The sequence below is a fragment of the Saccostrea cucullata genome, unplaced genomic scaffold (genome assembly GCF_032062105.1).
Source record: "Saccostrea cucullata isolate Sc308-1 unplaced genomic scaffold, CSIRO_AGI_Scuc_v1 ctg1416, whole genome shotgun sequence".
Lineage (NCBI taxonomy): Eukaryota > Metazoa > Mollusca > Bivalvia > Ostreida > Ostreidae > Saccostrea > Saccostrea cuccullata.
Genome location: NW_026939902.1, coordinates 1 through 72089, shown reverse-complemented (window position 1 = coordinate 72089; position 72089 = coordinate 1). Strand labels below are relative to the sequence as shown.

Sequence of the window (72089 nt, the reverse complement as noted above, 5' to 3'; positions counted from 1 at the left end):
AAACTATTGTAGATACATTATCAACGGATATAGCTTTTATAGAAAAATGGTGTTCTCAAAATGAAATGGTTCTAAATGCTACAAAAACTAAATGCATGTTAGTTGGTACGCATCAAAAGAGATCAAATTTTTCTGAGCATGAAATTAATCTGTTTGTATCTAACAGAAAACTTGATTTTGTATCAAATGAAAAAAATCTTGGAGTTTATTTAGATAATTCTTTACAATACAATGTACACATTGACCATGTTTGTAAAACACTGTCACGTAAAATTTCTGCCCTCCGTAGAATTAAAAAGTTTCTTCCTATTCAAACACGCAAGCTGTTTTACAATGCATATATCATGCCTTCAATTGATTATTGTTTAACTGTTTGGGGTAATACATCTCACTCAAATCTTGACAGAGTATATAAGCTTCAAAAACGAGCTGCAAGATGTATTTTAGATGCTCCTCCTGATGCGCCCTCACAACCTGTCTTTGAGAAACTAGACTGGCTCACAGTGTATGGGCAACTTATTGTAAATAAATATGTTTTGTTATATAAATCATTGTTTAACTCTCACCCTACTTATCTAAATAGTATGTTTGACTTCCAGTGTAATAACCAATACAATCTTCGATCTGAATCTAATTTAGACCTCTGTGTACCATCTCATAAATGTAAACTCTTTGAGAACTCCTTTCAATACTCTGGTGCTATCTTATGGAATAATTTACCTGTACATATAAGAATGTCTCAAACACTCAATGCTTTCAAGCATCAAGTCAAAAAATTTGTAAAACAATGTAGAAATAGCTTATGATTATTTATTGATTTTGTATATTTATATATATATATATATATATGTATGTATGTTGATATTTTGTCTATAGAAGGCCCCGGGGAAGAATAGTGCGTGCACTAATCGGGTTACCTTCTTTAAATAAAGAATTATTATTATTATTATTATTATTATTATTATTATTATATGCTGTGGGTTCATAATTACATGCTGTGGGTGTATTATTATTATAAATTCTGTCGATTTATTAGAAACTAGCTATTCGAATCAGGACTTCTCGTTTTTGTAGTTTACTTGCTCAAAATGGCGGCAACTGCAACAGGCCTAATCGTAATAGGAACAAGTTTATCTTTTTTAAAAAAGCTAGCGCCGTTGCAATTTTAGATACAGCAGGCATGTAGCCTCGTTTTTGAAAGTGGGGGGCCAACCAGAGAAAAATATTTTTTACTTACCTGAAAAAGTTGACAAGCAAAAAAAAAAAAGAAAACGAAAAAGAAATAGCCCAAACTCGAAAATCCTATTTCGTGTGTGTGTAGTGTGTGTGTGTATGGGGGGGGGGGAGGTAGCTAACTTTTTTTGAAAGCTTCCTTTCCCTTCCATTTTTTCCAAAAAATACTACATACCCTTGATATCATTTTACTATGGTTAGAAGTGGGGGGCCAACCAACCTTTCAATAGACATTTTCAATAGTAAAGGTAATGTTGGAAAAAACAGAAAGGAAGATCCGTTGGCAACTAATTTATTTTGCTGAAGTCTTCGATGTTTCATGAGTATGAAATCTGATGGTTAGAGTTATAATCTTTTTTGAAGTGTATTTTATAGATTTAAAATTATATTAGTGTGGAAGTGCATTGTATCAATCGCATATTAATGTATGTCTTGCCAATTCAATAAACTTTGATAAGAAAAAAAGAGATTTTTTATGAGATTGACGGCATTAACCAGGAAGGTGGTAGCTAGATGTCTAGAATCTTTGCACTATATGACCTAAGTTTTTTTGCGTAGTTTACATTAAAGTGTAAGTTACACTGCAAATAAACTTCAGAATCAAACAGAAAAGACCCGTGTTACTTAATGACACTGTTCTGCCACAGGATTGGAATAAAAACGCCCAGCAGTTTTCATACTTTATTAAACTTGTAGCATGATGATATGATGTACGTACGGTAACAACTGAAATAACAAAACAATATTTTACTTATAATTAGAAAATTTAGAATTCACTCTCATACATATCTTACACACTATGCCAAAATTCCTAGTCAAATTTTCCGAAAAATGATAGAAAATAATTTGATACACATACAAACAAACTTTACAAATAAGAAAAAACACAAGATGAAACACACCCTTTAAGCTTGGTTTAATGGTGGGTTATAGGTCCTTAATGGTGGTTTAATGGTTGTCTTTAAGACACCATTAAGCACCTTTAAGTTACATTTACACCACCATTAAGTTACCATTAAGCCATCTCAAAGTTCTTAAGGGGGATGTACGGCCACCTTTAGTGCAGTGAGAACAAAATGTAAACATTTCTTCAAATGGCTAAAATACATTATATTTTGATCAAATTTTAACTCCTTATGATAAAGATACAATAAATATGCATTACTGAACGCATGTTGTGTATATATAATCTATATTTTTGCAGAAAAATGCTTTTGATATGCTCCTTAGAACTGCGCAGCTACAGAATTCAGCAGTGCCTGAAAAAATCCAAAAAAATATGCAAATTGTGCAGTAATGTTCTCTCTACAACCATTTGTTGAGAAAATGTCTAAATTTTGTACTTTTAAATGATAATTTCAAGTTCAAAACATGGTACCATTGTCTTCAAAAAGAGTGCAAAGAACCATGAAAGTAGTTCATGGATAGCAGCACGTGGTCTATTTTTAGCACAGAATTTTGTTTTCCAGACCTCTTCTTAATATGGAGGGACATAACAATCTTTAAATGTAGAAGAGAATTACAGTTGCAAAATATTTCAAATAAAATGAACACTTTTAAAAGAGGAAAGGTGTTATAGTGTGGCTTGGAGTAATTCATTTAGTATTATTATCGAACAGTTGTAATGTAGTATACGTATTGATATAAAAAATCTTAAACTCTCTGATTCTTGGTAAGGAAAAATGAGCACCATCAAAGTTAAAGAGTAAGAGTTTGTAAGTTTGTCATAGATAAATTATATTATCTATCAAAATTTTAATTATCACCAATAAAACACAAAGACATAAGACACATATAATCCATATGAATGACCTTGTTTTAATACCTACTAGTACCAGGGGTGATCAAAAAGTTTGAACTATCTCTATATCTACTAATCCACAATTCAGATTAGAAACATAGCCAAACACAAGTTCTATAAATAGCATATGCTGAAGTTTTGCTCCTTGTTTGTGATGTCACAATCTGAAAATGACGTCATGCAGGTACTTGTGTCCAAAATTCTATTTGCCCATATTGTCAAAATTAAAATTTTACAAAGTAAAGAAAAAAATCAACATAATTAAATATTTTATACCATCTTTAAAATGACGTTTGGTGGTCCTCCCAACTCAGGGAAAAATTATTGGGTCCGTATTTATAGGTGAGAAAGAAATTCCTTAAAATTTAAACACAATTGTTGACGGAAGAAAAAGAAAAAATATTGTGTAATGGGATGTAAAAAAAAAATTAGTCGGGCCATTTCCAGGCAGTAGATCGGGAGAGAGGGCAACCAAATATTTTTTATAACAAGTGGACTTATTATAGGCTAGTACATATTCCATCACGTACTTAGTAATGCAAATTCTTATAATCTTTTGCACTATTTTGAAAAACAAACATAGGATTTTCGGGGGGGGGGGGCTCTCACTTTTTATGCGATGAGAGACATAGCATATGCAATGGACCTTTCTTTGCAAACATTGTACTCGCTTCTAAATTTCAAAGAAACAATTCAATATATTTTATCAAGCTTCGTATGTTCAATGAGCGAGAGCTTACAACGTTGTCAACAAAATGAGACATGATGCGTTTTTATGTCCAAACATTACTCCATACAATGTGTTGGTCAATGCAAACAATCTAGCTATTTATGTGAGGTGCCTGAAGGAAATCCTATAACTGCCTATTTTTTCTATCTAACTTCTAAACAAAATATACATTATGTACCAATTTTCGAATGTAGGACATGTAATTACAATTTGTTTTTCATGCACCGCATATTGTTTAACATTTTCAAATTAATTGCTAAGCATCCTCCTTGCAGTGCCCCATTTGAAAATAAGTTCTATCGCCACAGAAAAAAGACCAGCCGTAAACACATATGTTTAGGACATTTTTATCTTTTTTTCTTGAGTTTTAAAGAAACCAACAAATTATCAAGACTTGTTCCATGAAAAATTTAATATAATCATGGTAATAAACGGATCTATCCTCAGCAGATATATGCACATGCCAACCACGTGCTCAGTGGAATAATTTTAACGAGGAAACTCGAACTGTAAACAGATCAGTTTTTCCCGATTTGCTGGAGTGGGGTTAAAATCGCGTTTTTTCATTTATCAGATGATGCGATGCAACAAATAAAAGTAGTAAGTAATAAAACCTAATGATTATTACTTAGTAATTTCTTGTCTTGATGTTATTATGGTTGCATTTATTCTAAAATCAATGTTAATCGAATTCTGTGTGACAGAGGAATGGCGGACGAAATAAACACATTGCCCCAGGAAGGCACCCATATGAAAATCAAATTTTCAAGAATTATGGATAATGACAAGAAAAAAGCGAAACAAATGGTTGTAGCCATATTATCAATGAATCAAACTAACACCATTTTCAATGCATTTATCATCTCGTAAATGCTGTACCTGCGCAGTTCTAACATGATTAATTTCCTCCTAATTAAAACAAAATAAACTTAATTGTTGACTAATTTTGGTCTCTAACAGAAGGTATTTAGTGCATTAGCAGTTTGAGTAACTTTGGGCTAGTTTAGTAGAGAATTAAGCGCATTCTTGGTATTTCTTATTTTACACCAGACTAGATCCAATATGGCTTGTACATCCCCCTTAATGGGTGTCTAAATGTAGCTTAATGGTAGCTTAATTGTGGCTTACAGGTCCTTAAGGTAGGATTCTTCTCATATTTCTAATATTTAAAAATTAATGAAATTTTCACAGAATCAAGAAGACAATATCAGTAAGTGATAGTATCAGTGAAATTAAATTTGACCGTTTTATATTAGAAGCAAGGTCAGGTCAAGGTCGTTATCTTTCACCTTGACATTAAGAATAAAAAATAACTGTTGCCAATCATGTGATACCTACTTCTATTTCAAAAGTTTAATGATTGTTCTTTTTGCATAAAAACATATTACTATATCGGGTCTATAGCATGATATTACCAAATCTACATAAATAATTTAACTTAACTGGATATTGGCTAATCCGAATTTTCTCTGTTTTTCTTAAATTTTTAGGATATATTAGTTATTTTCATATGCTTCCTATATTTAACTTTTTCTTATTTTCACATATAATAAAGTAGTCTCATAAATATACAAAATGATACAAAAACAAAATGTTTTGATCGTTTACTAAGAGAGAAAAAATACTTTTTATGGATTTTTGTCTCAAATCTGCACTTTGATAGGAAGCGTTTAAAAGCTAATAAAGTTCTAGTTTATTTGAAAAATCATATCTATTTGATATATTTTGAAAGTTTAGTCCCTCATTATTAATCTAACTTATATTTGAAAATTTCTCCAAGTCTCCGATTGTGTAAAATTTATAACTAAATTTATTGTTCTATTATAATTTTGAGAGGCAGAAAAGAAGATATTTTCATACGCCACCATTCCGCCAAAAATATAGTCCCTGCTAGTTTTCAAACGCAGTATACCATTACTATTTAAAGTTGTACAAATGTGATGAGGAAAGAAAAATATGGTCTTTTATATTCCTTACACCTCAATATGTAAAACATATAAGCAAATATGCTTTGAATGTTTCATCTAGTCAGAAACCAGAGAAGAATCCTACCTTAATGGTAACTTTTAGACCACCATTAAGTCACCATTAAGCTACCATTAAGCTAGACGTACAAGTGCTTAATGTCCAAACTCCATTAAGGTACCATTAAGCTACCATTAAGCCACCATTACGCAGTCGAGATTACTGTTTTTATGGGTGAAAAATTATTATTATAGTGATTTGTCATCACAAATTATAAATATCGAGTTCAAACATATCTTGATTTGGTAAAAACAGGGAAAAGAACGAAATTCAAAATTTAAAAAAAAAATACGCCGCACATCGGGCGCGAACTCATGATCCTTCGAGTAGATGGCAATCACCTAAACCAGTCGGCTATTACCGCTCTTGCATTTTAGACGAAAATATTAAACATTTATTTTGCACAAAGTTTGTTTTGGATTTGTAAAAGTATTTATTTTGTTGAACGTCTCCAAAGTCTTGAATTGATTTATTAATCAAACTATAAACATTTTTATTTATGTTTTTTTTAAAAGGCTTATATCACATTAAAATATTTCTAAACCGTTGATTTCGGCTTTTAAATTGTAATGAATTCTTCGCTCTGTTATTCGAAGATTTATACGTGTAAGCATTAAATCATGATTGAAATTAAATTAATTATAGATAAAACACAAAAAATCTATCATCGGGAAAGACAAATGAAATTTTTTTTAATAATAAAATATTCTGCGGATATTAATGGTTTTTGTGTCTAAGATTTAGTCCTAGTGACAATCCTCGTTTACGAGTTACCTGGTTATGTTTACAAAAACTTTTTTTCGAATATCATATTCAGTTAAAATTCTTTTTGTATCTTAATGGGTATCAAAATAATTGTCATTTTACAATGAATCACAATTTTTAATTTGTTATATGCTTGCATTAAATTTAAATTTTGTAAAAATAATTGATCATCAAAATCTGTTAGTGTACGTTGTGTATGTATAGTTTCTTGTTAGTTGACCGGGGACGGTGGACACCTAATTAAAGCTGACATGAACTCTTAAAAAGCCATCATTTTTCATCTTTGTACGACTTACTACATTCCTGTAAGCCTTTGTCCGCCATATTTATTCGATTCCGCCATATTTAATTGAAAATTTTTGGTCACCTGTACCTGCTATATATAGCCTTGTACGATTGCTTCACTTGAGTGATTTTCTAGCCTGACTGTCGACATGTACACATCTCCGATAACAAAGTTTTTAGAAGTCCAAAAACTGACCAAATACATGTTTGAAAAGTAAAAATTCAACAAAAAATAGAACTATACCGAGAATTAAATTATTTTTGAATGCATTTGCTGCAATATAGAAAATAAACTAACACGGAATACATACATGTACATCAAACACCCATGCAGGCCGAGAAAACGCGTCAAACGCAGTGATAAAAACATTTACCTGACAACTATTATCGTTACAGGGATGTGCACATGTCGAAAGAATTATCCTATTTTACTTTTATTGAAAAATGCATCTCAGAAGTCATGTAATCCATTGCTAACTCAACAGTAAAAGATGCTTGGACACACGTGGCCCATGCCGATCATTTTATTTGGTCAGGGAAAATATCAAAGGTTGAAAGCTCAGTGGGGTTGAATGAAAAAAAAAATGCAAGTAATTTTTTCAAAAATAAACATTACTCTTGTCTGTACATGTTGTAAATAAAATTTACGATTAAGTACATGGTTTAACTTCATCAAATTCATTTTTAAAAAGCAGACATTATCACGAATCATTCACCTTTTGAAGATATTTTCCCGTGATATGAGGGCGGGGGGGGGGGGGGGGGTAATAAAACATGCATAACACTCTCATAAAAATAATGTAAGAAAAACGTCTGAAACAGATTGGATTTCTTTATGATCAATTATTATCAAATAAATACTATGTATTGGCTTTATTAGACCTAATATAATTTGATTTAAAGTTATTTATAATTTTATGCACTATGAAAGAAAAAGTGAGCACGTTCACATACCCCACGCCAAAAGTCGAAGTAGTGCTGAAGTTACCAGAAAAAAATAAATGAATCGTAATTTCCTTGTAATATGCACATCTATACACATTGTGTCCTAAATATCTGCAAAGCTTGACGAAATTGTGTGCAGCGGTTTAAGAGGAGTTGCGCTGACAAACTGCTCACCTGTATATTCAAGATATGGCCAAAATCTTAATGTAAAAGTGCGGAAATTCCCGAAAAATAAAGAATTCGGAATTTCCTGGTGATGTGCAAATCTACACACACATTGTCTCCTATAAATATCTGCAAAGTTCGACAAAACTCTGTACAGTGGTTTATGAGAAGTTGCGCTGACTCCCCCCCCCCAAAAAAAAAGACTGACTGACGGGTCAAAAACATTATACCTCACGCTGGGGTAAAATAAACGAGTTTGATTCTTTGGTACAATGATAATGAAAATAGAATTTAATGTGAATTAAATTTCTAGACATAAATAAGTAATGATTATTAGAAAAAGCATATAGGAAGAGAGAGTAAACTCCTCGTGAGAATTCCACATTCTACCTAAAAAATCTCTTGTCTGTTGTCCAAGTTCGACACATACGTTTGAGAGGGTATTCGAGAAAGTTCCCAATGTTCCCATTCCTGTGATTTATATTTCACGTTTATTATATTCCCCGCCTGAAAAGTGGGAGGTAATCGTTATGTCCGTTCGTCTGTCTGTTACGCTTTGGGGTACCCATCTCTTATCCGCAAATCCTCTTACACCACTTAGAGAAATTTAATGAAACTTTCAAAGAATCTTAAGTTTATTACAGATTACCATTATGCACCTCCTATTTTACTTTTTGATCTGACACGTATGGGTTTAGCGAAATATGGACTTTGTCATTATAACCATATGGGAGGCAGGGGGTATCATTTAGTGAGTTCATTGCTCATAATACATGTACGTCTAGTTTCTCTTTCAAGTTGGGCGTTTGGGTTAATTTCCTGTCCAAAGTAAAATTATTATTCAATTTATGAAGTTTCGACATCCCGCCTGAAAAAAATCCTTGATCTGTCCTAAGGCATAATAAATAGTACAGCACAAAGTGCGTAGGATCTTATACCTATCATTGCCCCAACGGGTGGTTACAGAGAGAGAGAGAGAGAGAGAGAGAGAGAGAGAGAGAGAGAGAGAGAGAGAGAGAGAGAGAGAGAGTTCAATATACAAAAGAATAAATAATAATTATCCGTATTCAACCAGTGTCAAGTATCCCTACCCTAGCTTTTAAAATTATCTCCCAAATTCACCTACAGAAATTATTTATATATATAAAAAAAATACCTAGACTATCAGGCAGGGATACTGAAATCTCGAAATACTTCCTGTAACAACATAATTTGTAAAACAGTTACATTCCTCAAAAAGCACATACTTTGTGGTCGGAGTGACACATTTTAAAAAAAATCTCATAACTGAATTCGGCAGAAATGTCTGTCTTCCAAGAATATTTAAATAACGGTCATGTCAAGTATTTTTGTATGCCCCCCCCCTCCAAAAAATCAAATGCCTAAATGTCAATCTGAACAGGGGATGGCCATCCTCCGTGTGTGTATGTGTTAAAGAATGTATAGATGTACACATAAAAATTTGTATTCTGGTTAATTGCTTTTAAGATTTGAAGTAAATTATAGCCGTATATCAAATTACTTTGTTTAGATTTGAGATTAGTACTAAAATAATCAGTTATAATTGACAAATGAATTTTGCGACGCAAACCAACTGCAGACTATATACATGACTTTGTCTAGAATGTATATTAGAACTACATGTAGATAAACAATTCACAATTATAGCTTATGAACATCAGTTATAATATCCCCCCTTTCAGCCGCGCAAATACCAAAAAACTTCTCTTTCCACCTTTGATATTTTCCCTGACCAAAATCAGATCAGCACGGACTAAGTGTATCGTCGTGCTAGTGTGTACGGAGTAATGGCAACGTGTTTACTATTGAGCTTTTATGGAGTTTATTTCTTTTTTGTGATGCATATTTCAATAAATGGAATTCAGGGTGTATTTCACTTGACTTGTGCACATCTTCGAACCGATGCAGTAACCTTATTACCGGGTATGGGTACGTTTACAGCGTTCGAGGCGTTTTCTCGATATGCATCAATTGCATAGGACCTGCGAATCACAGACGTTGGTTGTTTTGTTCCATTCAAATGATAAAATTTCAAAATGTGTTTGCAAATTTTACTGCTTTTCATTTCAAGTTTATTCTGCATAAATTGGCGCACTGTAAAAATACGTACTCATGCATCTAAATTTCTCTTCCAAACTTGCATTTTTTTCTTTTGATTCAAATCAATATTCATTCAAAAATATGATTATTATGTTGTTTATTTTGTTTTTGAAATGTCTTGATCACCTCATGTGTTCTCATATGCTTTACCATCGGAGATGTGCACAAGTCGATACCCAATCCAAAAAATCATTCAAGTGTAACGAGCGCATTGGGTATACATCGTTACAATGAGACAAGGTATCTGAAAGAAATATGGCGGAATACAGCTATAGTTGGTATGAAACAAGTCGTGCATAGAGGAAAATGTTGCGTATTTAAGAATTCATGTCAGCTTTAAGGGGGCTCTCTACAACGTCACAACATGGCGTACTTCCGTAAAAACGCCATTTTGATCCGAAATGATCAGATTCAAATTCACTTAACACCGATAAATCACTGAGTATAACACAACATGCGATATTGTGGATGGAATGTACATTATATTACATCAATTAATATGTAGTGTATTGCCCAATACGTATCCTTTCTTTAAAAATGAATTGTTTGTCAATTTATTCAATTTCTATTTATTTAATAATACATTTACAAACTTATTAGAATAAGATTTTTAGGTGAGAAAAAAAAAAGATATAAAACATGGCTTGTCCATATGCTAATTCATCATTACGAGTCAAAACGCCATACACTCAGAAATTTGTTTCTTCAATAAGCATATATGCTTTCCAGCAAAATATATCCCCCCCCCCAAATGCAAATTTGATCGGATAAGACATATGTATTATCTTCCTATCGACTAGAGATACTCTGTTCACGATTTGTATACACCCGAATGAATGGTTATACCCAGTGAAATTTCGCATGACCCAAACGTTTGATCAACATTGATTGTCAGCTGTTTACAAGTATGGGAAACGTGCAGGTATTAGACGAAGTGTGCATTTGGTTATAGGAATTTCTTTTACCGCTTTTGACCGTTTACCATCTTAACTTGTTTTGTTATATATAGCACTGGATAACACTTGCACGTTGGATAAAAACGGTAAGTAAATCTACCTTTCTCAATACCATGAATTCACTAAATACATGTCTTTGTCATTGACTGGAAACGCGATGATTTTCGCTTAAACTAATTGAAAAACAATACATGTACAATACGAACTTCTTTCAATGTCCTTGCGTGACATTTGTTTAATACTTGTGCAAGTAGAGTTTATTTGAATTTATATATATATATATATATATATATATATATATATATATATATATATATATATATATATATATATATATATATATTTAAAAACAGTACCAAGATATTTGAGTCCACTCTTAAAGCGGATCTCTCACACCTGAATTTTTGTGATGTTTATAAATTTTTGACTGTTTTTCAATTTTTTTCAATTTCTTTTTTTCATTGTTTTTACCCTTTAATATTATATATCTTTTCAGATATTGAAGAGGATCCAACCAGCTATTCTCAAGAAAATGCTGTTTTAGTTTTTCTTTTGTCTATTTTTGTAAATTTAAATAAAAATTATGTTGATTTTATTTTTAACTTTGTTGGTTATTATTTCAATATTTTATAACACTAAACTCTGAAGAGAAATTTAAAGCAATGGTCATTTTAAAAAAATGATAGGAGGGATTTTAACAAAATAAATGAAATATTTCAAATATTTCTAAAAAATAAACTGAAATACTTTGGAACCTTATTTTATCGGATATGGGGCCTATTATTAGAAACAAATGCATGCAACAAAAATCAGTTATACTTTACAGGTGTAGAGATCCTCCTTAAGGTCTATTGTTTAACCAGTCGGCACTGTACACTGTTAATCTTACCCCGTTTCCCAATGTGTATAAATCTGGTCGGATGTCATGTTTAATCTGATCGGCTGTTCTTCTGAAAATCGATTTTGAAATAACAATGATTGAAGACCGACTAGATTTTGACAGATAACTACCGCTGCATTATATAAGAAAAAATAACGAATTAATTCAAATTATTCATGATGTAAAAGTCAAACTTTGGAAACTATACAATTTTTTATACCTGTGTCCCCGACCCCCCCCCCCCCCCCCAAATGCAAATTTTTTCCAAAAAAAAATGAGAACATGACTTTTTATTCCTGGGAATTATGTAGCGGAATATGTTGTTTTTAACACACGAAATAAAAATATCATCTCTTTTTTTTAATTAAAAGTAATATATATTTTGTGTTTATGGATAAAGATAATTTTAAGAACAAATTGATTTTCGATAGTGAGAAATTAAGATATTTCACAGGGGGTTGGCCCCGGCGTGTAATAATATAATTATTTATTTTTTAAAACAAAAATCATATACACAAATAATAAAAACGTATGTAATAATTATTTATTTTTAAAAAAATCACATGCGGTAATAAGATAAAACTTCTTCTTTTATTGATACTGTAAATGATTTTAAAACAAAATATTAGAAACCTGGAGCAAGCCCCTATTAGCTAACTTTATTCTCAGTGCCCGAGATTTTGCATGTTGACAGAAATGTTATATAAAAATGACGATCGAGACAAAATTATAAATCACAAAAAATAGATTTTGCGTAAATGACATTGAAATAACCTAAAAAGTTAGATCAAAGATTCGATATAAAATGCCTAAAACGTAAAAGTTTAATGAGGTTTGACCATTTTTGACCATGAAGTTTGGACATTAAGCACCTTAAGTTGCAGCTTAATGGTGGCTTAATGGTGGCTTAATGAAGTTGACTTCTTTAGGCACCATTAAGTTACCATTAAGCTATCATTAAGCGATTGCTTAAAGGTGGTATTTCGTCTTGTGAAACACATACATGTACATCGTTGCGCCTTTGCACCATGGAACCAGTGAACGTCCCAGACGCTGTTGGGGGTAAATGTTGATGGACTGCGACCAAGTCGCACGAGAAAAAATGTCTACCTCAGACTGCTTAACAAAAACCGGAAGAGAATGGCGCAGCATAAATGAAGAACCGAAAACGGTACTGAAAAATCCGGTGGCGTCACACTACCCGCCTGACGTTTCATAACGTCACACTTATGATGGTGTAAACAGGTGTACAATCTCGGTAATAGGTCTCACACAAGTAATACAGGTTTCGTTTCTAATAGTGCGTAGTTCCACTTTCCGAACATGTCCATCCTTACTCGAGAAAGTTCGTTGAACGACTGCCATGGGCCATTCGTATCTTACAGTATCTGAATCCTTTAAGAGCACTACATCACAAACTTTGATGTTCCCCTTAGCACAAGTCCACTTTCGCCTGCTTTGAAGACTGTAAAGGTATTCTTGCTGCCATCTTTTCCAAAACTGGTTTGCTAAAACTTGAGTGTGTTTCCATGATGATTTGTACATGTCCTTCACATCAATTGCTTGAAACGGTCTATAATCGACGTCAGTCTTTTGTGTCAGCAATACTGAAGGGGAAAGAACTGATGGTTGCGTTTTATCCACAGACACGTTAGCTAATGGCCGACTGTTGATGATGGCACAAACCTCGTACATAAAGGTATTCAAAACATCATGTGTAAGCGGTTTCTTTGACTCCATGATGATTGCATCTAAAATTCTGCGAGCTGTTCCAATGATCCTTTCCAATAGGATGCATATGGTGGATTAAATATCCAAGTAGATCCACTTTCCACCATAAACTTCTTCACTGTTTGAGACTCTATGTTGATAGCTTTAATGTTAAGTGCATCTGTACTCCCCACAAAATTAGTCCCTCTGTCAGAATGAAACTCGGTGACCTTGCCACGTATTGCTATAAAACGTCTTAGGGAATTGAAGGCACTGGATGACATCTCGTCCACCAGTTCAATATGCACTGCTCTGCTTGTCAAACATGTAAGATTCCCAATCTTTTAGCATTAGCAACTTCTCCTCTTGTATTCCTAGCTGTTACCTCCCAGGGTCCAAAAGTGTCGACTCCCACATAAGTGAATGGTGGTGATTGCTTGCATGGAAAATCAGGTAAGTTCCCTATTTTTTGTGTTTCCACTTTGCGTCGTAACTTTCTACAAATTACACAGGAGTATAATAATGATGATACAAGTCTCTTGGCACCCATGACCCAATAACCTGCAGATCGCACAGCACCGTCTGCAATGTGACGTCCTTGATGTTTAGATTTCTGATGATAGTGTTCTAAGTAATCGTGCCACATGCGACTTCTTTGGAACAATAATTGGTCCCTTAGCTCCGGCTAATACGTCTCCAGTGAGAATCCTGCCTCCTACTCGAAGCAAACCTTCACTGTCCAGATATGGGTTAGACTTTGTAGCAGACTACCTTTAGTGACTGGTTTATGCTCTTTAAGTCTCTCTATGTCCTGTCCATAAGCTTCAAACTGTGCACTTTTGATAACAATCTTTTCCATACTTTGGTAAAGCTTTGTTTGACTGAGCTCTTGAAGCTTGAGTTTCTGGCGAATAGCGCTACGCATGAATGATAGTCCTCGAATTAAAGAGTTCCAGGTTGAAAATCTTGTGAACATGTTTGTGTTCAAACCATGATGTATATTTGTTTTTACAACAGTGACAGTCTTTTTGATTTCACAGTCATTATCTGGGTCCAATAATGGGTATTTTGAAGAATCTTGTTGGTTATGATCCAAAATAGTCTTTGGCCCTGTTAACCATGAAGATGTTGCAAGTTCATTTGCAGGAATAGAACGTGTTCCTACATCAGCTGGATTCTGGTCTGATGCCACAAAGGTCCACTGTTCTGTCTTTGAATTGGTAAGTATCCGTTGGACTCGATTTGACACATATGTATGAAATCTCCTGGTCTTGTTGTATAGGTAGCCTAAAACGACACGACTGTCAGTGTAGAATCTCATGTCGTGAATCTGAGAATCAAGCTGGTTTTCAACAAAAGAAGCTATCTCAGTAGCAAAGAGAGCGGCGCAAAGTTCCAATCTTGGGACTGTATGTCCATGATGAGGGGCCAGCTTAGATTTTCCAGTTACGAATCCTAGGTAAGTTGTTCCCTTGTTTATAACCTTGATATATGTGACAGCAGATATAGCCTTTACTGACGCATCTGCAAAAGTGTGGAGCTCATTCCTTTCAGCACTCTTTAAAGATACCGGTACATTTTGTCTAGCTATCTTCACATTGCAAAGGTGATGAAGAGAGCTTCACCATGACCGCCAGCGCAGGAGTATGTCCTTAGGAAGAGGATCATCCCATCCAATTTGAAGTTGCGTAATGTCCCGAAAAATAAATTTTCCGGCCAAGATGACGGGTGAAAAGGTAGATACGTCTAGTGATAAATTCCAGCTTAGACCCAAACTTCTCTGTGTAGGCGTTTTATGTAGATCTAAATGCACATCACTAACATCTTTTGCTCTGTCCTCTGGTGGTAAAGAATCCATGACAATTTGGCTATTGGAAGCAAATTTGTGAAATCTAATTTTCTCTCTATCTCTTAGAATCTGCTGTGTCCGTAACAGAATTTCTAAAGCTTCATTGTCTGTGTCATAAGATGACAGTCCGTCGTCGACATAAAAGTTTCTTGTAACATAATATTTCACATCAATATCACAAGGTTCCTCTACGCATCTGTGAAGACAGTATGTGGCGACAGCGGGTGATGGTGAATTCCTGAATAGATGTACACACATTCTGTAGTCTTGAAGAAACTTAGTAGGATCATTGTCTTTAAACCAAATGAAACGAACGAAATTTCTGTGTTCTTTATCAATGTGAAACATATGAAACATCTGTTCTATATCTCCTGTGATGGCTACACGTTCCTTGCGAAAACGTAAAAGGACACCTAGTAGATTGTTAGTAAGATCCGGTCCTTGTAGCAAGGTAGAGTTCAATGAATATCCTTGATAAATAGCTGAAGAGTCAAAAACCATTCGGATCTTGTTAGGCTTTTTGGAATGGAATACTGTAAAGATGGGAAGATATCAACATTCCTCTCCCTCCTGAACCTCTGAAGCTTCCTCTGCGAATCCATGATTAAACACATTTTCCATAAACTTTATTGCCAAGTTCATTTTCACAGGATCACGTTTAAAAGATGTCAGCAATGAATATGTCCTTTTCAACGCTTGCTCTTTGTTGTTAGGTAGTCTATCTCTGTTTGACTTGAATGGTAAAGGAGCTGACCAATGTCCGGTCTTGTCTTTATGGCACTTTTTCTCCATAATTTCTAAGAATTCTCTGTCCTCGATTGACATTTCCGGAATATTATCATCTTTGGTGCGTTCAAAAATCTGGGAAAGCTGAATTCCCTTCTCATTTGAAAAATGATTGTCTATATCATCTTGATACGTTGAGATTCTTAGATTTCATGAACATGGGGTAAAGTGAGTTCCTCGTCCAGACGGTAAAATCTGAGTCTTGTTCACAACCACATGTTGAGGTCTGTGTACTTTGCTTAAGCAACATTCCCCTATAATGGCCCAGCCTAAAGGAAGTCGCTGTGCAAAAGGTAGATTTGGATTACCAATCCTTTGCTCCAGCACATGATGAGCATTAGGAACATCACGTCCAATAAGAAGCACTTCCGCTTCATCGTCTATTAGTGGGATCTCATACTCCAAGTCTGATAAATGTTTGTATGGTTTCACTACAGCTGGGGTTGGGATCTCCTCGTATGAAATTGGGATTTCATCACATTCAATAATTGATGGTACGTATATTTGTTCACCACTCTGTATTGCAGATACTACATAATCAAAGGCCTGTCTCCCTGAGACCATGGCTGAACCACTGCATGATGACAATATATATGAAATGTCTTGTCCCTGGATTCCAAAGTTGTCAAAAAATGATGCCTTTGCAAGTGTTCTGCTGCTTTGATCGTCAAGAATCACATATGCTCTTTTCTTTAGATCTTCTCGACCAACTGGAAAAATGTTCACTAAGATAATCTTTGCACAAGATTTGCCACTGAATACAGGTGAACAGACTTGAGTACAGTTTGTTGTAAAAGATGATGGTGTACTGTTCTCCCCGCCATACGAATTCTCCTTATCCTCCCCGCCCTGGGTACTGTTAACATGTAAGGCACTACAATGTTTGTCACTTTGACACACATCACACTTAAGCTTCACGTTACAGTCTCGTGCTAAGTGTTCCTTGGAATCACAACATCTGAAACAAATTCCATTTTCCTTGAGAAGCTTTTTCCTTGAACCAATAGGAAGGGTACGAAACTTACGACAGTCTTTGATATTATGATTTGATTCAACTCTGTGTTCTAAAAGACATGGTTTTCTTTGCCTGTTGACTTGCTAAGCCTAACATCAGTTTTTTTTTAACGAATCGGTCCAGTGGTTTGGAGTTTTATGTCTCTCTTTGTTGATTCACTGAACTGAAATCCAGGATCATTTCTCACACGACATAAGTTTTGAACAAATTTCACAAAGAATGTAAATGGTGGGTATGGAACACTATAACGCTCCCTGTACTCTGAAGCCTTGGATATCCATTTCTCTCTCCACTGATAAGGAAGTTTGCTTACTATTGGTGCAATTCCAAGAGAGGTGTCATAGTAGGATAATGCTGCTGAATATTTAGGGTTCTTTTTCACACCATCAACTTGCGTCAGGAGATCAGAGAGTTTGTAAAGTTCTTTTGGATCTTTTGTTGAAAGTTGCGGAAAAGCAGCTACCTTCGATTTCAATGAATCATCAATGAGTTCGATAGCCCCATACCTTTCATTTAATCTTGACCATATTTGATGTAGTCCCTCTCGAGGATTTTCAGCATTTGCTTGTTGTATGTCTGCTGCGTGTTTGGAGGACTCTGGTCCTAACCATCGTACGAGTAACTGAAGTTCTTCAAAGTTTGAAATGTTCAAGTCTTTTACAATCGAAGTGAAGTTTAACTTCCATGCGTTGTAAGCTTCTGGTTCGTCATTGAAGTTTTTAAATCGCGACAACAAGACTTCCTTCCTTAACAGAAATTTAATGACCGATTCCATCGAATCCTTCTTAGGTTGAGTATGGGAAGCCTCCTTTGGTTGAACAAATTTGGGGTTCACCTGTGCTTCAACACTAGAGTCTTGTTCCTGAGAAACACTAGCTACATAGTCCGCAACTCGTTGCCTTTTATCACTCGGTAATTCATCTAAGATTGAATTCCGTACACTTTTACTTTCAGTTTCTACTTTCTCAAGCACTCTAGCTTCCGCATCCGCAATTGCTGCTGTACACGTTTGATCCAGAATTTGAATTTGTCCTTCGATTTTTGACTTCTCTGTTTGGAGGTCCACTTGTTTTCTTATAAACGCTAATTTAGTTTTTTCTGCTTCTGCCTTCTGACGTAACTGAACACGTTGAGACTTTGACGTTCCGCTGACAGAACTTCTAGTTTGCGATCGAGATCCTTCGGAACCACTTGCCCTCGATATGGTTTCCGCTGCATCCAGCAGGGCATCCTCGATTCGGTTTATGAGTTGGTCTATGACTTGAGAAAGTTTCTGGAACCTGGGTTCTTGGACAGAATATTCTTCAATGGTTTCTCTTGTGTTTGTTCTTTTAAGAAAAGATATAAAGTCATTTGCACAATCGGAATAAGCAAGTTTAAGTTGTTGAACTTCTGTTTTAAGTTTACGTAAGTCTTTGAAATTTTTTTGTTCTATATTTTCATCTATGTCGACTAACACTTCTTCAATCATTGACCATGCCTTTTGTTCCTGAGAACTATATTTCTTAAGAAATGTAAAAAATTGTTCCATGCCTTTTTCTGTCCTTGTTTTTAGTCTTTTTTCCTCACCTTCCTCTGTAAGAAGTGACTCTTTCTCACTTTCACTTACATCGACTGTGGGTTTTCCTTCAGCATCCATACTGATAATATTAAATAGAAATCAATAACATTTCTCTCAAAGTACCAATGCATTGACAAAATGATATGCTATTGAGAAAATAATCTGACACCAACAGATCACAAACATGTTTGACAATATAATATGGTGTCGATACTGAGCATGATCAATGTATATTGACTGTATTATTGTTCAATTTAAACAATGTCAGCATAATGTAATTCATAAAGTTACTGATATGACACAAATGAGATCAGTGTTTTGCACATATGTACACACAGTGTCCAGGAACACTAGAAATACCACGAAGATCCGCCAGCGCAGATTTGGGTCAAAAGAGGGGGTAGTCAGTTGGAAGTCCCAGCTTCACAGGCATCTGACATCCATCGTCATGATAGATTACAATCAGGATGGTTGAGGTGGTAAATAAACGATTTGTTGCTGTTCTGCCACAGGATTAAAATAAAAACGCCCAGCAGTTTTCATACCTTACTAAACTTGTAGCATGATGATATGATGTACGTATGGTAACAACTGAAATAACAAAACAATATTTTACTTATAATTATTAGAAAATTTAGAATTCACTCTCATACATATCTTACACACTATGCCAAAATTCCTAGTCAAATTTTCCGAAAAATGATAGAAAATAATTTGATACACATACAAACAAACTTTACAAATAAGAAAAAAACACATACATCGTTGCGCCTTTGCACCACGGAACCAGTGAACGTCCCAGACGCTGTTGGGGGTAAATGTTGATGGACTGCGACCCAGTCTCACGAGAAAAAATGTCTACCTCAGACTGCTCAACGAAAACCGGAAGAGAACGGCGCAGCATAAATGAAGAACCGAAAACGGTACTGAAAATTCCGATGGCGTCACAGGCACAACGAAATTCTTATAGTACGATCTACCTTTGGTCGTTTTCACTGACAGCTAGACCTTGTGAAGTTTTCCCAGAATGCCCGACCGTGAAGCAGAGCGCTGGCAAAAAAATAAATCTCCCTTGTCTTTGTTTAGAACAATCAGATAATGACTCGGGCTTTTCCGTCAGAAAAAAGGAAAAATTTGAAGTATTACAATTATGCAGTTATCTTTCAAGTGTAAACTACACAATAGCTAACTTTAAAGTGTAAACTACACAATAAATAAACAAAGTTATTCATTGATACAACGAAATTGTTATCGTACGGTCTATCTATTGTAGTGTTCACATTTTTCCAATGCAGAAATATTCAAGGAATTTGGATTAACATAGTTGCTAGCGCTCAATGAGAGTACCAAATCCCCCGATGAGCAGATATGGCTTTATTTGTGGCACCACAAATTAAGCCATGTGCTCATCCGAGGATTTGGTACTCTCATTCGTATTACGGTAGGCCCTGTTGCAGATCCCGCCATTTTGAGCAAGCACCATGCGCTTAACTCCAAAAAGTCCGGATTCGAATATTAAGTTTCTAATAGACCGACAGAATACTGTAAGCCAACTTTTATTCGCGTGCGAGAAATTTTCGAGACGTTCGCTAGGGCCTCGTCATCGCGAATATTTCTCGACGCCAACCGGTCCTTAAAGTATATTTGTCTATAAACAACAGATCAAAAAGGCTTGATCGCGAAAATGAATCGTCGCGAACTAGTTTATCTCTTCTAAATCGCGAAATATAGTCGTCGCGAATAAAAGTTGGTTTACAGTATATAATAATACACCCGGAGCATATAATTATTAACCCACAGCATATAATAAAAGAACCACATCATATAATTATGAACCCACAGCATATAATAATGAAATCACAGCATATAATAATAGACCCACAGCAGATAATTAAAAACCTACAACATATAATGATGAAACCACAGCATATAATAGATCCACAGCATATAATTATGAACCCACAGCATATAATAATAGATCCACAGCATATAATTATAGACCCACAGCATATAATTATAGTCCCACAGCATATAATAATAGATCCACAGCATATAATTATAGAACCACAGCATATAATAAAAGACCCACAGCATATAATTATAGAACCACAGCATATAATAAAATCATCTAACATACGGCAGCCATGGCGTTCCATATATCTGTATACATGCACTCTGTTGTTAAACCATGACCCTACCCAGAGTAGGTGAGTTTTGTTACCATAACTCAGGGGCACGGGTCTGTGTGTACCTAATTGTTGTGTCAATATCAGTGAAAGAAAGTGGCCATCTTTGTCAATCATCTGCACTGTATTGGTATTTTCATCACACACAAGGATGTGTGACATCACATCTGTACAGATTCCTAATGGTGTCAGTCCTGATCCTGAAGGAGGCCCTGTGTAGGAGAACCGATGTCTACCTCCACGATCTGTTACAATTACACGGTCAACATCAGATACAATAACATCTCCATTACGGTTCTCTATGATATACCAAAGTCTGCTATACAGTCTCCGCTCTTTGTTATTGTTTTGTACTGTCTGTATGAGCTGCCCTTTATCGTTATACCGTGTTACCTTGGCCATTTCTATAGGATCATCTCTAAACATCACTACCAGTAAATCTCCATTTGAAGGAGAACAAAAGACGCAACGTGATTTCCATATTTCTAATTTCTTTATCAGTGTAGACTGTGTTTTGTAATCTTTGGATAATGTGTTCATGTTACCATACCAGTCTATAAAGATAAGATCACAAGTCAAGTTCACCGTATGTACACACTTTAGACCTGAAACATTAAAACCTGTCAGACGGTATAGTGTATCACCTTCTATGTTTATTAACATGATACTGTCCACGTCCTTGTCTGGCATCACTCAGGAAATGTGTCTTACACTTCTTACACCTTTCATCGTGACAGATCTTTGTAACATAGGGCTAGACAATAGGTACATCAGATCTTCATTTCTCAGAATTTTTCTCACAGTCTCTATGACGTGGACTTCACTTAGTAACCTAATCAAGTCGTCCAAGTTGATTTCTTCAGTCACGGAGAGCAAGGTGTGTTGTGTAAGATTTGGGGTACTATTTATCTTTAGGACACGAGTCTTCTTCAGAAATTAGAGGAATTTTACTGGCTTTTTTGCTAATTGTTCAAATCTGTGATCATAGTTCTCTATGCTTGCAATATGTCCTTTCATTATTTTATTCTGTTGATTTAATCTGTGCATCATAAAAGATTTCTGCTTGATTTTAATATCACATATCATAGTGTCCATAAGGTTCTTTAGTCTCTGGGCTTTCATTGACATTTCTACCTGACTTTCAGAGATTTCCACAGGACAATTTTTTTTTATTAGATTTGATTCTATTCAGAAGAAAAGCCTCTCATAGATTATATTACTGGACGACTTTACTTTACTGGTCCCCAGAAAAACGTGCTAAAATGTAGTGTCGCCAAAGGCGACTTCGGTATGTATGAGATCGCGTTAGCGATCGAAAAAAAATTTAAATACGAGGTTTTTTGGTCTTTTGACCCCAAAATCGAATTCTACGGTTAAAAGTTTAGTTTTAAACTTCGTTTTTAAACGAAGTTTTTAACCCTGTTTTATGAAAAAAATTAATAAATATTGTTTATTCATGGAAAAAAAATTGACAAAGAATAATTCTGAACGAAGCGCGTGCGGCGCATGCTTAGTGTTATTTCTTTCGGACTAAGCCATTCTTCCATGTAAACAAACGTACGAAATGCCTTTGTAGCTGAATTATGATCTTGAAAAATTACAGAAAGAACGAGTCACTAACCATAATCCATCGGATGGAATGCAAGGACTAAGACGTTCAGACGAAATATCCTGGGCAGATGCTAAACTAACCCTAATCAGTCGAATTATGTGCAAGGGCTAACCCTAATCTCTCGGATGGATGCGAGACTAACTCTAATCAGTCGAATACTAGTGCAAGGACTAACCCTAATATCTCAGGTGGGTGCAAGACTAACCCTAATCAGTCGAATAGTTTGCAAATTTAACCCATTTCAGTAGCGTGACGTAGTTGTTACGTCATAATCCAATGAGCGCGAGGATCTTGCGGATCTGGGGACCGGTAAATTAAAGTCTACCCAATATTACTTCTAATGTAATGAATGATTTCTCTGTGCTGTTGACGGTTTGTTATATATGATGTTCTGATGTCCAGTATTCTGTGTTTTCTGTGTTCTTTACATTTAAAACAGACAGGAAGTTTACACGCTTGACAGTACATTTCATACATTTTATCTGGATGTATCACGCAGGCCTCTTATTTTGGGAAATATTCATACTTCTCACGGTAAATCACAATGTTATGGTAGATGGTATTCAAATCAGTAACATGTCTCTCTTTACACTTTAGACACCGGTCATGTTTACACGTGTTACAGTAGAATTCTGTGCCCCTGTGACATTGAAAACACTGTTGTACTTCACACAGGGTGCTGAATCCTACCACATCCATAATATTGATAGTCTATTTTACAAGAAGTAATACAATCTGAAGAAATATAAAATAACAAATTACATACAGTTAAAGTGACAGTTTCTTCAGGATGAAAGGATCTTGAATTTAAAAGAAAAATATGTAAATTTCCTAATATGAACAAAATATACAGGTACATACATATATGTTTTAGCGCAAACAGCAATAATTACAGATATCTTATATCACGTAGTAGAAAACTAGTGCGCTGTTACTACTGTTTGAAAGCGCCTGTCACCTACCAACATTATCAGGTTAATGGTTAAATAGTCATAAATTCGAATTCTAGCCCCTCGTGGCCCTTTATGTGAGGGGCCAACCCTTTTTTTCTTCAAATCATTTTAAAGATCTCCTGCTTTAAAACCATTTTTGTTCAACAAGTGTTCAGAGATTGTTTTTCGTTTTCGAGTTATTTGCAAAAGAAATATTTAGGGGTCAACCCTCCAACTCCTTAATGGGGACATTTAGCGAAAAATGAAAGGGTGCCTATTGTTCAGAACATTATTTTGGACATCTTTTGTTCAACAGTACTTATCAAAATATTTCTCAATTTCGAGATATAAAGCATCAAAGTTTTTGCATTATGGTCCCTTGTGTCCCCTAATTATGTACCATTCGACATAAAAATTATATTATATAATTGTTTATTAAAAAGGTTAACATTTTTGCTTCAGTAATATTTAACAAAATATTTACCGTTAAAGAGTTACTGAATAGAAACTGTTGGCCCCTATTTGCCCTTAATGTGATGAGTCAGCACTTTTTTCTTGTTATCATATGAAAGATCTTGTAGTACTGCACAAATATTGTTCAGTATATTATAAGAAAATAATTATACTTAAAAAGATATGATTCAAAATGTCTCAAAAATCAGTCATGATTCGTGTCCTAAATTTCGTCCCCTACCGAGCTTCCATACCAAGCACTTCCGGAAGATACTTCCTGACTTGAAAGGACCTGAAAGGTCAAATAGAGGGAGATTTAAACGATTTGAATTTTTCAAGAAATTTAAATTGCTTCCAAATGTAAAATCCAGTGCCAAATCTGTATTTTGACAGATGGAGAACATCAAACAATGTGTTTTAAAATATCTCAAAGGTCAAATAGAGGAAAATTTAAACGCTTTAAATTTCTCAAAACAATTAAATTTCAGCCAAATGTAAAATCAAGTACTACATCTGTATTTTGACAGATGAAGAATATCATACAATGTGTTTTGAATTTTCTCAAAGGCCCAAAAGGGTAAGATTTAAACGATTTAAATTTTTCAAAAAAAAAAAAAAAAATAAATTGCTTCCAAATGTAAAATCCAGGACCATGTATGTATTTCGACATACGGAGAACATCAGACAATGTGTTTTGAAATATCTCAAAGGTCAAATAGAGGGAGATTTAAACGATTTAAATTTTTCAAAAAATTTAAATTTCTGCCAAATGTAAAATCAAGCACTACATCTGTATTTTTACAGATGGAAAATATCATACAATATGTTTTGAAATCTTTCAAAGGTCAAAAAGAGGGAGATTTAAACAATTTAAATTTTTGCTAAAATTTTAAATTGCTACCAAATGTAAAATTGAGTACCAAATCTGTATTTTGACATATGGAGAACATCATACAATGTGTTTTAAAATATCTCAAAGGTCAAATAGAAGGAGGTTTAAACGATGTAAATTTTTCAAAAAAAATTAATACCTGCCAAATGTAAAATCAAGTGCTACATCTGTATTTTGACAGATAAAGAATATCATACAATGTGTTTTGAAATCTCTCAAAGGTCAAAAAGAGTTAGATTTAAACGATTTAAATTTTTCAAAAAATTTAAATTGCTTCCAAATGTAAAATCGAGTACTATATCTGTATTTTGACATATGGAGAACATCAAACAATGTGTTTTGAAATTTCTCAAAGGTCAAGAAGACTGAGATTTTAACGATTTAAATTTTTCAAAAAATTCTGCCAAATGTAAAAATCAAGTACTACATGTAGATCTGTATTTTGACAGTTTGACAGATGGAGAATATCATACAATGTGTTTTGAAATCTGTTATAGTACTTGATTTTACATTTGGAAGCAATTTAAATCTTTGAACAATTTAAATTGTTAAATCTCGCTATATTTGACTTTGAGACATTTCAAAACACATTTGATGATGTTCTCCATCTGTCAAAATACAGATGTAGCACTTGATTGTAAATCTGGAAACGATTTAAATTTCTTGAAAAATTTAAATTGTTAAAATCTCATCTTATTGACCTTTGACAGATTTCAGAACACATTGTATGGTGTTCTCAATCTGTCAAAATACAAATATAGTACTAGATTTTACATTTGGAAGCAATTTAATTTTTTTAATTGAACCGTTTAAATTTCAAAACACGTTGTAAGATGTTCTCTATCTGACAAAATACACAAATAGTGCTTGATTTTACATTTGAAAGCAATTTAATTTTTTTGAAATTTTCAAATCGCTTTAATTTCACTCTATTTGACCTTTGAAAGATTTTAAAACACGTAGTATGATGTTCTCTATCTGTCAAAATACGTATAAAGTGCTTGTTTTAACATTTGGAAGCACTTTAAATTTTTTGAAAAATTTAAATCGTTAAAATCTCACTCTTCTTCACCCTACTAATGTGTTTGGAACCTTTTATTTTTCGGTGTTCTGCAAATTATAAAACCCGATGAGTTCAGAGTAGCTCTGGCAGTGGTTCTGGCGAGAGTTAGCGAGACCTCAGTGAGAGAGGGTAAATTATTCACGGAAATGTAGCTAGGAAGTTACTAGCACGTGGAGGCATGGTAAACAGAAAAGTTATGTTGCGTTTCTAGAATCAGCTGATAATGTCTGTAGACATGTACTTCAATCAATCGATCTCTTTTACATTCATTCAAACTTCAATAAATATTCTTTATGATACAATTTTCTGCAGTTATGAATTAAAATTTCTTTTTGGACAAATATTTTTTGCATGGCAATGTTTTTTTGGCGTCAGATGAGCAAATGAGGCACTAGCATGATTTTAACTGACCAATAAGCTGAATGAGTATTGCATTATGGGTTACTACGAATACTACAGGAATTTTTCGCTTGAAAAAAGGAAAATCTACTGGTAAATGAAAAGCATTTTTAAAATATTATTTTCATGCTCATAATGACAAACAAATCATTTGTTAAATAAACGGCGGAAGTTTAGGTTTCTGAAAGTCATATTGCAAAAGCGATTTGCGTCTGTATTAAGGATACACCAAAGGTTTCCAAAGGGCAAAATTTGATTTGCTTGTAATTTTTTCATTAACAAAGATAACATATTAAAAATATATATCATTTGAAAGCTTGTTAAATTCACTATTTAATGATCTTAATTTAGATTTTCATTTTTATCTTATTAAAAAATTATTAATATTTTAATGTAAATATTAGTGCATTTATGTTTTATAAATCAACTTTTTTGTATTCCACCTCTCAAAGTCAAAATTTTGCCTCAATGAAGATTGAACTTTAAAACCGTATCTCAGATTTTTGATAAATCTTCTTATTCAAAAGTTACATCCATTTGTCTTTCAATGTTACCCGTTAGATTTCCCGGCAAAATGGCAAGAGCTAAGCTCCACCTCCTATTTCATAGTCATTAATGACCTGTTAGATCTCCTTCCCTAAATCTAGAGTCCCTGCAGTTTAATTACTGATAACATCTGTGTGGCTAGTGAAGAATTCCCCAAGTGGTCACAGTGATTTATTGCTCCTTTCAGAAGCAGGCAGTTACAGACCAAATCAGAAGCTTCAATAACGGCACATTCACATGTGTTAGTGTTTATTTATGTTTGATTATTGTTAAATAATTAGAAAACCATTTAATAATCAGCAAGAATTTTTCATGCATTATAAAGCAGTGATAAGCATTGTTTTCGTAGCCAAAAATCTCAAAATTGACAAAAATCTTGAAAAAAGCCTTTGGTGTATTTTTGTACTATCGGTGAATACAATTACCAGGTGAATTCCCTGGCCGAACACGTGATCACGAACGTAAACAAAGTTTTGTCCATTTAAATGCATAAGAGATGCTGCTCGTTTTCCTTACCCTTGAAGCGCTGGTGTTCTGAACTAGACACAAGCTACATTTTATTAAACATTTTTTTCTATTTAACAACAAATTAAAAACGCCCGTATAACATCTTTAAAAGTTTCTTTTCTTTGTATTTAGTTCGTAAGAACTTTTTTTTTGCAGTCCATTAACACGATCGTAGATTGACCTGAACTACGTGTTCGAAGTAAAATGTAAACATGTATTTGGCGTAAACTCTGCTTTTCATTCAACGATTGGTCATTTGCTCGTGGTAAGATCCTCTGTGCGCATTTATAACAATAGCCATATAAGGCAAACAAAGGTTTGTCAGTGTAGATGATAATGCATATTTTTTTATCAGCGAATCGGTCACTTTTGAGCTCTAATTTTCGCCGAAAAGTATAAGATATAATATTGTTATTTAAACACAACCTCCTTTAGCCACCCCTTTTCTGTTGAAAATCATGAAAGTCTTTCAGAAAGGTCTGGAAACATTTATTACAGGACGTGTTTTCAAAAGAAACAGGCTATAGCAATCTCATGTTTACTGCCAATTTTATTTATAAAACCGGTTCTACCCGATAACCTTTGAATAGAAGAACCTAAACCACGTGTCTTGAATTTAAATCACAATAACATTAGTAGGGGTGTTCTTGACATTTGACAGATGTTCTCTATCTGACAAAATACACATATAGTGCTTGATTTGACATTTGAAAGCAATTTAATTTTTTTTTTGAAAATTTCAAATCGTTTAAATTTCACACTATTTGACCTTTGAAAGATTTTAAAACACGTAGTATGATGTTTTCTATCTGTCAAAATACATATAAAGTGCTTTTTTAACATTTGGAAGCAATTAAAATTTTTTGAAAATTTTAAATCGTTTAAATCTTACTCTATATGACATTTTAATAACATCAAAACACAGTGTTTGATGTCCTCGATCATTCTAAATACCGGAACGGTCTTTCTTGTGACATATGGAAGCAATTTAATTTTTTTGAAAAATTTGAATCGATTAAATTTTACTCTATGTGACCTTTGAGAGATTTCAGAACACAATATATGCTCTTATCGATCTTTTAAAGTCCATATTTAACAATTAGGAACCATTTAATTTTTAAAAAAGATTAAATCTATTAAATTTCACACTACTTGACCTTTGTAAGATTTCAAAACACATGGTCTAATGTTTTCAAACTTTCAAAATGCATAAGTAGTCTTTGTTTTACGTTTGGAAGCAATTAATTTTTTTTTTTTTTTTTTTGAAAAATTGAAATTGTCTAAATTTCACTCTTTTTGACCTACGAGAATTTCCAATTACACTGTAATATTTTTTTTCAGATCTAAGGATCGAAGAGTACAGCCATCAGTTCTAACCGCAAGCGTCCTTGATAATGAGTTTGACATGTTCTGTCAAAACAAAATGTGAACATATCTGAGTTCATAGTTTCTTTATTAGTGCATTTACAATCCAAAGAAATATATCGTTGAAAAGCTCTCAAAAAGATCTATTTGATGATTTAAAAAGTTTTAAAATCGGTCAAGAAATGAAAGAGTTAGGAAGTTTTACAGATATTAAAGGATATCCACCAAAGATCAAAGAGATCTAAAGAGTACCGCCAACCGCAAGGATCCTTGATAATGAATTTGACATGTCTTGTCAAAACGAAAGGCTAACTTACCTGAGCTCATATTTTCTTTATTAGAGTATGTACAATGAAAAGAAGTTCTAAAAAATTCCCCTTTTTTGCACGTCTATTTTCCGTTGATTTCTCATAGTAGGCCTTAACAGTGCTGCATTGAAAAATTTAAACAAATTCTTAAAATTTCAAAAGTCAGCTACACATGTAAGGTTCACATTCAATCATTCTTGAAAATTTCAAATCTCTATCTTGCGCAGTATTGTCTGAGTAGGACAGACAAAAATTGTAGCAATTACGTCATATTTCCCGACCTGAAGTAAAATTAGAAAAAATGAAAATACAGGTTTGAGCCAAAACTGTTCCCTTTTATCTCCGAAAGTTTCATAAAGATCCATTGCACCGTTACTGAGATATCGTTGAAGAAAAAAAATAATAACTAGAGCTGAAATAACTAGAGCAAAGCTCGTTGCAAAGCAACGAGTAGGTCTTCCGTCCTGTTTGACGGAAGTAAGTTACATTTTTTAAAAAAAATGAGTAAGGGTGTCCAAAAATGGTTTAAATTCTCTACATCTATGTTAATTAATGCAAAAATAAGCCTTTTTGCTACTTCCAGTTTCACCGGAAGTGATGTCGACGGACAGAAAATTAAAATTTATGCTTCTGGAGACAGATGTTACCCAAAAACTTGTCAAGAACGGCAAAAATATGAATTTTCCAACTACTTCCGGTTTGGCCGGAAGTGATGTCACCGGACGTTTTCTGACGACCAATAGATTAAGTTTTGACATTTTGAACAAATGTATTACAAATTTTCAATACTTTTAAAGATATCAGGAAAAAACTTCTGGCTGCTCTAGATCCCTCATTTTGGCTACCAGCCTTTTTTTCGATATATCATTTGAAAGATCTTAGAATTCTACATTTCTTTTGTTCTACATGTTTTAACAAAATATTTCCAGGTAAAAAGGTATCATAGAAAAGGTGTAAGAAATTCTAAAATTCGCAATATGACATTTTTCGGACCATAGCGAACGCCGACGTGCGGACTTCCGATAAAAATGAAATACCTTACGCAAATCTACAGACTTAGGACTATCATACCTGAAAGTTTCATGTTTCTATCTAAAGCCATTTGTTAGAAAGTCTGCGGAAAATCTGAGCCTTCAAAAATCATAAAATCGACAATATCTCCGAACCAGAAGTGACGTCATCAACTCCAAAATACATGTATAAGGTTCAAGTTATGTTACATAAGTCCTGAAAGTTTCATTGAAATCCAATGAGCCGTTTTCGAGAAATCGCGTGCACAAAATCGATAAGAAAAAAAGAATAACTAGATGAGATCTCGTTGCGAGCAACGAGTAGGTCTTCCGTTGTATTTCTCGAATTTCTCGATAAGATGAGACGTGATTTTGACTGAGATATTTGTTAAAAGAGAATAACATTAAGTTTTCCTTCATTAAATTTAAAGTTTGTGATTTTTATCACGATATACTGAAAATCTTTGTTCAATATGGTTTATAAAAATACTCTCCCTTTTCGAGACGTAAAGCATACACAACTAGTGCTAATTGTAACGGGGACCGTTACAGATGTTCCCCAAACGCTCTCCAAATCCCTTTTATCTTCATATTCCCTGTAAGCGTAATTAAATAAGACAAACTCTATGCATTTGACACTTTAACAACATTTACCCAAATGTGTACTATGTTCATTCAAATTTTATCATTGCACACTTGCACATGTGAATGCATGTGCGTAATGACCATGTCATATTGTCTACACAATTTATATATTTTGATATGCTAATTATTAAAGTGTTTAATCCAAAAGTAAAAAAAAAACGCTCATTCAAGTGTATCTTTTATTTTACCCATTTCACGTGCATGCACCTGCATGCATGAGCATGATGACCATACCTTCTTGTAGAAGTCCATTACATCTATCTATGTTCTAAATCTCATCCCGTTTGGTTGAAAACCAAGGGCGTTATAGCTGTTTAAAGTTTCAGCCAATTAGATTGCAGCGCACGTACACGCACGTGTATGCATTTACATTGTGACCATACCTTCTTGTAGAAGTCCATTATATCTATCTATGTTCCAAATCCCACCCTGTTTGGTTGAAAACCAAGGGAGTTTTAGCTATTTAAAGTTTCAGCCAATCAGATTGCAGCGCACGTGCGTACACGTGTTTTCATGACAATTGCTATATACATGTATCAAGTTGTAGGATTTCATCGAAAAACAAGAAAGATATTGAGACTTTAGTTTCAGCCAAACAGAGCGAAGCGCACGTGCATGCGCGTGAGATCTTGCTATTTTGACCATGTCATTTTGTCTATACTACTAATATATCCTTACATTATGAGTTTCAAAGCATTTCATAAAAAAATAGAAAAGTTAAGGCAATATACATTATATTTGCCATTTCACGTGTTGCACGTGCTCGCTCTTGCAAGCACGTGCGCGCAAAATGACCTTCGTTCGGCAAATCTACATAACATCCCTACTGACCTTAAAAAGGTTTTACCTAAGTCGGATGTGTAGTTTACAAGATCACTCGCGGACAAAATTTTCCCAGGAAGAAAAATAATAAGAATAATACATGTAATAACTAGTGCTAATTGTAACGGGGACCGTTACAGATGTTCCCCAAACGCTCCCCAACTCTCTTTTTGTGCCATATTACCTGTAAGCTTCATTAAATAAGACAAACTCTATGTTTTTGAGACTTTAACATTTACCTGGAAGTGTACGAAGTTCATTCAAATTTTAGCATTGCATGCGTGCGCATGCGAATGCCTGTGCGTAATGACCATATCATTTTGTCTACACAATCCATATATTTTAATAAACTAAAAATTAAAGTATTTAATCCAAAAGTAATAAAAATACGCTCATTCAAGTGTATTTTTGATTTTGTTCATTTCACGTGCACGCACGTGCATACATGAGCACGGTGACCATACCTTCTTGTAGAAGATCATTACATCTATCTATGTTCTAAATCCCACCCCATATGTTTGAAAACCAAGGGCGTTATACCTGTTAAAAGTTTCAGCCAATTAGATTGCAGCGCACGTACACGCACGTGCGCATGTGCATGGTGACCATACCTTTCTTGTAGTAGTCCATTATATCTATCTATGTTCCAAATCCCATCTTGTTTGGTTGGAAACCAAGGGAGTTATAGCTGTTTAAAGTTTCAGCCAATCAGATTGCAGCGCACGTACATGCACGTGTATCCATGTGCATGGTGACCATACCTTCTTGTAGTAAGTCATAATATCTATCTATATTTCAAATCCCATCGTCTTTGGTTGAAATCCAAATGAGTTATAGCTATTTAAAGTTTAAGCCAATCAGATTGCACGGACGTGCATGCACGTGTTTTCATGATAATTGCTATATATCATATTGTAGGATATCCTAATGCATGGCTATAATCAAAATTTCAAAGCATTTCGTCAAAAGACAAAAAAGATATTGAGATTTTTGTTTCAGCCAATCAGAGTGCAGCGCACGTGCATGCGCGTGAGATCTTGCTATTTTGACCATGTCATATTGTCTATACTTCTAATGTATCCTTATATTATGAGTTCTAAAGCATTTCATCAAAAATTTAAAAAGTTACATCTACATCAATGTAATCGGTCATTTATCATGTTGCACGTACGCGCTCTTGCAAGCACGTGCGCGCAAAATGACCTTCGTTCTGCAAATCTACATTGCATGTCTACTGACCCTAAAAACATTTCACCTTAGTCTGATGTGTAGTTTACAAGATCACTCGCGGACAAAATTTTCCCAGGAAGAAAAATAAGAATAACTAGAGCAAAGCTCGTTGCAAAGCAACGAGTAGGTCTTCCGTCCTGTTTGACCGGAAGTAGTTTTCATTTTTAACGAATATGAGAAATAACGCCCCAAAATTGGTTGAATCCTCAAAATCTATGTTAATTAATGCAAAAATAAGCCATTTTTTGCTACTTCCGGTTTGACCGGAAGTGACGACGGACGGAAAATTTATTTTTATGTTCCTAGTGACATAAGATACCCAAAAACTTGTCAAGAATGACCAAAATACGCGTTTTTCGACTACTTCCGGTTTGGCCGGAAGTGATGTCGTCGGACGTATTTTGACGACGCCCGTGGATTAAGCTTGAAATTTTGAACAACTTTGCTTCTTTGATGTATTACAAATTCTCAATACTTTTTGAGATATAAAGGAAAAACTTATGGCCCCTCCAGTCCCTTAATTTTAGGGGCCAGCCCTTTTTTCGAGATATCATTTGAAAGATCTTGGAATTCTACACTTCTTTTGTTCTATATGTTATAACAAAATATTTCAAAGTAAAAAGATATCATAGAAAAGGTTGTAAAAAATTTGAAATTCGCGATAGGACAATTTTCGGGCCATAGCGAGCGCCGACGCGCGGCACTTCCGAAAATGAAATTCATTTTGCACATCTATAGACTTAGGACTATCATACCTGAAATTTTCACGTTTCTATCTTTGGCCAGTTTTCAGAACGTTCGCGGACAACCTGACCCTTCAAAAATAATAAAATCGACAATATTTCCGGACCGGAAGTGACGTCATCAAAACGGAAAAAAATGAATCAAGTTCAAGTAATGTTACATTAGTCCTGAAAGTTTTATGGAAATCCATTGAGCTGTTTTCGAGAAATCGCGTGCACAAAATCGGTAAGAAAAAAAAGAATAATAATAGGTAAGAAAAAAAGTGAAAAAGAAACCGAAGAATAACAAGAAGGTCTTCCGCTGAAGACGGAAGACCTTAATAATAACTAGTGCTAATTGTAACGGGGACCGTTACAGATGTTCCCCAAACGCTCCCCAACTCCCTTTTGGTGCCATATTCCCTGTAAGCTTCATTAAATAAGACAAACTCTTTGTTTTTGAGACTTTAACAACGTTTACCCAGAAGTGTACCAAGTTCATTCAAATTTTGGCATTGCGTGCGTGCGCATGTGAATGCATGTGCTCAATGTCTACATGATCTACAATCCAAAAATATTTTTTAAAAATACACTCATTCAAGTGTATTTTTGATTTTGCTCATTTCACGTGCACACACGTGCATACACGGGCACGTGACCATCCCTTCTTATAGAAGTCCATTACATCTATCGTTGTTCTAAATCCCACCCCGTTTGGTTGAAAACCAAGGGAGTTATAGCTGTTTAAAGTTTCAACCAATCAGATTGCAGCGCACGTACACGCATGTGTATGCATGTGCATGGTGACCATACCTTCTTGTAGGAGTCTATTATATCTATCTATGTTCCAAACCCCATCCTGTTTGGTCGAAAACCAAGGGAGTTATAGCTATTTAAAGTTTAAGCCAATCAGATTGCAGAGCACGTGCATGCACGTGTTTTCATGATAATTGCTATATATCACGTTGTAGGATATCATAATGCATGGCTATGTTTCAAATTTCAAAGGATTTCGTCAAAACACAAGAAAGATATTGAGACTTTAGTGTCAGCCAATCAGAGCGAAGCGCATGTGCATGCGCGTGAGATCTTGCAATTTTGACCATGTCGTCATGTCTATACTACTAATATATCCTCACATTATGAGTTTCAAAGCATTTCATCAAAAAAAGAAAAGTTGCGGCTCTATCTATTATATTGGTCATTTCACGTGTTGCACGTGCGCGCTCTTGCAAGCACGTGCGCGCAAAATGACCTTGATTCCGCAAATCTACATAACATGTCTACTGACCCTAAAAAGGTTTTACCTACATCGGACGAACAGTTTACAAGATCATTCCCGGACAAAAAAGTACCCAGGAAGAAGAAGAAAAATAATAATAATAATAATAATAATAATAATAAGAAACAGAGTAAAAACAATATGTTCCCCAACTTCGTTTGGGGAACATAATAAACAAGAGGCCCACGGGCCTTATAGGTCACCTGAGTATTGTGCAACAACTTTCAAATTATTAAATTTGGTTCCTGTTTTAAACCAGAGGCCATGAAATTCGCAATTCACAATATTGAAAGAGGCACCATTGCTTATCATAATTATAGACTTAGCATGCTTACTCTATTTACTTAATACCAAAAGGTAGATCAGAGTAACATAGAGAAAATGCACTTCTGCTTTATAACTAGTTGTGCACATCATCCCAAAGGAACCCCTGACCTTGGGGCCACATATTTCAAAATTTTGCAAATTTTATCATAAAATGGTTGATTAATACCTAAGAGCAGATTTCAAAGCATTAATTTTATTTTCAGACTATGTACCACCACCCCCCCCAACCCAGGAGGGGGGGGGGGCATAAAAAAATAACCATTTTGCTAGATGCACCTTTCTTCATCATAAATATATATTCTTAGATCATTGGCATAAAACCCAGGAGCAAAGAAGAAGGTTTTCAAAGAATTAATGTATTTTCACTATATAATCAATAGAGCCCCGCCCTAACACCAGAACCCCTGACCCTGGGGCCACAAAATTCACAATTTTGGAAGAGGCACTCTTGCTCATCATAACTATATACTTAGTTATTTTACTTAATACCCAGGTGCAGAGAAGAAGATTTTCAAAGAATTAATGCATTTTCACTATATGATCAATAGAGCCCTGCCCTAACACCAGAACCCCCGACCCTGGGGCCACAAAATTCACAATTTTGGAAGAGGCACTCTTGCTCATCATAACTATGTACTTAGTTAGTTTATTTAATACCCAGAATCAGAGGAGAAGATTTTCAAAGAATAAATGCATTTTCACTATATAATCAATAGTGCCCCGCCCTAACACCAGAACCCCTGACCCTGGGGCCACAAAATTCACAATTTTGGAAGAGGCACTCTTGCTCATCATAACTATGTACTTAGTTAGTTTATTTAATACCCAGAATCAGAGGAGAAGATTTTCAAAGAATAAATGCATTTTCACTATATAACCAATAGTGCCCCGCCCTAACACCAGAACCCCTGACCCTGGGGCCATAAAATTCACAATTTTGGAAGAGGCACTCTTGCTCATCATAACTATGTACTTAGTTAGTTTACTTAATACCCAGGAGCAGAGAAGAAGATTTTCAAAGAAATCATGCATTTTCACTGTATAATCTATATAGCCCCGCCCTAGCATTAGAACCCCTGACCCTGGGGCCATGAATTTCACAATTTTGGTAGAGGACTCAATGCTCATTACATTCATGCCAACAGTTTGCCTGCTTGATGTCCAGGAGTAAAGAAGAAGATTTTTAAAGATTGCAATACTTTTAGTGGTTTTGGCCCCACCCCTCAGGCCCCAGGGGGGCGGGGACCATAAAATTCACAAATTTTGTTCCCCTTCACCCATAGATGCTGTATACTAAATTTGGTTGAAATTGGTTCAGTGGTTTCAGAGAAGAAGCTGAAAATGTTCAAATGTTAACACACGACGCACGACGCACGACACACGACACACGACACACGACGACGGACGAAAACGGATAGCAATAGGTCACCTGAGTTACTCAGGTGACCTAAAAACAGAGTAAAAACAATATGTTCCCCAACTTCGTTTGGGGAACATAATAAGAAACAGAGTAAAAACAATATGTTCCCCAACTTCGTTTGGGGAACATAATATGGCATTTTGGCCCCTTGCAACACCTTATTACGTAAGATATGACCAAAATTTTATAATACATGAATATTGTTGCAAATCGTTAAGATGAATATCTTTGCTTCTGTAATGTATAACAAAATATTGATCATTAAAGAGGTACAGATGCAATACTTTTGGCCCCTTTAAGCCCCTAATTTAAGGAGTCAGCCCCTTTTTCTTGATACCAAATGAAAGGTCTTGTGATTTCATGGACTTTTTGTTCAACACCTATTCAGAGATTTCCTTTCCTTCTGGAGATATGCTTCACATAAACATTTAGGGGCCACCCCTACAAGTCCTTAATGAAGCCGTTTTACAAAAATTCAAAGTATGAATATTGTTTAGAACATTATTCTGACCATCTTTTGATCGATATTGCTTATCAAAATATTCCCCCTTTTTGAGATATAAAGCGTCAAAGATTTGACATTCTGGCCCCTTGTGACCCCTAATTAAGTAACATATGATCCAAATGTTATCATATATTGTTGCAAATCGTTAAGATGAATACTTTTGCCCCAGTAATGTATAACAAAATATTGATCATTAGAGATTTATAGATAAAAGACTTTTGGCCCCTCTGAACCCCTAATTTGAGGAGTCAGCCCCTTTTTCTTGATATCAAATGAAAGGTCTTGTGATTTCAAAGACTTTTTGTTCAACACTTATTCAGAGATTTCTTTTCGTTGTGGATATATGCTGAATTGAAATATTTAGGGGCCATCCCTTCAAGTCCTTAATGGGACCATTTTACAAAAATTCAAAGTATGAATATTGTTTAAAATATTACTCTGGCCATCTTTTGTTCAATATTGCTTATCAAAATACTCCCCCTTTTCGAGATATAAAGCGTCAAAGATTTAGTATTCTGGCCCCTTGCGACCCCTAATTAAGCAACATATGATTAAAACTTTAAAATATATTGTTGCAAATCGTCTAAAATTAAAAAAATATCGAAAAAAGAGCAGAAAAATTGATAATTATTTTTGGACACACGGGGGATCGAACCCGGGTCGCCTGCGTGACAATCCAACGCGCTAACCATTTAGCCATTGGAATCACCTCTGAGTTTTCAAATGCAAATATCTCGAGATTAGCTTTTTCGATTTTAAAACAAATTACATATTTCGCTTCTGCAAAAGAGTCTCTATTCAATTCAAAAACAAAAATATCAAAAAACAAAAGTTAAAAAATTGCGTTTTTTAATTCGCTTCCAGTAACGACCGGAAGTATTGACGACACATGGAAGGGTGATTCTGCAAAGCTATTAGTCATGAACGATCATTTCCAATAAGTCTCCAGTTCATATCTTAAGCAATTTTCCGTAATAAGTTCAGACAAAATTGCATTTTAAAATCAGGAAATAGTCGATATCTCACGACCGGAAGTGACCTAATCAAGAGAAAAGATTTTCAATAAGGTTCAGATTAGTACCTATCAGATGTCAAAGTTTCATGAGAATCGATCCAGTCGTTTTTGAGAAATCGCGTGCACAAAATTGGTAAGAATTATAATAATAATAGGCAAAAAGAAACCGAACGAAAACATTAAGGTGTTCCGTTGGAGACGGAAGACCTTAACTGGATACGATCTCGTTGCGAGCAACGAGTAGGTCTTCCGTTGAATTTCTCGATAAGATGAGATGTGATTTTGACTGAGCTATCTGTAAAAAGAGAATGACATTAACTTTTCCTTCATTAAATTTAATTTTTCTGATTAATATTACAATATCTTGCACATCTTTTGTTCAATATGGCTTAAGAAAATACTCCCCTGTTCGAGATATAAAGCGTCAAATATTTAGCATTCTGGCCCCATGTGACCCCTAATTACATAACATATGATCAAAATTTTACAATATACTATTGCGAATTGTTAAGATGAATATCTTTGCTTCTGTAATGTATTTGGCCCCTCTGAGTCCGTAATTTGAGGAGTCAGCCCCTTTTTCTTGATATCAAATGAAAGGTCTTGTGATTTTAAATCTTTTTGGTTCAACATTTATTCAGAGATTACTTTCCGTTATGGAGATATGCTGAATGGAAATATTTAGGGGCCATCCCTACAAGTCCTTAATGGGGCCATTTTTACAAAAATTCGAAGTATGCATATTGTTTAGAACATTATTCTTGCCATCATTTGTTCAATATTGCTTATCAAAATACTCCCCCTCTTCGAGATATAAAGCGTCAAAGATGTAGCATTCTGGCCCCTTGTGACCCCTAATTAAGCAACATATGATTAAAACTTTAAAATATATTGTTGCAAATCGTCTAAAATTAAAAAAAAACGAAAAATCGAGCAGAAAAAAATGATAAAATGTTTTGGACATTCGGGGGATCGAAACAAGGTCGCCCGCGTGAAAATCCAACGCGCTAACCATTTAGCCATTGGGATCGCCGCATCGAATTTTCAAATGCTAATATCTCGAGATTGGCTTTTTCGATTTTAAAACAAAATACATATTTCGCTTCTGCAAAAGAGTCTTTATTCAATTCAAAAACAAAAATATCAAAAAACAAAAGTTAAAAAATTGCGTGTTTTAAATTCGCTTCCGGTAGCGACACTAAGTATTGACGACACACGGAAAGATGATTCTGCAAAGCTATAAGTCATGAACTATCATCTCCAATAAGTCTCCAGTTCATATCTTAAGCAGATTTTGCTACTAAGTTGCGACAAAATTGCATTTCAAAATCAGGAAATTGTCAATATCTCAAGACCGGAAGTGACGTCATCACCAAAAAAATGTCCAATAAGGTTCAGGTAAGTACCTATCAGATGTCAAAGTTTCATGAGAATCGACCCAGTCGTTTTCGAGAAATCGCGTGCACAAAATCGGTAAGAATAATAATAATTGGGAAAAAGAAACCGAACGAAAACAATAAGGTCTTCCGTTGGAGACGGAAGACCTTAATAATATGGAAGAAAAAAGTGAAAAAGAAACCGAAGAATCACAAGAAGGTCTTCCGCTGAAGACGGAAGACCATAATAAGAAAAAGAAACTTTACAATAAAAGAAGGGTCTTCCGCTGAAGACAAAATACCCTAATCATAAAAGTGAAAAGGAAACAACAGAATAATAGAAGGGTCTTCCGTTGGAGACGGAAGACCCTAATAATAATAATAATGATAAAGGTAAAAAGAAACCGAAGAATAATAGAAGGGTCTTCCGCTTAAGACGAAAGACCCTAATAAAGGTAAAAATGAAACCGAAGAATAATAGAAGGGTCTTCCGCTGAAGACGGAAGACCCTAATAATGATAATAATATGATGTAGTTCTAATAGAAGGAATTTTGAATTCTGTATCATTATTTTTAAGAATATAAGTCCATCCTTATTTAGCTTATTCTAGTATACATGTATATATAAAAAATATGCAAACAATTGTGAACATCTCAGTTTTATGCTTTTTTTTCAAGCGTCATAGGTAAAACATCACGAATCGACCGTTTGATTATAACAGATTACAGTATAGGTTGTTCAGATTAAAGTGTAAATTTTACAGATTAAAGTGAATTTTACAGATTAAACTGTTAACTTTACAGATTAAAGTGTAAATTGTATAGATTAAAGTGTAAAATTTACAGATTAAGGTGCAAAATTTACAGATTAAAGTATAAATTTCACATATTTAAGTGTAAATTTTACAGATTAAAGTGTAAATTTTACAGATTAAAGTGTAAAATTCACAGATTAAAGTGTAAAATTCACAGATTAAAGTGTAACTTTAACAGATAAAAGTGTAAATTTTACAAATTCAAGTGTATAAATTTAAAAATAAAGTGACCAAGTGGCACTTATACGCTTCCGTAGAAAAGTTTGTAGTTATAAACATGCTTTTATTTTTACGAAAAAATACGAACAATTAATTTTCTAGAGTAATATCGCTGTAAACTTTACTTGTAAAATAATCATGAAATTAACATGCCTCACATTTAATTTTGTGTACAAAAAAGAAACCTTTTACATGTACATGTAGCTCTTCACTTAATTCTAATGCGCCGTTTCATCGTGTATTTCTGCGAAAAAGTATTTAATTTACTAACTGCAGAATCCAGTCAAATTAAGTGTTTTCTCTCAATGTATCTGTATAAACACACTGTGTTGTTCAACAATGATCCTACCCAGAGTAAGTTAGTTTTGTCTTCATAAAACAGGGACACTGGTCTGTTTATCCCTTGTTGTGGTGTCAATATAAGTGACAGAAAGTGGCCATCTTTGTCAATCATCTGCACTGAGTTCGTGTTATCATCACACACCAGGATATGTGACATCACGTCTGTACAGATTCCTTGAGGTGCCAGTCCTGATCCTGATGGAGGACCTGTGTAGGAGAACCGATGTCTACCTCTACGATCTGTCACCACTACACGGTCAATATCAGACACAACAACATCCCCATTGCGATTCTCCGTGATACACACAGGTCTGCGATACAGTCTGTTTTGAACAGTCTGTATAAGTCGTTTTTTGGCGTAATACCGTTTTACCTTGGCCATTTCTATAGGATCATCTCTATACATCACAAGTAAATATCCATTGGAAGGAGAACAGAAGATGCAACGTGATTCCCATATTTCTGTTTTCTCTATCAGTGTAAACTGTGTTTTGTTATCTTTGGATAATGTGTTTATATTACCATAGCAGTCTATATAGATGAGTTCACCTGTCACGTTCACCGTGTGTACACACTTCAGACCTGAAACATTTAAACCTTTCAGACTATATAGTGTATCACCTTCAGTGTTTATTAACACAATATTGTCCTTGTCACTGACCCAGACCTTGTCTGATGTCACATGGGAAATGTGTCTCACACATCTAACATCTTTAACCGTGACAGATCTAAGTAACATGGGGCTAGACAACAGGTACATCATATCTTCATTGCTCAGAATTTTTCTTGCAGTCTCTATGATTTGAACTTTACTCAGTAGCCTTTTACATGTTATAACATCGTCAAAGTTGATTACTTTAGTCACGGAGAACAAGGTTTGTTGTGTAAGATTTGAGGTACCCTTTATCTTTTGGACATGAGTTTTTTTCAAAAATGAGAGGAATTTTACTGACTTTTTTGCTAATTGTTCAAATCTGTGACTATACTTCTCTATGCGTGCAATGTGTCCTTTCATTATTTTCTTCTGTTGATTTAATCTATGCATCATAAAAGATTTCTGCTTGATTTTAATATCACATATCACAGTGTCTATAAGGTTTTTTAGTCTCTGGGCTTTCATTGACATTTCTACCTGACTTTCAGAGATTTCCACAGGACAATTCTTTATATTAGATTTGATTCGAGTCAGAAGAAAACATCTCTCATAGAGAATATAACTTCTAATGTTACGAATAATTTCTCTGTGCTGTTGACGGTTTGTTTCATATGATGCTCTGATGTCCAGTAATCTGTGTTTTCTGTGTTCTTTACATTGAAAACAGACAGGAAGTTCACATGTTTGACAGTACATTCGATACATTTCATCTGGGTGTCTTACACAGGTCTCTTGTTTTGGGACATATTCATACTTCTCACGGTAAATCACAACGTCATGATAGATGGTATTTAAATCAATTACATGTCTCTCTTTACAATGTAGACACAGGTCATGTTTACTCGTCTTGCAGAAGAATTCCGTGTCTCCTGCACATTTAAAGCACTCTCGTACTTTACACTGAGTGCTGATTCCTAGCATGTCCATGTTGACTGTCTATGATACATATAGAAACACAGTCTGCTGAAATATAAAATAAGAAATTACTCAGCACGCATTTTGAAAAAAGAAAATTCCTTAAGATAAACAAAATAAATATACATGTACGTGTAAATATATGTTATAGCGATCACAGCATTAATTATAGATTAAGGATATATTAAAAATTAAACGAAACAAGCACTAGTTACCATGGTCACCCATATAGCGTTATGATATGTTTTGAACAAATTTGATTGTGGTTAATATGTGTGTTCTATATATCTATTAGAAATATTAATTTTGTATGAAAAAAAAACAGCATCTTACCTATTCGCCTCGACTCGTCAAAAGCTTGCTGTTTTAAGAGCTGTTGACATTTTTTTGTTTAGACCGGGACGTTCGATATTTGTTAAAGCGCTAGTATTCAGACTGTTTTGAAATATGTACAAGTATGTAGAAGTAATGCAAACTCGGCGTTCAATAAAACGCCAAGATATTGAACTCTAATTTTATCTAGACTTAAGGAGTAGGATCCTGATATCAATATTATTGAGGATTTTTGTCAAGTATATTATTTTTTTTTTAATCTACACTAAAATCAAACTAAAAATCAGGGTCAGTGCTCTTCTTTTAGCACAACAGAGCAATTAATGCGACCTTTTTGTATTGTAATAATGTCTTACACATGAATCAATTTTCAAAGTTCTTCCTTAAAATTTACATTTCGATAAATTAGTGGCACAAATACAGTTTCTTTTTTTCATCAAAAGTACTCAATTAAAATTTGTGACAACAAAATTACTTTCAAATTAATTCGCATAGTCAGTTATTTGACCCTTCTGCACTCAAAAAAATGTTATTTTTCTGGCGTTTAAAATTTAATTAGCTATGAAATCATTTGAAAGTAACGTCATTTTTCTGAATTTTAGAATAATTGTTAAAATTCAATGTATAGATTCTCAGTATTACTAAAATAGTGTTCATTTTCAGCTTAGAAGGCTATTTTTTCTCAGGCTTTTCAGAATACATTTGGTTTTTGCCAAATTTTATGATAGATTTAATGACAGATAATTTAATACCCAGGGGCCCGTTTCATCAAAGGTCGTACGCCCAGTCGTAGCGCTACGCCGGTGTAAAGTCAGGACTAGCACGAAGAGTTGCGTTTCATTAAAGAGCATATCGTTACACCTGACTAAATTCAGGCCAAAACTCGACGTCTACTCATGGGTAGGCGTAAGTTTGGGCGTAAAGTTTAAATTAAGTAATTTAACTAATTTTAAAACAAGTAAGCGAATTCTAAAGAAAAATTTTGGTTCTAAGCAGTCTCTTAAATACAAACATTGTATTATTAAATTATACATACTATGAAGGGGGGGGGGGGTGTTACAACCACTTGGGGGCGTAGTTGATTGGAGTAACAACATTCTTAATTAAGTCTTCTCAGAAGAAAAGATTTTCTTAATAGAAATTTCTTCGACCACCATGTCTTACGTTTTCACAAAGCATTCACACACATTTGATTATTGTATTGTATGTATAAGGTATTGTAACTCGACTATACATATATACATGTAGCTATATATTTATACCCCTGCCTGAAAAGTGGGAGGGTATATAGTAATCGGGATGTCCGTCCGTCCCTCTGTTACGCTTTGGTCTTTGTGTCTTATTTTACTTTTTGGTCTGACCCATATTTTGCGTTTACCATAGCAAAACATGGACACTGCCATTATATTTATATGGAGGCGGGAGATCCATTAAAATCGTCTCTTTTGAAGAAAAAAAAATCGCAAAAATATATTTTTTGTAAAAAAAAAAAAAAAATTGGTCTCAGAAACAAAGTCATCCTCTTTCTGGTAATTTTCTACATTTAACTTAAAGAAAAAATAATTAACGTTATAAAACCAGATAGGTTTTTTATTGTGTTCGAAGAGTTCATTTTTTATTTACTCCTCGTCCACAAGCGTAGATTTCGAAAGGATCGGAGAGAGGGTTCAGAACTTCCCGAATTTGCAGATTAATTAACATTTAATGTACAGAGTTAGGGGCGAAGGTAATTATTCTTCTAGGTATATGTGTACCTGAGACAAGTGAAGTCCCTGAGAATCATAGACGAAACCCGCGGATAGGGATCTCATAGACAATAAGAAATTTTTAAATTGGGAAAACATTATTACTTTTATTATATCGATGTAAGACGGTCATAATTACACAGTTAAGTTCAAGAAATGATTTATTCCTAAAAATATATTTTTTTCTCAGACAAATATTGATGCAGAAGACATCTTTATTTTTCATGATTTCGTCTAAAAGAGTATATTTTAAAATACTATAACATAATCTGAGCGCATATAAAGCACATGTAAGAGAACAATATACATATTTTTGATTTCTTGCATAACTTAAATTCTAATGAAAAAAAAATAAAGACTAAATGTAACTTAATTTCTAAAAGAGAGGCCACGCAAGCAGAGACTTTCTGTAAGAATATCTTTGTAGTCATTTCTCTCTTTCTCTGTCTCTCTCTCTGTCTCTCTCTCTCTCTCTCTCTCTCTCTCTCTCTCTCTCTGCATACTTGTAAAACGGTACATTAAATTTAAGCTTCATAATGATAGTGAAGAATTTTTGTCTATAACTGACTGTACCTAGAGTCTAGTACCGTATATAGCGGGTTTTCTTGGCGGGTGTAAAATTTGGCGTTTTGTATGCCAAAAATGTTGGCGTAATTTATTTTAGCGGACATAGGGTTTCATCTCTTTGCAGATGAACACGAAAAAGAGTACTAAATATTTTAGCGATTGAAATTTTAGCGGGCTGCCATCAAAACACCAAAATAAGCCAAAATTAGCAACCCGCTAAAATAACCTGCTATACGGTATTTCGAAATTATTTCATGAACCTTTGTGCCATTTTAATAGTCAATAAGAAATTATAATGAATCATTTGACAAAAAATTAATAGACTTAGAAAGGATTGTCTTACATGTACCTTAGAAGTAAACGTGTAAAAATTTATTTCTTGACTCAAAATGTGCACTTATGAACATAATAAATTTATGTAAACTGCATTTTTTATACATTATTTTTGCTTTCAATTAAGTATACATATCTTATGAAAATAATGTTTTAAAATCGTATTCTGTCTTAAACTTATTAGTAGTTTATCAGTAGATTCAGTAATTATCGAATCATGACATGATTATCAAAGGCAAAGTCATTAACCTGTATAAAATTTCGGGAAGAGGGAGGGGGGAGAGGGGGTGCTGTATATAATTAAAATTCCAAAAAAAAAAAACAGGTTAGTTTTTAATAAAATTCTGAAATACATGTACGATCTTTTTTAACTTTCAATTTATAAGACTTTTGTTATTGAAAAATTGTAAAAACCTAGAATCGATTTCTTATAACATGTATAAAGTACATGTATCCTACATGACCCTATAAATCCATGCATGTTTCAATCAGTGCAAGTATTTATTATTCTATAATTTGTGTTATTCTATTCTTTTACGTGCTAAAATTATATACATGTTTGTCGGCAGTGAACAATGTTTATATTTTTTGCGCCTGCGCAATGCAACGTTGTCAAGGACTTAGTCCTGCGACTAAGCGTATCGTTTACGACTAGACTTACGCCACTTGGTGAAACGCAAATTACGCCTGACTATATTTTGGCGTAAGTCGCGGAAGTACACCTAAGCTAAGGCTTAAATCTACGACCTTTGTTGAAACGGGCCCCTGGTATGTAAATTAAGACCACCATAGAACATTTCACTGCACAAAATTACTCTGTGCCGAGGCTGCATGTAAAAAGCTTCTCAATACTGAAGAGAAAAACTTATCTTTGTCTTCTAAAACATTCTGCCACAAAATATCTTAATGCTTTATTTTGAAGCTTTTTCTATATCTCTATATACAAATACACCAAACAACTTTCAATTACCACCACAATTTCTTATATTCTTTTCACACAGCAAACTTTCTAAACTTAAATAATGTACATAAATGAAAACAAAGCCAAATAATCATACGATTCATCCAACAAACATAACAGATGTACCAAAAGGTGTAAATGTAAAGAAAGTGCAATTTTGATTTTTCATCACTAATAAATATTATTATACACGGCTCATTTAATATTTTGTCCTTACATTGAAAATGTTTTTCACAGTAATTTTCTGTGTTTCTGTTAAAGTTGAATAACGTTACTGCATCAATAAATAATGGCTTAAAATCGTTTGATACTGAATAGTAAATGAACTTTTTTGCAACTGATAAAAGAAAATGTTCTATGAAACAAAATACAGTTCTCTTTAAATGTTTTCGGTATCGAATTAATTACGGGGTTTTAATTGTATATAGTTAAATTAGCACAAGGAAATCCAAATTCAATCAAAAAATGAACATCATGTAAAATTCTTTTAATAGGGGTAGGGTTAAAAAATCTGTTCAAAGGCTGATGAGCAAACCTGTTTAAGAAGTTGTTTTTTATTATATTATCAAAGACCTATACACATGTATATGATGAACAAATACTTATTTAATTTAATGTATTATTCGAGTTGGGCTACACAACTACTGGGCAGCCATATACTGTTCTATAGTTAGACTAATCAGACTGTTTAAGGCCTGTAGAACTTTACAGATGGGATTATATTTTACATATATCTTACCTAAAACATTGCCATTTAAATGTTTAAAATTTACCTATAGGAGTCCGATGGTATTGCAAGAGGGTTTCATGATCAGGCATCAATAGTTATTTATTTTATTATTTTTTTAAATACCCGAAACCATACAAGTATACAAAAGAAAATAGAGAGGAGGTTTTCTAGGTAGTGGTTGAACTCTTTTTTCATTCTTTCATTTATTTAGTAATTCACTCAATGGAATACGAATAGCTTAACATGAATTCTGTACAGTGTACAGGTTGTGTAGGAATTTTTATTTTATTTGCATCATTTTCTTTTATTAAGTGCATTTGACATTGATACAGGCACAGTCTTGGGTGATATCACTACCATAGAAAATAACAATTATAGGTTTCCTTTATCTAAAATTCTATAGTGGTATGAAAGAAATGAAAATCTTAGGTTTGAAAAGTGTGGTCAGCGGCGGACAACATCGTTAAGTGAAGAGATTCACATACATGTATGTTTTTCTCTTTGATTTACATAACTTTTGCTTATTCACGGTACTTTTTTCAAAAACAATTGGAAAACAAGATATTTGAGAAAAGTGATGTATGGCAGATTTTGTCGACGGTTGAATCTTCTGATCCATGTCTTTGAATAAAAAAATCTAATTAAATCTGTACAGTGTATTATATTCTCTGCATGCAATTTTACATAGTCATATACTGATGAGGTCAAACAATTGACCCCGACTACATATTCCACTTGAGAGTTTCTCAAAAAGTGTAAGCAGTTTTAAAATTTCATTTTTTTGAATTGAGTTTTGTATCAAAGGCATTTAATTTGATGCTACATAGGATACATAATATATGAAAACGCCATATCTTATTACACTACGGTCAACGCGGATCCCGTATTTTCCCGCGACCCCGCGATGGGGTTTTAATCCTTTCCGCGATACAACCGTCACGGTTTTCTCATCGCTGGCCCACGAGTTTACCGTGACGGTGTAAGGCACCGTTGTTGAGATTAAATCGAGCAAGATAAAATACCTGCTTGTTCACTTTTTTATTCTCTGTTCATATGAAAAAAGATAAGGATAAATGTAGAAATATTACACAATATTTTTAAATAAGAGGTCGGTGTATTTAAAAAAATCTTATTTATAATTTTAAATGAAGTTGACTGTTGTCTTGTATAAGAAAATTCAAATATATTTTGAGCAGCTTTTATTTAAAAAAAATTTATGAATCCATTGCGTCAACCTCTATTTCACTTTATTTTTTATCTGCCGTATTTTAATATTTTACTTAAATTTATTTCCAAAAGGTAAAATTATTCAAATATACGTGAAAAACATATTGGGTCTTCGTATGTATTAGTGGGTTTGATGTGTAAATTATAATGTGTATGTAATTACAATGTAAACATGAATGCAGATACATGTATAAAAAAAATGCACATGCCAAGGTACCAGTATGTCTAGATGAAAATTAATGATTTTTTTTTAAGGTTCGTTCATATTTGCATTTTTGGGGTGTACATATGAATGTAATTAAATGGTTTACTGCATACTGTTAGATTTATTATGTTGTTGAAATTATCTTTACTTGAATTAATATTTTATGAATATTCTATGTAATGGTGTGTGTGTGTTAAAATGTTCTCTTTGATTGAGTCAGACGCTCATACAATCATACACAATTACATTTTACGTTTCTAAAAATAATACAAATATATAATTATTTATTTTCATTTACAACACATTTATACATTTAATTCCAAAACGTGGTCCAGTTAAAATGAAAAACAATAATAGGCATGATTCGGCTGGGTCGTAATAAAATTGAACGAAAACTTTTATAATTGTCTGACTGTCCTTCTTCTACATATACAATGATTGAATGTATATTATACGTTTACTTCATTCCTTCCTTACCAACTTGTCTATGATATTTTTTATACTTGTCTATTATTATCAGGGTACCTCTTGTTTGATTCAACCAGTGATCACCGTATTGAAATGATATTTCTGTGTACACGTGTGTGTATAATTATCAATTACATAACACTTCCTGTCTGTGCCCGTGTCCTGACCACGGTTTTACGGCATTGTAATTTAATGTACTAGAAGTCCCAAACACCAAGAAATAAGCGATACAACAAATATCATGTGATGAATTTTATTTTAAATACACGTATATATATTAATCTATGTTAATATTTCTCAGATAAATTAAAGACATAAACCTCATCACATAAATGTCGTCATGATCACAATAGAAAATTTAAATGATTACAAAACATATTAAGAGTGGACAACTTAATTAGTTCATAAAATGACTATCAAAAGCATATTTCAGAGTATCTCGTGTATTGCAATAAATTGTTCAACATGTTTAACAAATACATACAAACAATAATTATTACATGTAGTCATTATGATGCGCAATATTCATCACTCATTCACTGCAGAGTCTAGACATGCAATTTAAAACCGCGAGTCTTACAATCACTTTAGTCTACAAAGTCGAACACATCACTTGGACACTGCTGATTGATTTCGGGTAGAACGATGGACGCAGAATTACTGTGAGAGTCCTTTTTCACACGTTTGTCGTTTCGTCTAAGGCACTCGTTGATTTTTGTTACGATTCGCTCTTTCCATGCGTCCTCTGATTTGAACTCCGGGAAAAAGAAGCACACATATCGTCTGATTACCTGCTTTCTTACCGGGTCCAACTCCTTCTTGGTGTGTTTTCCTCCTCCGTACCAGTTGTAATCGAATCGGACCTGGCCCTCTCCAAAAAGTTCTGGGAAAAGCTTTCTAGTTAAGTTTACGGCAAAATTCCCGGAATTCCTGGACTCGCGTAGAATTTTTCTCAGGTAAGAGTCTTCCAGTTGATATTCCTCCGGAATTCCTTGCGGTGTCGGGTCTGAAGGTTCATCGTCGCTCCCGGATGGTATTGGACGGATGGCACTGTTCTCACTCGCAAGCTTCCGCGTGATGTCAATAAGCACATTTGTATTTGCTAACACAGTCTTTAACTGCAACTCCAGAGTCGGATGCTTCCAACAGAAGGACAGCCTGTCCTTCTGTTGGAAGCATCCAACTTTTTGTTCATCACTGCTACAGTTTGTCGAAGTTCCTGCACTTCCTTTGTCAGTCCCTGAACAAGAGAATCATCATCACCTGTGGTGTTTCGGAATGGACGAAATCGCACATCTGCCCTAACTGGAGTGGATGTCACTGGTGTCCTAGGCCCGGAAAGAGGTACAGACGGTGTCCTGGGTTACTAAATGTGGTGTAAAATGGAGGAAAGGGGGGGTTATAATTTGCTCATTGCCCAAAAACGTTTCATCGAGCATGATGGTTATTATTATGCTTTGAACCTTAATTATGATTATGAATGACCAACTCAAGTGGAATTCATACGTAATTTATATATAATTTTAAATACAATGTTGAATTTAAAAAAAAACTGCATCGAATATAAAAAAAGACTCAATCGGGGTCAGAATGATATATTCCGAAACAAAAAATTCAAACAGAAAAGTAGAAAATATCAAAGACAAGGTTAATCAAATAGATGAGTTAAAAAAACTTTAATCAAGTTTATATTGTTTTTTTTCTTCAGATTCTTAAAAAAAATATTTGCTATTAAACGGGGAGGGGGGGGGGGGCATTAATTCGTAATATTCGTTAATAACTGGAGGGAAATATAGGAATATACAAAATGTATTAAGAAAATAAAATATTAAATAATTTTTAATAAAAAACCATGTGAATCACTGATTCACATATAAATATTTTTCAATCACCTTTTTGGATATAAATAAACAATATTTGCTTACCGGAGACTTGTTTGTTTTTCTCCGATTTGGTTTAGGCGACGGCGGGGGAGTAGGTGATCTGGGTGACGGAGGAGAGGGAGAAGAGGGAGGAGAGCTTGGTGGTGTGGCATCTTCAAGGTCCTTCTTCTTCGCTCTCATCTCGGCCTCAGTACCGCAGTGTAGCACAACTGCTCGGTCTACTTCCTTTGGTCGCCCCCACTGAACGTCGTACTCCTCCCCGATTCTGATCGCCACATCAGTCTTAAAAAACACTCGAGTTCTTATCTGAATGTTACTGTCACATAGGTATTTCACAACATAATGACTGTCTTCGCGAATGGAATGACGCCTGGCCATGGTTTAAGAACACAGAATCACAAAATGAAATCCAGACACGCTATATCACACCTTCTAGTTCTAAGTTTTCAAGTGAACTGATCTCACTACATCTGTAGGACTGCAAGGATTGTCCTTTGAAAATTTAATTATGAGTAGCTTGTTTTGATATGACTGCTATTTTTAAAATTGCGCAATTAAATGCTTTGTAGAAGAAAGACAGGTTATTTAGTTACATGGAGGCCTAATTGATTTGGTAATTAATATCACTTGTGAAATCGGAGTGAGAAGAATAAATAAATAAAAAAAAATATGTTAGCTTTAATTGTATACAGTTTTTAAAATATATATATATATTTATTTATCAATCGTATTTCTTTTTTTTCAAACTTTTTTTTTAACCAAATGACGCTAAAATATATGTGACATGCATTTTACTCTGTGCGAAATGTTGGGGGAGGTAACTCGCATTTACGACGATAACTTTTATTTACCTGAGACCAATATCGCAAACCGCGATGGTGTAGATCAGGTGAGGGCCCGTACCGCGAGAATACGCGGTTTTACCTGAGTTACCTGTGTTAAACCGCGATCAATTTCACACCGCGAGGACTCGCGGTAAATACGGAAACCGCGTTGACTGTAGTGTATATGTAAGTATACAGGTACATCATAATTTTTAATTGCGTGATACAGAGAATAAAATACTGATATTTTGGTACATTGTAGATATAAATTATAAGTTATTTCAATTTTTTTTTTCTTAATTACATGAAATGTTTAAAATGTTGAAAACGACATCCAGTATCCAAACAAGCTTTATATAATGTACATTAAAAATGAAGGGATGAAATTACAAGTATGCTTTAATTTTTAAGTAAAATTACAAAAATTAATTTTAAATCACTTTAAACAATACTTGTAAAACTATTGTGAAATTAACATAAGTCATATCAAATTTTGTATCCAAGAGGCCTTTACATGTACATGCAGCTTTTCTCCTACTTTCAATGCCCCGTTTTTGTGTTTGTATGTGTATTTTATTAACTAATAGCAGAAACTTTGTATATTATTTCCTCTCTCTCTCAATATATTTGTATACACACACACTGTTGGTTACCCATGATCCTACCCACAGAAAATGGGTTTTTTCATCATAACTCAAGGACAATGGAGTGTGCATACCTAATTTTTGTGTCAATATCAGTGACAGAAAGTGACCATCTTTGTCAGTTATCTGCACTGTATTGGTATTATCATCGCACACCAGGATGTGTGAAATTATGTCTGTACAGATTCCTAGTGGTGCCAGTCCTGATCCTGATGGAGGTCCCCTGTAGGAGAACCGATGTCTACCTTCACCCTCTGTCACCACTTCACGGTCAACATCAGACACATTAGAATCTCCATTACGATTCTCTGTGATCCACCCAGGTCTGTGATATGGTCTGTTTTGTACTATCTATATTAGTTGTCCTTTGTCGTTATACGGTGATACCTTGGCCATTTCTTTGGGATCATCTCTATACATCACTACAAGTAAATCTCCGTTGAAAGGAGAACAGAAGACACAAGTGATTCCCACATTTCTGTTTTCTCTATCAGTGTAGAATTTCTTTTGTTATCTTTGGATAATGTGTTCATGTTTCCGTACAAGTCTATATAGATAAGTTCAGTCAAATTCACAGTGTGTACACACCATAGGTCTGAAATCAAAACCTGCCAAACGATACAGTGTATCACCTTCTGTGTTTATTAACATAATATAGTCCATATCACTGACCCAGACCTTGTTTAGTCTCAAAAGGGAAATGTGTCTTACACATCTAACACCTTTCACTGTGACAGATCATTGTGACATGGGGCTAGACAACAGATACAGCAGATCTTCATTTCTCAGAATTTTTCTTGTAGACTTTATGGTTTGGACTTCACTTAGTAACTTAATGATATCATCCAAGTTGATTTCCTCAGTCAAGTCCTTTTTCTTAATGACATGGATTTTCTTCAGAAATGAGAGGAATTTTACTGGCTTTTTTGCTAATCGCTCAAATCTGTGATCATAGTTCTCTATGCGCAAGATGTCCTTTCATTATTTTATTCTGTTGATTTAATCTATGCATCATAAAAGATTTCTGCTTGATTTTAATATCACATATCACAGTGTCTATAAGACTTTTTAGTCTCTGGGCTTTCATTGACATATCTACCTGACTTTCTGAGATTTGGACAATTTTTTACATTAGATTTGCATGATTCCATTCAGAGGAAAACACCTCTCATAGATAATGTAACTTCTAATGTTATGAATGATTTCTCTGTTTTGTTGACGGTTTGTTTTATCTGATGTTCTGATGTCTTGTATTCTGTGTATTCTGTGTTTTCTGTGTTCTTTACATTGAAAACTGAAAGGTAGTCCACATGATGGACATATGCAGTACAATTCGTACATTCTATCTGGGTGTCTCACACACGCCTCTTGTTTGGGGACATATTCATACTTATTACGGTAAATCACGTGGGGTATCGTATTTAAATTAATAACATGTTCCTCTTTACATTGTACACACAGGTCATGTTTACAGGTGTTGCAGTAGAATTCTGTGTCGCCTTGACATAGAAAACACTGTCGTACCTACACTGTGTGCTGAATCCTAGCACGTCCATGATAACGGATGTTCTATTTTACACATGTAGGAACAAAAACTGCTGAAAACTGCTGAAATATAAAATAAGAAACTACACACAGTTTCTTCAGGATGAATGCATCTTGAAAAAAGAGATAAGATTAACAAAATATTTCACATGTACATATAAATATTTATCATAACGATCACAGCATGGATATAGTAGAAAACGAAATAAGTGCCAGTCACCATGGTCACCTATCAATGATATGTTTTGGAACAGATTTTATTGAGGTTAATATGTACTATATATTATTTATTAGGAATATCAATTAAGGAATGTTTTTAAGTTTTGTGTGAGTTAATGGTGTGTGAATCACACAGACTTATGCCTACACGTAGGCATATTTCATGAGGCGCGCTAGCACTTCATGAAAAATATGCCTACGTGCAAGTCTGTGTGATTCTCACACAAATAATTCACACTAAACTTAAAAACATTCCTTATATTTACATTTTACATGTTTGGAAGCAACTAAAATATACATTTTATTTGAATTTCTCTTTGCCCTATATCGTTGCATTTTTACTAACGTCGCTGCAGTCTCATTGCGACGTCACGTTAACGCACGTTTCTCCGTGTATATTTCTACGCGTGAGTATACACGAAAATGGTTTTCAAATCATTTTCACTGTTTGCTTAGTAGAAAAACACAGCTAATGTACATATTTTTGTATGTAAATACATATGAAAATACACACATCTCACCTATCCGCCTCGACTCTTCAAAAAGCTTGTCGTTTTCAGAGCTGTTGACATTTATTTGTTTACAACGAAGCGCTCGTATTCAGGCTCTTTCGGGATATGACTGTACTTGTACACGTACATTTAATTCAAACCCAGCGTTCAATAAAACGCCAAGATACTGAACGCTAATGTTCTTCAGACTTAAAGGGTTGGATCTTGTTATCAACAGTATTGAGAATTTTTGTCAAGTATATTATTTTTTTAGAATCTACACTAAAATCAAAACAAAAAAATGGGTCAGAGTTCTTTTTTTAGCACTACATAGCAACTAGTGGACTTTTACGAGGAGCACTGACTTTTACAGTTGACGCTTACTTTTACACTAGGGCTATGTACGGTAACTCTTTTACGATATAAATATTAAGTTCGACATTTCAATCAACGAAAATAATGAGTTATTTCAATGCACATATAAGTTGTCCTTGTAGAAAAAGACAATTACCCTACCCTCAACTCGCGGCCTTCGCATGTTAGTGCCCCTAACACCATACCTATGATCACAAGAAAGGTTTTCCTATGCATTATCAATTCTGTACTTCCGTACATGATACAAGTTTAAATGTCCAAGTAAACGTCAACCGTAGAAGTCAGTGCTTCTCGTAAAAGTCCAGTATGACCTTAATAGCTTTTTTACTATAATAGCGTCTTACCCATACGAGGGTTTAGTTAGAATAATCTTACTGTGTCTCAGAACAAGCCCTCACCACAATTTCGTTAAACCGGATCCGTAGGACATTCATCATTTTAACGATAGAACGTTCTCTCCAAAGAGGGTTGTCCATACAGTTCATGGACTACATTTGATAATTACTGACAAACATCAGTGACAGATCCAGGAATTTTGAAAAGGGGGGTCCGACCAGTTTGAGATTATGATAGAGGCCTACAGCCACACCAAAAAACATTGATTTATTGTGTATTTTTGGATTCAAAAGGGGGGTGGGGGGCGTGCTCCCTGCCCCCTCTAAATCCGCCAGTGAACATTGATAAAATATATGAAAATATTATTTTCATTGAATTATTGTTTCATTTAATACACATTTCACAAAAAGGTACAAAATAGTTATATTTTTGTCAGATACAAAAAAGACACACATTCATACCTGGAGTACTAAAACAAAAATGATTTACGTTACCACAAGTCAAAAGCTTAGTACATGTAAATTTTCTCAACACAGTCACCGTTTAACTCATTATATTTCTTATGTCACTTTAAAAACCAGTCATCAAAAATGTACACGTACAAACAATCCAGATTTTATGCGTAATATAATATTTAACACTTCCTGTCTCAGATCCTGTAAATCATTAAACCTTTGTTCGCGTAAAACGACTTTATTTACGGAAATACGGCAAAGCCATGGTGCAAAATTCATTTTTTTTTAAACACTGCAATATCGGAGTCATGGTCTTTCATCACGCATTTTATCCTGTAAACTTATCCTTCTGTCCGAAATATTTATTTTCCTCTGAAATACTAAAACGGCATTTACAGCAATCATCGGTCTCTGTTGGTGTTTTTTCGATGTCTACGCAGAATTCTATCACTGCTCTCTATCTGCTCCAATGTCCCCTTTTCGAACAATGCCGATCCCCCATGTCTGAATAGATTCTTAACATGATATATCAGCCATTTCTATACTCTGAAGTTATTTGACCTTTCTGTACTCAAAATGATATTACTCTGGCGTTAAAATTTTAAAAAGCGATAAAATCATTAAAACATTATTTTATATACGAGGGGTGTTAGAAAAGTTCGCGGACAAGTTCTATTGTGAGCGCGCTATTTCCACGAAACCGGTCAAACTTTCCAGATAAAATCTTAACCTATTTTCCAATAAATGTACAAAAATTTGGTGCTCTCCGGTGCTCATTGACAAATACAGTGTATACAGCTGTTTTATTTTGATAAATCTTGCTTCACGGAGCATGCTACATTTTGGCACGTTTACATCACATAGACTCTTTATCAAAATTAAAAATTGCACAATTGTAGCGCAAAGAGATTTGTGATATTTTACCTGTCGCTAAAGTATTCCTGATACATCACTTGGAGAAATTTTGAATCAAATTGGAGGGTATATGACTGTTTTATAGCCATTTATAAATGATCAACGCGTAAAAACACAGCCAAAAATCGGAACTTCATTGAGCGTCATGGAGCACTGCACTACGTAAAAATTATGTATGCAGACATGAAAATGTCTAAAAAGAGATTAAAATGTGTAAGATACTGCCGGAAATTTCCTACACATACAACGGAGAAAAGTTTTCCAATGGTTGTAGCTTTCTAAGAATGTAAGGATTAACATTTCAAATGATTAACTCCATCGATATTTCAATATCCCCTAATTGCATGGATATAGTTTCCATACCTAATCGATTAACTGCATCGACGTTTTTTTTTCAAAGTTCTCAATAATATCCGAATCAGTACAAAAAAAAAACATTATAGTAGAAAAGTAACATGTCTTGATATAGATATTCAATTCTAGAGTAGAAAAAAGATAAGAAAAATATGAAAAAATGAAAGATTTAATGAACTGCGACAAAGTTTAACGGGTTGAAATCTGGTAGTCACGTCGCCTTACGTCAAGTGATTGCTCCGTGAACCCTATGACCTCTTAGTAAAAATCGTTGTAAATTTTCAAGATGATAGTAAATGGACCTGATTTTTTACATACAAATAAACGAAATGTAGGAATTTATTCAGACATAGATCATACTTCACAGTACACAATAGATTTTCCGTGATTCAATGTGTCCGCGAACTTTTCTAACAACCCTCGTATGCAGAAAATGAAATACAAAGTGGTGTCTGTGATGTTAATTTTCCCCGGGCTTTTCAGTATATATCTGGTATATATTCCAAAATATGACGATGAAATTAATGACAGGGAATTTTAAATTTCAAAAATTTTAGATGTATAATGTAAGACTAGCATAGAATATTTCACAGTACAAAATTACTATGTATGCAGGCTGCATGTTAAATAAAAGGTATCCAAACTTAACAATACCGAAAAGATTTTTTTTTCTTTAAAAAAAACTATTCCGCCACAAAATATTTTAATGCTTTATTTTAATTTGAAGCTTTTATATCTTTAATATACATGTACAAACATACCAGACAAATTTTCATCCATTCACCATCACAATTACACATACTCGCACAGCACCATTTCTATATAAGAAAAAAGTGTAAATTTCCAATTCAAAGATAAAGCACAGATTTGAGCGGTCACTATGAAATGGCAACAAAAATATCTATCTGTTTTTGTATGCAACTTTCTTAGGAAGTATTTTTTTTTTCAAGTATTTTTTTTAAATCTATTGTTATGTGAAATCTTGAACGTGTAAATTTCTACATTAACATGGTACAGCTGAAGTACAACTCATGTATACATGTTTAATGAGTAAAAAAGGCAAAATTTCATTATACATAGTAAAACTATATCCCATTTGCTATATCCACTGTATAAAGGAGTTAAACGTGTGATGGAAGACTTTTTTAATCGCAATGGTAAAATGGTAAAAACGTAATTACGCAAAAAAGGAGTATTGCGTCATTACTTTATTATCAATAGCTCTGTCCTATAATGCCACAGCACAGGGCCCAAGCGATTGAAAATTTCGAAAAAGCACACCTTCATATATATCGATCATACCTTTATTTGCAATTATCTTGCGTTACCCAGGAGTACAGAGAAGATTTTTAAAGCATTCATTTTTGCAATATAATATATAATGGCCTGTACCCACTGAACCCCTTATCATCGGGTCACACTGTCACGACAGCCGTCGTGCTCTGTTCAGTCAGTAAAAACAAGTTTTTTTTTTCTATTTACAATTTTTTTAATCTATATATAAAATCAATAAAAAACAATATTTACAACATATTTATACAAAAATTAGCTACAATAAATATCACTTTAACACTATAGATTGTCTATATCCATCCCAGTATACCACGCGACCGCATCCTGACACTCCCCGTTTCACAACAGACTCCTGTCAACTGGCTCCCAGTGGGTTTCCGGTCCAGGAGACGCTGGTAACACGTGTCCACACAAAATGGCTGGAACATAGCGGTAATAGGACTGGGCATATGTCTGGAATATCTCTGGAACCTTTAAATTAAATAATATTTTAAGTCGCAAGTTACGTATACTAAAAATAGCACGTCAACATTGACTACAGTTGCACTTATGGCACACCATACAAAACAGTACTGGTAATTCTAACCGAACACTATTATAATAAGAAAAACGTTAAGAACACACAACATCTTAACAAAAGTGGTTTTAACTATTAAACCCACAACACCGACTTTATAAGCGGCAAAACAAAATAGCTTACGTGCGTACATAACTTAGTACATTGCACAAAAATAGAACTATACACGCATGAGTAACTCTACCCAGCAAAACCTGTATACGTAAACAGTGACAAAATCATTACTTAAAGATATATATGCCGTATTAGTGTTTTATTTTAAAAGAAATAAATATATGTGGTGTCTCATCAAGTTATATAAGTTATATGCTTTCTGCAAATAAGACAATACCACTCCATCACTTTTAAAAGTTATGAAATATTATTTGGTAAAAATTATTTTCTCTCCGTGTAGGATAAAAAACCGCCTCTTATAGAAATATTCATGATCACGTGGTCTCGCATATTCACAGCAAACAATGGTCCAATCTTGTGAATTAACCGAAAAGCATGATGGTCTACTACGTTTTTACTACAAACACGTGAGTTAGGGATTGTCAATACGTGAGCGCACCTCAGAGTTGGTTGCTTTTTGTACCGAGGAATAATCATGTGCAATTGCCTTTTCACTGGACATTTTCGGTTGGGTGAACTTCTACAGCTGTCAGCGACTATGGATAAAGAAGTGTGGAAACCATGTTGTGCCAAAATGAAATAACTAATACAAACAAATGATTTAATTTGATCAATCAAAATGGTTATTAGATACATTCGATTCTGCATTTCTAAATGGTTAAAAAAAAAAAAGTATTCCACAGATTATCATGACCGTATAAATCTGCAAAAAATACCGAATGCCAAAACCAGAATACTACTAAATAATACAATTATATTCTTTACATATGAACTACAGTATTTCTGACCCCTTGAAAATAATTTTAAAAATCTTGCAAGTAGGTTATCAGCATTGGCTCGGGCTAATTCGAAAGTGAAATTTGGAGTTTGGCAGTAAAGTTAAATAGGGTAATGTTGTAGTGAATGAATAAAATTTAGTAGTGAAAGATATTGGAACCTATTTTACTTGTCAGGTTTCTTCGAGCTTGTCGATTTTTATTCCAACTGTTCTATCCCCCCACCCACTTTAAAAAAAACGATGATACCTACCTGAATTAATTTTTCTTAATGGTGTTCATCGAAATGCTTGGTTGTGCCCTCAAACTGGAATAGTTTTTAGGGGCCTGGAATTCCTAGACCGATTTTATTTTATTAGCCCAACTACATTTCTAAGAAGGCTAGATGTATGGTATGTAAGTTTCATCTACATATCTTATGTAGTTCATATTAAAAAAAAAACCTAAGGGATAATTGACGATATCCCATTCAGGGTGTAAAACTAGCAGTTTAAATTACTTTATATACATTGTACTTGACATAAAATATTTTTTTCGCATAATGCGCTCCATACTGAGTCCAATAGCAGTACTGCACGGGGAAATTCTAAACAAACGGACCTGTACAATGAAGTGGGGAAAACTTTAATTTTCATCATTGTTAATCATTTGTATGCAAATATTAGCATTGGATTAGTAGATAATAATGTACATAATGCTTCAAGTCTTTCCGAGAGCGATTTAAAAAACTAGCCTTTTTGAAAAACACATGTAGTATTTTATGTAGTAACCCATAAATGCATTAAATGCAACTCATTGAGCTGATTGGTCTATTTGTGTTCCTCACTGAACAGACGTCACAAAAATATTTTCCTCGACCTGATGATTCTCGCGATGCTTTTCCCGCGCACATGCGCAGATCCAGAATAAACTTCAGTCCTTTATAAATATGCATGCGAATATAGTGTTCTTTTCCCGACCAGTACTTTGTTAATACCGAATAAAATTTCATCTAATTTGCAAGAATGCCTCATTTTTGATAGCTTATTATACTTCAGAAATTTCTGTTCGGTTTCAGCTGTGCAAAAATACTGTTTAACACGGCATACATATCTTTAACTCAAATTTGTACATAGCTTTACATCTGAAATGTAGTACTCAAAACTTATATATAAAATAAAAAACAAACTTACCCCTTATTGAGAAATGGTTACCTATCTACGCATCTTGGATTGTAGTACCTCAAGCATTGCATGTAAAAATCTATGAAAACGTGGACCCTGGCTACTTGGTCAGCTGTGCAGCGATTTAAATATCTCCTAATACAATAGGTCGTAACTGACCAATGCCTGCAAAACTTAACTTGAGGTTCAATAAAGGTAACAATAAGAAGAGGTCCAGTACAGGGTAAATAAAATAAAAACCATAACCATAATGTAAATACAATTATAATGAAATATTGATTGTGACACACACATATCACAATATTGGAAGAGGCACCCTTGCTCACCAAACTATATGAGTAGGGTTGATTGCTTATTGCCAAAAAGAGAGATTTTCAGATTGAGCATTAAATAAATGCATTTCACATTATAATTAATACAGCCCTGTCAAACAGATTGATTGATTGATTGATTGTAATGTTGTTTAATGTCCAGTTCGAGAGTATTTCAATCATATAAAGACATCATCATATATATGATCATAATCACTATTTCAGTCATATAAAGACATCATCATATGATCATAATCACTATAAACTGGTGAAGGGCTTCAAATGTTAAACTTTACTCAGCACTTTCGGCCATTGTGCATGTGAGAGTATCACAAAAAAGTAACATTGATAAAAAAAAAGTCCTCCTTGCTCTCGCTCTTCATTGCGTTTCTTTAACCAAGATCTGAATTTCGACTCATTACTCATGATTTGTCCATTGTACTATCAATTTACTGCTCTGGTCTTATTGGTACGCGACAAGAACAAGACCCAGAAGAAATCTGATTAATATGTCGAATCATTCGCCAACTCAATAAAAACTCTTCTGTAATTGACAAGCCATGTTGGCGGTGACATACGGCAATTTCCAAAAATTTCGATGAAATGAAACTCAAGAGTTGGGAAAAGATATAATGATATAGGGATCGTTAAATAGACAACGTCAATTATATGCAATTACATTCTGTTTTTTTTTTTATTATTATCCTTTATATTTTGAATTATGATAAATTTATGATTTTTATTCCGACTTATAGAAAATCTTACTATACTTACTGAACCAACTTTAATGAAAAATGAACAATGAGCAATTTATTTCTATAGTAGTATTTTAATGAACAATTGCTTCCATTTAAGCCTTGAATTATCATTTTTTGAAAGATGCAGTCTCATAACTGCAATTGTGTGAGCAAACAAATTAAGTAACGCGCGTTACTGCTTTATGAAAGCTTGTTTGCACACACCATTGCAGTTATGAAACTGCATCTTTCAAGAAATGATTATTTAATACTTCTAAACCGAGGTAAATTATTGATAAGCAAGTTGATGAAACAAGAATATCAGCAGTCTCGTTTAAAGTCATCATTTCGTAAGTTCTAGGGACCATACAATGACCTTGAAAGCAAATACAATTTATCATTGAGTCAAATGCTGACTGACGTATTTCACAATTAACACTAGTTGTATAATGCTTTTCATTAGGGTTAAACAAAGTAAATGTAAATATATCAGTATTAATTGACAAATTACATTTTCTAGACAATCACTCGTGTGTTTCGTTGTAACAGAAATAAGAAATATAAGCCCCGAAATATACACATGTATACACATGTATAATGAATCCATTAGAAAACCATCTTCGCTAACCAAGGGTTTTTGATATGACACTCTCCTCGAAGATGGAGAAGATGGAAGAAAAACAACAAGTACATGTAAAATACATGCATAAATGATTTATTTATTGTTTTTTTACTTTACGATACATCAATATTCAATGAATTATTTTTTAAAATCATTTTATCTCTATTTAATTTTCAATTTCCATTTATGACTATTTCAAATTTATATGTCGTGCAGATTGGATACACTGTTTTAAGTTTTATTTATCAATCCGTTCTTGTTATTCATGCAACTGATATTTCATTTTGATTTTACACTATATATATAGACCCATCTGTTTTGTAGATATAATGTCTCAAAAAAGTTTAGGTTACATAGTCGCCTTTACACGTTTTGGCTATATATTCACGGATTTATCATAAATAATTGTGATCATTTCTTGAGAGGCCAATAAAGAATTTATTAAGATTCCCGACCGTCAGATTCTGTAAGAGCAAGAAAACATGATTTCGTGCATTCACACGGAAACTCGGGCCTCGAGGGAAAATTGGATTGGTAAATAAATTTGTGATTTATTGAGCATAAACTTTTACGATATATCAGTTTCTTTGGGACTTATTGGAGTAAATTAACCATATATCGGCACTAAAACATACTTTTCATTTATTTTTGTCCGGGATTTTTTGCCTAATATGTGTATTTTTATATCTGTCGTGAATTGAATAGATGTGGAAACAATAAATAAGTAAGGGATAAATAACCAGATGGTGTTGAATAGTTTAGAGAAAACATTCTCTCCGAGGGCCGAAGGCCCGAGGAGGGGATGTTTTCTCTAAACTATTCAACACCATCTCGTTATTTATCTTACTTAAAAAAATTCCCTACTTTGGACCCCAAAGAAACATTAACCCTTTCAAATATCCAACTTGCTGTAATACAATAGGATGTAGCCCATTCAAATATCCAGCCGTGACACAAAACGATAGCCTAACCGAACACCTTCTTTATTCAGGGACTAGTGAGCATGAAACTACATGGTCAGTCGAAGAATATTTTTAAATCCAATGTAAACTAGGGCTAATTGTAACGGGGACCGTTACAGATGTTCCCCAAACGCTCCCCTACACCCTTTTGGTGCCATATTACCTGTAAGCGCTATTAAATAAGACACACTTTTCCCCCGAAGAATACAAAATATATTTAAATTTTAGCATTGCACGCGTGCTTATCTGAATGCATGTGCGTAATGACATTATCATCTTGTCTACATTATTTATATATTTTATTATACTTAATATCAAATCAATTAATCCAGAAGTATTAAAAAATACACTCATTTAAGCGTATTTTTAATATTACTCATTTCACGTGCATGAGAACTATACCTTCCTGTAGAAGTTTATTATGTCTGTCTATGTTCTAAATCCCACCCTGTTTGGTTGAAAAACAAGGGAGTTATAGCCATTTACAGTTTTAGCCAGTAAGGTTGCAGCGCACGTGCATGCGCGTGATTTCATGACAATTGTTATATATCATATTGTAGTACATCCTAAAGTATGTATATATTTTAGATTTCATAGCATTTCGTCAAAAAACAGGAAAGATATTGAGATTTTTGTTTCAGCCAATCAGAACGAAGCGCACGTGCACGTACGTTCATGTATGTGCATGATGACCATACCTTCTTGTAGAAGTCTATTATATCTGTCTATTTTCTAAATCCCATCCTGTTTGGTTGAAAAACAAGGGAGTTATAGCCATTTAAAGTTTAAGCCAATCAGATTGCAGCGCACGTGCATGCACGTGTTTTCAAGACAATTGTTATATATTATATTGTAAAACATCCTAAAGTATGCCTATATTTTAAATTTCATACCATTCCGTCAAAAAACAGAAAAGATATTGAGATTTTTGTTTCAGCCAATCAGAGCGAAGCGCACGTGCATGCGCGTGAGTTCTTGCTAATTTGACAGTGTCATATTATCTACACTATTATTATATCTTTATATAATGAGTTTCAAATCATTTCATTAAAAAATGTAAAAGTTATAGCTATATTAAGTATATCGGTCATTTCACTCATATCACGCGCCCGCACGTCCATGCGTATGCGCGCAAAATGACCTTCGTTCCGCAGACCTACACTACACACCTATTAACCCTAAAAAGGTTTTAGCTTAGTTAGGTGAACAGTTTCTGAGAACACTCGCGGACAAAAAAGTACCGGAGAACAAAGAAGAAAAAAAGAATAATAACTAGATACGATCTCGTTGCGAGCAACGCGTGGGTCTTCCGTCAGATTCTTGATCAGATGAGATAAGATTTTGATTGAGATTTTCATTCTAAAATAATGATTTTCCATAATCTGTAAAAAGACATTGAACATAAAAGACATTTTAAAATATCGACTTTTGGCCCCTCACGGCCCTAAACAATAGGGATCAGCCCTTTTTTTCTTCATATCATCTTAAAGCTCTCATGATTTTGATGATTTTTTGTTCAACAACTATTCAGAGATTCTTTTTCGTTTTCGAGTTATTCGCATAAGAAATATTAAGGGGCCAGCCCTTTAACTCCTTAATGGGGACGTTTAGCGAAAAATGAAAATTTTTCAGAACATTATTTGGAACATCTTTTGTTCAATATTACTTGTCAAAATATTTCCCACTATTGAGATGTAAAGCGTCAAAGATTTAGTATTTTGGCCCCTTTTGGCCCTTTATTATGTACCATACGACATTAAAGTCATAATATATAGTTGTAAATGGTTAAGATAAACATATTTGCTTCAATAATGTATTACAAAATATTAACTGTTAAAGAGATTGATTGAGGACTTTTGGCCCCTATTGGCCCCTAATTTGTGTGCCCAGCCCCCTTTTCTTGATTTGATCTTAAAACTCTTAAAATTTTGAACACTTTTTGTTCAACAACTATTCAGAGATTCTTTTTCGTTTTCGAGTTATTTGCTAAAGAAATATTTAGGGGCCAACCCTTCAACTCCTTAATGGGGACATTTAGCGAAAAATGAAAGGCTTCATATTGTTCAGAACATGATTTTGAATACTTTTGTTCAATATTACTTGTCAAAATATTTCCCAGTTTTGAGATATAAAGCGTCAAAGATTGAGCATTCTGGTCCCTTTTGGCCCCTAATTATGTACCATACGACATGAAAATCATAATATATAGTTGTAAATGGTTGAGCTAAACACCTTTGCTTCAGTAATGTATTACAAAATATTAACAACTAAAGAGTTGTCCATTGAAGACTTTTGGCCCTTCTTGGCCCCTAATTTGAGCGCCCAGCCCCTTTTTCTTGATTTCGTCTTAAAGCTCTTATAATTTTGAACACTTTTTGTTCAACAACGATTCAGAGATTCTTTTTTGTTTTCGAGTTATTTGCATAAGAAACATTTAGGGGCCAACCCCTTAACTCCCTAATAGGGACGTTTATCGAAAAATGAAAGGTTGCTTATTGTTCAGAACATGATTTTGAATAATTTTTTGTTCAATATTAGTTGTCAAAATAATTTCCACTTTTGAGATATAAAGCGTCAAAGATTGAGCATTCTGGCCCTTTTTGGCCCCTGATTTTGTACCATACGACATGAAAATCATAATATATAGTTGTAAATGGTTGAGCTAAACATCTTTGCTTCAGTAATGTATAACAAAATATAACAACTAAAGAGTTATCCATTGAAGACTTTTGGCCCTTCTTGGCCCCTAATTTGAGCGCCCAGCCCCTTTTTCTTGATTTAATCTTAAAGCTCTTATAATTTTGAACACTTTTTGTTTAACATCTATTCAGAGATTCTTTTTCGTTTTCGAGTTATTTGCAAAAGAAACATTTAGGGGCCAACCCTTCAACTCCCTAATAGGGACATCAAGCGAAAAATGAAAGGTTGCATATTGTTTAGAACATGATTTTTGTTCAATATTACTTGTCAAAATATATCCCACTTTTGAGATATAAAGCGTCAAAGATTGAGCATTCTGACCCCTTGTGGCCCCTACTTATGTACCATACGTCAGAAAAATTATAATATATAGTTGTAGATGGTTCAGATAAACATCTTTGCTTCAGTAATGTCTTACAAAATATTAACTGATGAAGAGTTATTCAATGAAGACTTTTGGCCCCTCTCAGCCCCTAATTTGAGTGCCTAGCCCCTTTTTCTTGATTTTGCCTTAAAGCTCTTTGGATTTTGAACATTTTTTGTTCAACAACGATTCAGAGATTCCTTTTCGTTTTAGAGTTATTTGCATAAGAAATATTTAGGGGCCAATCCTTCAACTCCTAAATGGGGACGTTTAGCGCAACCCTTCAACTCCCTAATAGGGACATCAAGCGAAAAATGAAAGGTTGCATATTGTTTAGAACATGATTTTGAACATCTTTTGTTCAATAATACATATCAAAATATTTCACACTTTCGAGATATAAAGTGTCAAAGATTTAGCATTCTGGCCCCTTGTGGTCCCTATTTATGTAACATATGACATAAATATTATAAAATATAGTTGTAGATTTTTAAGATATACATTTTTGTTTTAGTAATGTATAACAAAATATTGACTGTTAAAGAGTTATTCAATGAAGACTTTTGGCCCCTCTCGGCCCCTAATGTGATGAGTCAGCACTTTTCTCTTGATATCATATTGAAGATCTTGTCATTTTCCACAAATTTTGTTAAGTATGTTTTAACAAAATAGTTATACTTTAAAAGAAATTATACAGAATGTCTCGAAAATTCTTTTTTGATTCGTGTCCTAAATTTTGACCCCCTACCGAGCTTCCATACTATACAATTCTGGAAATTTTTAAAACTATTCTGCAATTCAACAAAGTGTCGTCTATCATCGCTGAAAATTTCAGCTCTCTAGCTTTTGCCGTTTTTGAGATTACTCAAGGACAAGGAGACCCTCTAAAAATCACTGAAAGGGCGATAACTCCCGACTGGAAGTGACTTTTTCAAAATTGAGTCGGGGGTACAAACTTCAGATAGAAACACATATTCTCTGAAAATTTGAACAAAATCGATCGAACCGTTTTCGAGAAATCTTCTGCAAAAAAATTGTAAAGAAAAAAAAAGAATAATAACTAGATGAGATCTCGTTGCGAGCAACGAGTAGGTCTTCCGTTGAATTTCTCGATAAGATGAGATGTGATTTTGACTGAGATATTGAGTTTTCCCTCATTAAAGTTAAAGTTTCACATTTTTATCACGATATTCTGAAAATCTTTTGTTCTATATTGCATATGAAAATACGCCCCCTTTTCGATACATAAAGCATAAAAAAATATAGCATTTTGGTCCCTTGCAACCCCTATTTACGTAACATATGATAAAAATATTATCATATATTGCTGCAAATCGTTAAAATGAATACTTTTGCCACAGTAATATATAACAAAATATGGATCATTAGAGAGTTATAGATAAAAGACTTTTGGCCCCTCTGAGCCCCCAATTTGAGGGGTCATCCCCTTTTTCTTGATATCAAATGAAAGGTCTGGTGAATTTGAAGATTTTTTGTTCAACAATTATTTAGAGATTTCTATTCGTTGTGGAAATATGCTTAATGGAAATATTTAGGGTCCACTCCTACAAGTCCTTAATGGGGCCGTTTTACAAAAATTCAAAGTATGCATATTGTTTAGAACATTATTCTGACCATCTTTTGTTCAATATTGCTTAACAAAATATTCCCCCATTTCGAGATATAAAGCGTCAAAGATGTGACATTCTGGCCCCTTCTGACCCCTAATTACGTAACGTATTATCAAAATATTATCATATATTGTTGCAAGTCGTTATGATAAACACTTTTGCTTCAGTTATGTATAACAAAATATTGATCATTAGAGAGTAAGAGATAAAAGACTTTTGGCCCTCTGAGCCCCCAATTTGAGGGGTCAGCCCCTTTTTCTTGATATCAAATGAAAGTCTTGTGATTTTGAAGATCTTTTGTTCAACAATTATGCAGAGATTTCTATTCGTTGTGGAGATATGCTAAATGAAAATATTAAGGGGCCATTCCTATAAGTCCTTAATGGGGCCGTTTTACAAAAATTCAAAGTATGCATATTGTTAAGAACATTATTCTGACCATCTCTTGTTCAATATTGCTTATCAAAATATTCCCCCTTTTCGAGATATAAAGCGTCAAAGATGTGACATTTTGGCCCCTTGTGACCCCTAATTACGTAACATATTATCAAAATAGTATCATATATTGTTGCAAATCGTTAAGATAAATACTTTTGCTTCAGTAATGTATAACAAAATATTGATCATTAGAGAGTTATTGATAAAAGACTTTTGGCCCCTCTGAGCCCCTAATTTGAGGGGTCATCCCCTTTTTCTTGATATCAAATGAAAGGTCTTGTGATTTCTATTCGTTGTGGAGATATGCTAAATGGAAATATTTAGGGGCCACCCCTACAAGTCCTTAACGGGGCCATTTTACAAAAATTTGAAGTATGCATATTGTTAAGAACATCATTCTGACCATCTTTTGTTCAATATTGCTTATTAAAATTTTCCCCCTTTTTGAGATATAAAGTGTAAAAGATTTGACATTCTGGCCCCTTCTGACCCCTAATTAAGTAACATATGAGCAAAATCTTATCATATATTGTTGCAAATTGTTAAGATAAATACTTTTGCTTTAGTAATGTATAACAAAATATTGATCATTAGAGAGTTATAGATAAAAGACTTCTGGCCCTTTTAAGTCCCTAATTTTAGGGGTCAGCCCCAATTTTTTGACATCAAATGAAAGGTCTTGTGATTTTGCACATTTTTTCTTCAATATGTTTTAACAAATTATTAACAGGTATGAAGATATGAAACAAAATGTGTGAAATTTTGTGAGATATTTCTGAGACATTTTTTCGGGCCCTACCGAGCTCCGGTGCCTTTTGAGCTAGAAAGATTTGGAGACCCAATTACAATTCACTAAACCTTCCTTTACTTTCACTGAAAATCTTAAGTCAATATCTTAAGTCGTCTAGGAGGAGTTTCCCGGACAAGCCGACCCTCTGAAAATCAGATAATCGACCATATCTCACGACCGGAAGTGAGATCATCAAAAAGGAAAAAAACCTATCAAGATCAACTGAATATCTTTCAGATCTGAAAGATTGGTATAAATCGGACGAGCCATCTCTGAGAAATCGCTTGCACAAAATCGGTTGGAAGAAAAATAATAATAATAATAATAACTAGATACGATCTCGTTGCGAGCAACGAGTGGGTCTTCCGTCCGATTCTTGATAAGATGAGATAAGATTTTGATTGAGATTTTCATTCTAAAATAATGATAAAGATTGTGAAGAAAAACAATTTTGCCTCCATAGTCTGTAAACAAACATTGAACATTAAGACTTAAAAATTTGACTTTTGGCCCCTCACGGCCCCTAATATTAGGGATCAGCCCTTTTTTTCATATCATCTTAAAGCTCTCAGGATTTTGAAGATTTTTTGTTCAACAACTATTCAGAGATTCTCTTTCGTTTTCGAGTTACTTGCAAAAAAAATATTTAGGGGCCAAGCTTTCAACTCCTTAAGGGGACTTATAGCGAAAATTTAAAGGTTGCATATTGTTCAGAACATTATTTTGAACATGTTTTGTTCAATATTACTTATCAAAATATTTTCCACTTTTGAGATATAAAGCATCAAAGATTTAGCATTCTGGCCCCTTATGGCCCCTTATTATGCACCATACGACATTCAAATCATAATATATAGTTGTACATTGTTGAGATAAACACTTTTGATTCAGTAATGTTTGACAAAATATTGACTGCTGAAGAGATATCGATGACAGACTTTTGGCCGCTCTCGGCCCTTTATTTGAGTGCCCAGCCCCTTTTTCTTGATCTCGTCTTAAAGCTCTCAGGATTTTGAACATTTCTTGTTCAACAACTATTCAGAGATTCTCTTTTGTTTTCGAGTTATTTGCAAAAGAAATATTTAGGGGCCAACCCTTCAACTCCTTAAAGGGGACGTATAGCGAAAAATTAAAGTTTGCATATTGTTCAGAACATTATTTTGCACATCTTTTGTTCAATATTACTTATCAAAATATTTCCCTCTTTTGAGATATAAAGCGTCAAAGATTTAGCATTCTGGCCCCTTATGGCCCCTTATTATGCACCATTCGACATTTAAATCAAAATATATAGTTGTAGACTGTTGAGATAAACATTTTTAATTCAGTAATGTATAACAAAATATTGACTGCTAAAGAGTTATCGAAAAAAGACTTTTGGGCCCCTCTCGGCCCCTAATTTGAGTGCCCAGCCCCTTTTTCTTGATTTTATTTTAAAGCTCTTAGTATTTTGAACACTTTTTGTTCAACAACTATTCAGAGATTCTTCTTCGTTTTCGAGTTATTCGCAAAAGAAATATTTAAGGGCCAACCCTTCAACTCCTTAATGGGGACGTTTAGCGAAAAATGAAAGGTTGCATATTGTTTAGAACATTATTTCCAACATCTTTTGTTCAATATTACTTGTCAGAATATTTCCCACTTTTCAGATATTTAGCGTCAAAGATTTTGCATTCTGGCCCCTTGTGGCCCCTAATTATGTACTATACGACATAAAAATTTCAATATTTAGTTGTAGATTGTTAAGTTAAACATATTTGCTTCAGTAATGTATAACAAAATATTAGCTGTTTAAGAGTTATCGATTAAAGACTTTTGACCCCTTTTTGTCCCTAATGTGATGAGTCAGCAATTTTTTCATGGTATAATACTAAAGATCTTCTCATTCTGCACAAATGTTGTTCAGTATGTTTTCATAAATAAGTTATACTTTAAAAGATATGATTCAAAATGTCTCGAAAAAACACTTTTGATTCGTGTCCTGAATTTTGACCCCTACCGAGCTTCCATACTAGGCACTTCCGGAAGATTTGAAAATATAGGTACAAAACTACAACATGTCGACTATATTTGCTGAAAATTTCATTACTCTAACTTTTGCCGTTTTCGAGTTTTTGTCCGGACAAAATGGTCACTAAAAAGTCAATTAAAGGGCGATAATTCACGACCGGAAGTGAATTTCGAAAAATTAAAAAAAACATATTAACTTCAGATCATGATACATCATCCATGAAAATTTCATATAAATCCGTCAAAGCATCTTTGAGAAATCGTCTGCACAAAATATCGACAGAAAAAAATAATAATAACTAGATACGATCTCGTTGCGAGCAACGAGTGGGTCTTCCGTCCAATTCTTGATAAGATGAGAAAAGATTTTGATTGAGATTTTCATTCAAAAATAATGATTTACCACAATCTTTGTGTGTAAAAAGACATTGAACATTAAAGACTTTAAAAATCGGCTTTTGGCCCCTAACGGCCCTTAATTTTAGGAATCAGCCCTTTTTCTTCATATCATCTTAAAGTTCTACAGATTTTGATCACTTTTTGTTCAACAACTTTTCAGAAATTCTTTTTCGTTTTTGAGCTATTAACAAAAGAAATATTT

The 72089-nt window shown here is 34.0% G+C and overlaps 3 protein-coding genes and 1 pseudogene across 3 annotated transcripts; all 4 read right to left on the bottom strand.

The window, feature by feature from the left end:
• Window positions 1-13133: 13133 nt before the first annotated feature.
• On the bottom strand, window positions 13134-13646 carry LOC134254259 (uncharacterized). Its single transcript, XM_062736802.1, has one exon. It carries the CDS (start codon window positions 13644-13646, stop codon window positions 13134-13136), a length of 513 nt encoding a protein of 170 aa, XP_062592786.1.
• Window positions 13647-13935: 289 nt separating this feature from the next.
• Window positions 13936-15966, bottom strand: LOC134254258 (uncharacterized). Its single transcript, XM_062736801.1, has 3 exons — window positions 15439-15966; window positions 14336-15174; window positions 13936-14113 (listed from the first exon to the last, which is right to left on the bottom strand). Exons 1-3 carry the CDS (start codon window positions 15964-15966, stop codon window positions 13936-13938), a joined length of 1545 nt encoding a protein of 514 aa, XP_062592785.1.
• A 24795-nt stretch (window positions 15967-40761) lies between these two features.
• On the bottom strand, window positions 40762-42402 carry LOC134254257 (uncharacterized). Its single transcript, XM_062736799.1, has one exon. It carries the CDS (start codon window positions 42400-42402, stop codon window positions 40762-40764), a length of 1641 nt encoding a protein of 546 aa, XP_062592783.1.
• Window positions 42403-49496: 7094 nt separating this feature from the next.
• On the bottom strand, window positions 49497-51220 carry LOC134254260 (uncharacterized; annotated as a pseudogene).
• Window positions 51221-72089: the final 20869 nt, after the last annotated feature.

Excerpts from the sequence above, each read along its gene's own strand:
- LOC134254258 (XM_062736801.1), bottom strand. The coding sequence starts at position 15,966 with ATGGTTTTTGACTCTTCAGCTATTTATCAAGGATATTCATTGAACTCT. Across the intron at positions 15,175-15,438 it reads CAGAGGACAGAGCAAAAGAT|AGTGCTGAAAGGAATGAGCT; the intron begins GTTAGTGATGTG and ends GTATCTTTAAAG. Across the intron at positions 14,114-14,335 it reads ACAGTGAAGGTTTGCTTCGA|AAAGTTACGACGCAAAGTGG; the intron begins GTAGGAGGCAGG and ends TGTAATTTGTAG.
- LOC134254259 (XM_062736802.1), bottom strand. The coding sequence starts at position 13,646 with ATGGAGTCAAAGAAACCGCTTACACATGATGTTTTGAATACCTTTATG.
- LOC134254257 (XM_062736799.1), bottom strand. The coding sequence starts at position 42,402 with ATGGACATGCTAGGAATCAGCACTCAGTGTAAAGTACGAGAGTGCTTT.